General features: G+C 39.6%; 5 protein-coding genes across 7 annotated transcripts in view; 2 read left to right on the forward strand and 3 right to left on the reverse strand.

Moving 5' to 3' along the window:
- LOC147865416 (nicotinamide adenine dinucleotide transporter 1, chloroplastic-like) overlaps positions 1-4,626 on the forward strand; it is a 7,747-nt gene extending 3,121 nt beyond the window's left edge. For all 3 annotated transcript variants that reach the window (XM_087318217.1, XM_087318215.1, XM_087318216.1), the window contains exons 6-10: positions 511-635; positions 2,133-2,227; positions 2,301-2,389; positions 3,321-3,415; positions 3,684-4,626. In XM_087318217.1, the coding sequence (XP_087174343.1) occupies positions 511-635; positions 2,133-2,227; positions 2,301-2,389; positions 3,321-3,415; positions 3,684-4,022 (743 nt within the window). In that variant the 3' untranslated portion in view covers positions 4,023-4,626. The remainder of the gene's footprint in view (positions 1-510; positions 636-2,132; positions 2,228-2,300; positions 2,390-3,320; positions 3,416-3,683) is intronic.
- Positions 4,627-43,059: 38,433 nt separating this feature from the next.
- LOC147865417 (transcription factor MYC3-like) lies at positions 43,060-46,025 on the forward strand. The gene has a single exon (XM_087318218.1). The coding sequence runs from the start codon at positions 44,031-44,033 to the stop codon at positions 45,855-45,857; it is 1,827 nt and encodes a 608-aa protein (XP_087174344.1). The 5' UTR covers positions 43,060-44,030; the 3' UTR covers positions 45,858-46,025.
- Positions 46,026-49,162: 3,137 nt separating this feature from the next.
- LOC147865418 (DNA-directed RNA polymerase subunit beta (DUF616)) lies at positions 49,163-53,143 on the reverse strand. Its single transcript, XM_087318221.1, has 7 exons — positions 52,616-53,143; positions 51,774-51,878; positions 51,421-51,608; positions 51,084-51,260; positions 50,836-50,991; positions 50,077-50,353; positions 49,163-49,632 (listed from the first exon to the last, which is right to left on the reverse strand). The coding sequence occupies exons 1-7, from the start codon at positions 53,025-53,027 to the stop codon at positions 49,403-49,405; spliced, it is 1,545 nt and encodes a 514-aa protein (XP_087174347.1). The 5' UTR covers positions 53,028-53,143; the 3' UTR covers positions 49,163-49,402.
- A 5,794-nt stretch (positions 53,144-58,937) lies between these two features.
- On the reverse strand, positions 58,938-61,368 carry LOC147865419 (putative pentatricopeptide repeat-containing protein At1g69350, mitochondrial). Its single transcript, XM_087318223.1, has 2 exons — positions 59,392-61,368; positions 58,938-59,243 (listed from the first exon to the last, which is right to left on the reverse strand). The coding sequence occupies exons 1-2, from the start codon at positions 61,129-61,131 to the stop codon at positions 59,235-59,237; spliced, it is 1,749 nt and encodes a 582-aa protein (XP_087174349.1). The 5' UTR covers positions 61,132-61,368; the 3' UTR covers positions 58,938-59,234.
- Positions 61,369-63,422: 2,054 nt separating this feature from the next.
- LOC147865420 (dynamin-related protein 5A-like) lies at positions 63,423-68,602 on the reverse strand. The gene is made up of 16 exons (XM_087318224.1): positions 68,354-68,602; positions 68,090-68,153; positions 67,467-67,571; positions 67,276-67,377; positions 67,150-67,200; positions 67,009-67,070; positions 66,792-66,882; positions 66,454-66,518; positions 65,657-65,851; positions 65,451-65,570; positions 65,243-65,313; positions 64,947-65,172; positions 64,780-64,830; positions 64,476-64,704; positions 64,230-64,369; positions 63,423-63,958 (listed from the first exon to the last, which is right to left on the reverse strand). The coding sequence occupies exons 1-16, from the start codon at positions 68,480-68,482 to the stop codon at positions 63,830-63,832; spliced, it is 1,830 nt and encodes a 609-aa protein (XP_087174350.1). The 5' UTR covers positions 68,483-68,602; the 3' UTR covers positions 63,423-63,829.
- Between the last annotated feature and the right edge of the window lie 3,487 nt (positions 68,603-72,089).

Here is a 72,089-nt window from a genome sequence, read left to right on the forward strand (position 1 = left end):
TTGGGTATGAGAAATTAAAGTCTTAATGAGTCCAAAAGTGTAGGTCGGTGTTATTTGATTATATACAAGTTTTCTAACGCTGAAAATTGAAAAGGGGAGCCAATCTTTAGGGCCAGTGTGTCATCAAATTGTTTATTCAGTTGCAATCTATCTTGGTGGGCATGTGAAATTAAAGTCTTAATGAGTCCAAAATATGAAATATTTGTTTCTTTATTTATATACAAAGCCACCGACAATCTAGCTAAATTGGCAGTTCCATTGTTTTGCTACACTGTGGAAGTTCCACACCGATTTCAAGTTGCTTGCTAGTTAGTTTTGAGCTACATGCATACACTTCTATTGTTAAATCGATATATAAAGTACACTAAACTAATTAGCACCTAAAAGACTGACCAGATCAAGAGAATCCAAGTCAAGATTAGCAAAATGAACGCTGTTGGGACAATGTATTACAAAGTTACCAAAATTATTGCACTAGTCAGTGCATTAAGTTCTTTTCTCTTCCTGCAGCTCATGGTCATCAAATGACGGTAAATAAAATGTCTTTGGGTGAAAATATTTTGGCTGCTGCTGGAGCCGGAGGTGCTACAAACATTGCAACAAATTCTCTATGGGTTGTGAAGACAAGACTGCAGGTATACTGATAGTGGAGTGATATTTTTAAATTATAACCTAAAATCTATTATTCCTGTTGAGATTTATGATTCCATTCTTCCTGTGTTAACTGTAGAGGCTCTATTGCTTGATCAAAAAATGATCTGAAATAGAGCAGCCATTTTATCTGGAAAACTTGCTCATTAAATCTTTGGTCAAAATATAATTGAGTAAACAGCACATTATGCTTGAAAATGGATCTGTATATAGGATCACTGTTGATGCTTGATCTTAAACCCTTCTCCACACTTGCTGTGCATGACTTGCAAAAGCAGTGAGGGCCCCAGATCTATGTTTCTGTAGATGATTGCTGGAAATGATGGTGTCAATTTTATCTTGCGAAAATATGATATTACATTATTTTGAATCCTGGTGATCATACTTTTACTTGTTGCCCGAGTTCTTTTATCTCCCTCCAAACATGGGTTTTGATCGTGCAATCACAGCAGCCTCTATAGCAGTAATTCTGCAATGAGTACTTAATTTTGTTTTTATCAAATTCATTATAACTTAAACTGAACATGATTTTGCTTCTTTGCTAAAGAAAATTCCTCATTAAATTTTATGCATAGTTTATAATGCACTGTGTCAAAAAAGATTGCATCATAAAAGTGCCTTTACTTTCTTTGTGGGTTTCTACTTCCTTCCCTTACTTTGTATGGATGATGTATATATGTATGATGTACATCAATTTGACACTGTAAAACACTGTATTTGAAATACCAGTATATGGATCTCTGTCAGTCTAGAAAAATTGAATGGATTTCTGGGCATACAGATGGAATGATAGAACTAAACAATTTTAAAGTCACGATTTAGGGAGGCATATGTTTAATGCTTGAACCATACAAATTATCTCATGCAAACTGAATGAGCCCAGGGTTGTATATTCTGATCAATACATGAAAGAATTGTGCATTAACTATGCTGACTTCAGCGGCATGCTGTGCTAATCAATTCTTGGAACATTTTGTGTTGAAGTCTTGAAATAGCAGAGAGAATTTAATAACCGGTGTACCATTTTCAGTAATTAATCTTTATTGTTCATAACATTGAATAGATGGCTTGATAAAGTTGGTGCAGATCCCCAATCTTCAAGCATTGTTTTTAGTAATAGTCAACTCAATTATCGTTACAGATCATGACTTATGAAAGCAAATAAAAACACAGAATAATAGGAACAGTGGCACTTATGGCCAAAAATTCTATGACTCCAGCCCTGGCTTTCGTGCATGAACCATCTTTAAGATATGAAAAAAATGACACGTGAGTTTTGCCAGTGTTGCTGCAGACTTTGAATTAAAAGATGGAACATTTCCATGTTTGAGCTGAGACTAGTCTGGTGTACTATTTTGCCAACAGTTACCAGGGCATTGCAGTTTTTACATGTTCTTCCAAAGTTGTTTATTTTTTGTATATTACTTGTTAGCTGGCAATGCTTTAATTTTCAGCGCATTTGGATTTATTCCATATTGCAGACCCAGCACTTGAAGGCAGGTCATGAACCATATACAAGCACCGTTGGTGCCCTTCGTCGAATATATACCGAGGAGGGCATTCGTGGCCTCTACAGGTATGTCTCATCTCTGGGATGCCTGGATAGTGTACATTGTTCTTTAAGCTGATTGTTTATTTATATTGAACAGCGGCATTGTTCCAGCGTTAGCTGGAATAAGTCATGTAGCAGTTCAATTTCCTCTTTATGAATCACTGAAACAACATTTTGCTGAGAAGAGTAAGATATTTATTATTCTTTTAAAATTTAATAAAATAGATCATTTCTGTTTATGTCCTTTGGGGTATACTGTAGTTGATTCTATTGGTTACACTTAAGCCCTACAAAATCACTGTGGAAAACATTTGAGGTTTATAGTTTGCATGATTATCACCCGTGGATCCAAATCCAGGTTGTAATATAGGAACGGATGGTGTGAGCTGATAATGATAGTCTATTTTTTTCCGTTTAGTTATACGATGTTATTCATTTAAAAGTTCTAATGGTGGAAGACAAACTTTCAAGGTCCTACTTCATTTTTTTGCTTCTCACTCACTCACTCACTCAGTTACACACACACACACACACACTCTCTCTCTCTCTCTCTCTCTCTCTCTCTCTCTCTCTCTCTCTCTCTCTCTCTCTCTTTCTTGTGTTGCAAGTTGGAAGTACTCGCCCGTTCTTATGATGGGATAAATGTGTGGGTGATGGGTTGGACAGATCTAACTTGAAAATTTAGAATCTAGTATAGGAAGTTTTAGAAAATGGAAATAGACAATGTTATTAATGTAATAGACTCTAAAGTTCATACATATTTTTTGTTGTTTTTAACTCTCCTTCGTTTGTGCTTGCAAGTTGGAAGTACTTGCTTGTTCTTACAATGATATGTATGTGTAGGTGATGGCTGGGACAGATCTAGCCTGAACATTTAGAATCTAGTATAGGAAGTTTTAGAAAATGGAAATCCACGTTATGTTAGATCGCAGCTTTAATAATATGTACAGTATTTGTCTGCTTCGAATTTTAGAGTAGATCTTAATGCTGCTACTTATAAGACCATCCTCACGAATTGTATTATTATCATATTGGTAAATTTTTTAGCAAGTCTGTCGATGTTTTGGTCTGAAAGGTTTTGCTGAATTATTATTATTATTATTATTATCTAAATCAGAGGGTATCAGTCTGGAAAACCTAAGCAGCGGAGATGTCGCAGCTGCATCGTCAATATCAAAAGTTATGGCATCAACCCTAACATATCCTCACGAGGTAAGGTTAAAGGCCAGACATTATTCTCTGTTTTGATGAAATATGATATCAACCTATTACTGCTTTGATAAGACTAGTTGTAAGATCATGAAAGTAAAACGAAAATATGTTACCTGCCTGTTTACTGTTTTATAGTTCGGTTGTAAGGTTGTCAAAATGCAAAGAAAATATGTTAAAGAACCTGCTTACTTAACTGCTCTGAAGTCATAATGTACGGTTGTCAAAATGCAATGACATTATATTAACTGATTAACTGCTGTGAAGTCAGGTTGTAAGGTCAAGATTACAAGAGCAAAGCTGCTCCAAGAATGCGGTAATACGCTACAAAGGAGTGATTGACTGTATTCGGAAAGTATACTTAAAGGAAGGCATTGCAGGATTTTATAGTGGATGTGGAACCAACCTAATGAGGACAACTCCAGCTGCCGTGATCACATTTACAAGTTATGAATTCTTACTGAAAAAGCTGGAGAAAATGTTTCCGTCCAGTGGACCTGAGCTTTTGAAAGACAGAGAATCAAACAATAAGAACAGCTCCTCATCTACAAATGTGAAGCCTTCTTCACCTTTGCAACAAAAAGATCGATTGCATGCCCCAGGCCAATAAAAACTGTGATCTGTCAAAATTTGTTTTGGTTATTTATTGAATTAACACCCTCATCTGATCTGTTTACCAGGAGGGTTGAGAGTAAAATTCACTCTCCATTACAAGATGCACAAATTGTGAGAAAAAAATGGGCTCAATATTCTGCGGTGCGCGAGAACGGAGGAAATCCTCAATGAATCGTTGTAGTTTACTGCTAATTTTAGTAATCGATGCTCTTGGGCAGTGGGCGAAAGTTAGCAATCATCTCGATTCTCGGCTAATATTCGTTATACTAAGCCCTCCACATGGTTCTTTCATTGAGAGGTTATGGTTGAAGAGTAATTCAGAAGGCATGTGATATTGTTTGATTCTTTGCACCTACAAGGAAATAAATAGATGCAAATATATATGTATATATAATGCATAGCTATGTATATGCATGTGTAAGGTATATAATTGATGCCATTCATTGGGTGTGTTGAAATGGCAATTTTGCTATTCATATCCCTACCAAGGACCCAATTTATGGTTTTGCATTTTATTTCTGTTTAGACTGGAATTTTTTTCATCAACTTGTTCCCTGAATATTTGTAATACTAATATCAATAAAATTGTTTATGCTGCAGTCTCATTGTCCTATATAATGTACATTAGATTGTATTCTCCCAATGAAAATTAGCAATATTTATTGTGGTTTTGTAATGAAAAGCATTACAACTTGCTGTTTTTGATTAATGGTTTATCGAGCAAGTTTTAAACAATGTCATCAACAAAAGCAGATATGATTGTAAAACTTATTGTATTTTAAAGTTGATATTGATCATGTTTCATATGCTTTATCGGTATGTTATTTTTAACTTAACAATGTCTTTCAATGCAAGGCAGCTTGTTATGCACAACTTAAAAGCATGATGGAATTAATTATCTTGACTCTTACGTAACCTTGATGTTTTGCATGTAGTGACCTTTTGTGCGATAATGAGAATGTTTATAATATTTATTTTCTAATACTCGATGATTTTAATTTTATTTGTGAACAATGAAAATTTGGTCTCTCTACTCTTATTGATTATCATCTTCTTACCATCAGTATGTGTCTTACTTGTGTATGTTGATATGCATGGATGGTGACTATCATGCTCCTTATGACACATACAAAGATGCTTAAACTTATGTTATTGTATCCGAAGGTTACATTAGCTCAGACTACTTGAGTATGTTTTGGTCATCATCCTACTCTAGGTGCCTTTCTTAAAGGATGACAAGGCAACTTTGAGTAGACATGAATGCTTCTAATCCAAGTCCTTGCTTATGAGTCATGACATTGTGTGCATATCCTACATAGAGTAGAGAGGCGAGTAGGTATGGGAGATTATTCTCCCACTATCCAACATTTAATGATATTTCCTCATGGATCCTAAATTTTCTTATAATGTAATTAAGTATACCTAGGTTTTGGATCATTACACCAGGTGGATGGTCAACATTATAGTGTGGCCATGGGTTTACATATTATGCGAACACTAGAGGATCAAATTTGTGACATATGGAGGGTAGGATTGTCTAGGTTACCCATTATGGGTGATCAACATTATGGTGTGCCCATCCTACAACATATAATGTGGATGAATCCAAACGTAGAAGGCTCAAAATTGTGATGTATAAAAGGTGGGATAATTGAGGCTTGTATTTGCAACTTCATCTATTGTTTGTTGGGACTTAGAATCCTTAATGGTCAGATTAGGTTTTGACAATGTCTTTTGTTTGGGTGGGGCAGGGTAGTTGTCAAAGGAGGGGTTTTGTGAATTCCTTATGGCCATTTGGACACAAGTCGATGGACCTCATTGGTCACAACCAACTCTTAGGCTTGTTCAATGCCTCATCTCTTGTTTTTCGTGAGCTCCCCAAAAGATTCAAGGTGATGGACTTGGTCTCTAGATTATCAACAAACTTGGCATTTGTTGTATCACTTGTCTAGGCCTTGGCATTGCATGTCGACAAGACAATGACATTGACCACTGGATGAGGTCTTTGGTACAACATAACTTGGAGAATATCAATCTTATATTGTGGGGTTACTTGGGGATGGTTTACTAAGTAAGCTTGTATGTTCACATCCTCCATTTAGTCCAACTTGTTGACATCCTCACCAATACAACATGATGGTCATCAAGGTCTTGGCGGAGTGGATAACTTCACTTTCATTTCCTTCCGACTGAAAGGATACCAATTGCTAGTGGTGCAAATTGTGTTTGCTTGGTGATGTGTAGTGATGATTGCCCAGAAACATATGGTGGGCATCTGGGTTATTCAAGTGAAGGATCATGTTAGCGTGGATGGTTGACATCCTTAATTAGACTGAAAGGTTCCATTGATTGCTCATTCGACATTCATAGGTTGCAATTGACCCATTGTTGATTACGTCAAACCAATCGTTGACATGCGTGCTCTCCAACCATTGATCACCAACCAAAGGTACATCAAACCCATTTATTTGGAGAGTTTGGATGAATCACCATAGTGTTGGTAGCGAGTTAAGTTTAAGACGATGTAAGATATGCATGAATACATGGCATGAGATTTAATAGGCTATTAAGGGATAGGACCGGCTGACTTGGTTCCTGTTAAGAGTCTACACTAATCAATAGACCGAAATAGAGTAAAATAAAGTAAATAGATTAGATAGAAGGACCCGTTCCACATGACTACCCCCAAGCTATGATCAAGACATAGACAACCTACCACAAACGTACCATACCACTAGATATTAGTATGACTAATACCTTGGAATAGATAACATGATTGTCGTGATGAAAGCCTAGCCCGCACCACCAGTGTCTTAAGATGGCAACCTTCTGACGTAACGTGTTTTATGAGGGTAGCTAGGCCTCATATTTATACCTCTGCCTAGGCCCCTATTAATTAGAAATACTAAGGTCCAAACTTAGCATGTGGCACATGCTTGGTGCAAACCACGAGGGAAACCCTATATAAGAACACCTTATTATGAGGTGTAAACAAAACTTTCTACTAATGTATATACACATGTCTACAATCCCTCTCTAGCCTATGTTACATCACTCCTTACCTTAATCTTTTCTATCTCTTTCACTTACTCAAATTATTCTACTCAAGATTTCTCTCTCTCATGCATCTCTTGTTATAGGACCATCAAGGTTCCACCTTATTATGAGGTATAAACAAAACTTTCTACTAATGTATACACACATGGCTACAATCCCTCTCTAGCCTATGTTACATCACTCCTTACCATAACCTTCTCTATCTCTTTCATTTACTTAAATTATTCTACTCAAAATTTTTCTCTCTCATGCATCTCTTGTTATAGGACCATCAAGGTTCCACATGCACACATGCATGCAATGCACATCTTCAAGACAACAAGGGGTCACATTATAATTCAAGTAGCTCCATACGTCTAATGCTCCTACTCTTATAAGTCCTTCGTTATGACCTCGTCTGCATGATTCCCATAAATTGGAGAATACTAGAGAATAGTAAAGAGCATGAGATTATAACAACATAAACCACACTATAAACTTGCACAACAATTTGATAGAGAATAAATTTTTAATGGAAGCAATTCAGGCTTTTCTATATTATAACAATATACACACTTGTTTCTCTATTAAGCCTCCCTTACGATTGTTGAATTGTGCCACTTGGTGGCCTAAATACGTATGAATAATGATCATTATTCTATTGCATCGATTTTAATGATTTGCTTGTTGGGCCGCTTGAATAAGAGTCATTTTCATTCCTAAATAGTTTTAACAACCTAATTAATTATACCTCTATTTCTTACCAATACACGCCCTTTAGATAGCTTACAACTTTAATCAATGCAACAAAAAAGCTTTGCTTTCATCTAACCATAAATCATCCACTAGTATCATGTATTTAGAATTTGCATTGATGACTAATTGTTTGTATGGAAAACAAGCCAAAGTGAATTATACGATTTTGCGGTGTTACATGTGTGCATGTGAAATGAGAGTTGGGTCATTGAGGACTTGAACTAGAGAAGATGGTTTTGGTGGTTGACAACATGTGAAATGAGAGTTGGGTCACCAAGGACTTAAAACTAGGAATATGGGTTTGGTGGTTGAGTTGTTGACGAGAGAGAGAAAGATATCTATGGTGTAATAGAGAGGTGAGAAAATTGAATTACGAACCCAAGATGTAGTGCTAGTAGTGTAAAACCACTTACCTCTAGGGTAAGCTAATTACAATAAGAGAGAGAGAGAGAGAGAGAGAGAGAGAGAGAGAGAGAGAGAGAGAGAGAGAGAGAGAGAGAGCGACATCAAGCAAGAGTGGAGAGGGGAAGAAGAATAAGCGAATATGTTTTTGTTGTTGTGCTCTCTAGCATTGGAAAGCCCTCGGTTAGAACTTTGTAATGAGATATAGTAAGTTTAATTTGGTGGTTTGTACTAGAAGTAACGGTTGAAAGTAGGAATCGTGTGTTGTCGGCATACACATACTCAACATGCATTACAAACATCCTATTATCTTCTTCATCTTCGATCTCTTCAATTGGGTGAGTTTTGGTTTTCTCTCTTGTTCATGGAAAATTATTTTTATCCTGAGTCAATATCACATTAAGAATAATGGATATAAACATGAATTCCTCACAAATTGTGGGGGACATCAATATGGGAATCATTGATCCAATAAAGAATAATGTGATGATTGAATGTAATTGTGAAAGGGAAGAATTTGGAAGCTCTAAGAGGTTTAAGGGTATTGAGGAAGTTAATGAGAAGAAATTAACATATGCCGAGGCAATACATGTAGATGAAGTTGACAATAATCATCGTAATTGGGATAGTTTATGGGGAATTGCCAATACCTTGTTGTCTGATATTGTGAAAGGAAATGAAAATGCATCAAAAGAATGTATCGATGAGGATGTGCATGATGTGGAAGTTGATGTTAAGGCAAGGTTGCAATCTTTTGATGTATTCTATGATTGTGTAGTTATATTATTTTTTATCGGGAAACTCCCATATATAAATTGTATTAAATAATGGTTGAACACAATTGTGTCACCGAATTGTGTCGAGGATATATTTGCAGGACCATGAGGGTTTTATGATGTAGTATTTCGTTCCCCTGAACATCGAAGTGCATTGTTGGTTAAAGTTCTAGTGTTTTTTGATAAACGATTAATGCATGTAATGCAATGGTCCCCCATAGTGAACTATCATGCTTTGGTGAAACAAGAATTCCCCATTTGGGTAATAGTGGATTGTAAGCATGCATTTTTATGGTCACTTTTACCAGAGTTAATGAGTCAAATGGGTAAAGTGTTGGTATCTCCACATGGAAATGTTACAAATAAGTGTAGATTTTGTGTGTTATGGGATACAAGTCATTAGAGGCCAGGATGGGTGCGTATGAACACACCTGGGATGAAAAGACTTTGTTTTAAATTGACGTGAGAAACATTTGCAGGTCATTGTTTTGGATGTGGTGAATGGGGTGACTTTATGGTGGAATGCCAACATGATTGTCCTTCAACTTTAGAGGTTCCTAATGAAGGGAATGGTAAGGACGGAGTTGGGAGAGATGTTGGTGTGTCAGATATTGTGGTTGTTATGAATGAAGGAACATCATCTAGAGCAGGTTATACAGAGGTCTCACTTCAAGGTTGGAACTCAATCTATGGATATGGAAAAACAAAGTTTTAGTGGTTTTAGATAAGGGGAAAAAACTAATGGATAGAACTAATAGTGATGTTGTTGTTGATAAAGATTGACATAAGGTTAAGGGCAAGTCAAAGGGGAAATCAATGAATATGCAACGTAATAGTTTGCCCACTACTCGTGAGGCTACTTAGCAAGGTAATTGAGGAACTAGGGAGGGTCCTTGAAAAGTTCCTTGGCAACGACAATTTAGGGATAAAGGATTAGCCCTTCACCTTCAATTTGATTCATTGGGATGAGTTGTAAAGGATTACCCCTTCACCTACAAATTCTCGAGGTTTTCGTCAAGCGGGAAAATCCATATGCAGCATTGGAACATGCTTTGACTAGTTTCATGACATTGGTTGCTCTAAATGAGCAAGTACACCCATAACATTGTTGATTGAATGAAAGTCGTAACATGGAATGTGAGAGGGGCATGTTCTCCTCATAATAAGTATATATGAGCAAGTACACCCATAACATTGTTGATTGAATGAAAGTCGTAACATGGAATGTGAGAGGGGCATGTTCTCCTCATAATAAGTATATATTATGGGAAACTATGTCATGTAAAGAATGGGATGTATTATGTGCAGTTGAGCATTAGTGTCACATTGAGTTAACAGGATCCACAGTCCATCTGCGTGGATATTCACCATTCTATACAAGACATCGTAATAATCATTATTCAGGTGTGGTATTAATCGTGCAAGATAAATATTATTCTCAAGTGGTGCATACTGATCCTTATGGTTGGTTTTTGGTTCCATAAATCACTTTTTTTGCTAGGTTGTTTGGGTGGTTGGGATTTATACCCCTAACAAAGCCACTAAATGTATTGCATTATGTGGTTCACAACGTGTACTAGCACTGTAATTTCGGACTAGGTTAGACACTAAGTGTGGGCCGTCTAGGATTACTTATGGGTGATTTTTAACACATGTATTGATGCATCTCAATCTATGTCTGAACATTCAATTATGGATGATCTTGAGCAACTAGCTTGGGATTCATTGGCTATGGAGGTTCTGAAGTTGGATGTTTGGACATGGTTGCATGGGAATGATCCAAGTTATACCTTCCAATCCACTCAACATATTAGAGAGACATGGGGTCTGTTAGATAGAATGTATGTGATGCACGATGATTCTTTTTTATCGACATCACTTCGTATGACAGTTCTACGAGATGTAGGAACTTCAGGTCACTTTCTCATCTGTTTGGAGGTTTGTAGTCATGCAATTGACATGTATAAATCCTTACGCTTTAACTCTTCTCTTTTGTTTCAACCTCACCTTTGATTCTCTCATGGGGCAAAATTTGGAGGTTTGTAGCCTCCATTACGCTTTAACTCTTCTCTTTTGCTTCAACCTCACTTTGATTCTCTCATGGAGCAAATTTTGGTAAATGTTTCACAAGAAGTGAATCTTAAAGGAGTTAAAGCATGGGATATTACGTTACGAAACATTTAGATCATTCATCGTATGTATGGAGTAATTAATGCTCAATGAAGAAGAGGTCTTCTTCGAAAATTCTCACAAGTTCTCTCCAGGTGTAATACATCATTGATACTTGCACAATTAGATGAGGAACTTTTGGATATCTAGAGTCAATTGCATGTTATTATTTCTCAATTTCAAGGCCAAAGTTACCATTATGCTAAGATGCGACAACTCAGAGATGAGCTCATAGATAATCAATGTCAATCTCATTTTTTTCCCCAACTGTTACATCATACTTATGCTTGATCTAATGTGGTACATGTGAAGCAAGGGGATGAATTGCTAGTGGATCCTACTACAATATTGACATATGTGTTCATTACTTTAAGGAGTTAATTGGCCTGTGACAATTGTTAATGAAAAATGAGGTGAGTAGAGCACGTCATGAGTTTTATGATGTGGTTGGATGTATTGTGCATGACCTCATTAGTCATGACTTGGATGTGGATCTCATTGAGGATGAGGTGGACACGGTGTCGCGTTGTTACGCGCGTGCGTGTAGAAAGGCGGGACCACGGGGGTCCTGGACTAGGGAGTGACGGAGCGCAGGAAGTCGTGCTTCACCCTTTCCGGGGCACCCCAGGAGCACACCAGAAGCAACCGAACGAGAGAGAGAGAGAGAGAGAGGGAGACAGAGAGGGAGCGTGCGCTTGACACCGACTCACACACACACACACACACACGCCGACCCGACTCACGCCCTTATGTGTAGGAATGCAAGAAAGGGGAAGCACCCAACACCAACAGAGACACGAATATACATAGATAGACGCAAATGTATGTATTATAAGGGAAAGAATAAAACCCCGGCTTCGAGCCAGACCAAGCTAGGGTAGGTTACAACAGCAGTCTGCAGCCAAGCCGTCGTCCAGGGAGCTCTCGGGCTCGTCACGCAGAGCGGGGTCTTGCACAGGAGACCGAGCAGAAACAACCCTCTATAGTCCACCCACACCGCGAAGAAGAGGAAGAAGAAGTAGAAGAACTAACCCTAAATCTAACGGTATACCCTCTAACACAAAATGGGCAACCCTTCTATAAGGGACCATCCCTTCCTTTTATAGAACAAGGAGAGGGATGCATTACAATGTGGGATAAATCCCGATTTACATGGGATTCTTCGGCCGACTTAACTCCTATTATTCACACAATTACACGAGGGTGAGTGCACATGGTGCACCCCGCCGATGTAGCCAATATTTCTTGGTTTCCGCCTCTGGCCGAAATTCTTCATGACATCCGCCCCCACCTAACCGCACGTCCACCGGTACGTGCCAAATCCGGTGAAGGGTGAGAGATTTCGGCCGGTGAGAAACCGGTCTTCCGTAATCCGCATCCCGGCTCGCTGCCGGTTTGATCCGTCGGCTTTGGTTCTTCCTTCGCGCTTACCTCCCCGTTGGCTTGTTCGACCCGTCGATGGGTCCTTTGCCGCGATCTCCATAGTACGCATACTTCCGCTGGCCCTTGTTCGGCCGTATGCAGGCCCTGCTCCCCGCCGTATGCCCGATGTCCTCCGCTTGAGGAACGCCTGTAGTGGCCCGCTTGGCCTCCTTTGACCATTCATGTTGTCCTGATTGCCATCCCTTGTTGTTTCGCGTTGCCTTCGTCCTCTCGCCGCCACCTTCCTTCTTCATGGTCTTACGTCGCCACGTCGGCTCGAACCGCCATGGTCTCCGGAACGGTGTGGAGGATCCTTCTCTGGCCTTCTACGCGCTACCTCCGAACCACGCAACCCATCTTCGCGCTCGCCTTTCCGCTCCGGCACCTCCGTGTGCCGCATACACTTGTCCGTTGTTGGCATTGCCTGTGCCGTACTCTAGTTCATTACACACCTTGTCGGCCCCTTTCCTGGCCAGATCGTGCATCGCCGCTCACCCGCATATCGATGTTCTCCGCATCCGAGGAACACCCCGTAGTAGCCCGCTTGGCCCTTCCCGTTTTCGTGCTGCTGCAACAGGTCCTGAGTCTTCCGCTTGCCGTCGTCCCCTCGCCCCCACCAGCTTGTCACCCCGGGCTTGCCGTGTCAGTCTTCGCTACTTGGACGGAGCTACCGAGATCTACGAAGCGAGTGTGGAGGATCCTCCTCCGGCCTCTCTTGACATCCCCTGACTCCGACACTGTGCAGTCCACTAGGCACCCGTCACCTCGTTCCCGGCACCTCCCTTGTGCCGTCTTCTGCTTCCTTTGTTCGGCACCGCCCATGCCAAACACCGTCCCTTAGTCACGCTTCGATCAGGCCCATGATGGCCACTTGCGAGACTCATGTTCTGTCCTAGTTGTGCCTTTTCGGCCCGACACACCTCCCTGTGTTTGCCCTACTGGCTCCTTCCGCTATCGTAATCGGCTGGTAAGGGTTCCGCTCTTCGTCCGTCCCGTCTTACCGACCTTTGTCGATGCCGGGTCCCGTCCCTGGCCGCCACCTTCCTTCTCCCTCGGTCTTACGTTGCCACGTTGGACGAACAACCAAGGTCTCCAGAACCGGTGTGAAGATCCCATAGGACCGGTCTTCGTTTCGTTGCTTGCCGTAATTCAGGGTGTCTTTGTTTGAGTCCCTCCCGGATTCTCCTCACGTCTTCCTTCTTTCACAAGTCGAGAGGGTGGCTCGCTCCACACCCTCTCCTGTGGTACCGACGTACCGTGTTCCCGGCCTCTTCGTAGGCCTGCTCTCTTCCTCCCTCCCGGAATGGTTTTACTGAAGTTCGCTCCGCCCGGTTCTCGTCCGGGTCCGTCCGTCTTTCTCAGGATTGTTGGGTCCCATTCTCCTGTTGCCACCTTCCTCTCCTATAGGACTCACGCCGGCTATCGGGCCGACCGTCGGGTCAGTGTAAGGAACTCCATAGGACCGGCTTCCATTCTCCTGTACTTCTCCCGAACTCGTCGTCGCTCTCCTTGCTGCGATCCTGCCTCCATCTTCCATCTCTTTCGGTCTTACGTTGCCCCATCGGCCGAACAATCGTAGTCTCTAGATAGGATGTGGCGTAACCGATTTCACAACGTCTTTCGGCAACTCGTCCGGGCCACCGCCCCCTTTAGTGGTGTCGGTGGATAGCATCCGCTCTGTGATCAATCAAGCCTCGCCTGAGCTTGATTCTCCAATATCCAGAGTTTCGGCTCCGATGCCGACCTTGCCAGACTCGTTCCGAACCTCTGATCACCCTCCTTCCATTCCCGACCTTCGCCCGGTCGGTCTTTCTCCCCATGTAAAAGAGGGCGGCTCGTCCCGCACCCTCTCCCGTATCAGCACCTTTATGACGAATCCGGCCCCGATCGAACAATCCACGACTGGATTACGCTCCACCCGTATCGGAGCGTCGCGTGGTTCGGTCCCCGGTCGGGCCGTTCCTTGGTCTCTTCGTCGCCTTTTTGCTGGCCATCTCCCATCCATCTTCGATGGCATCGTGCCAGGACTCGGTACCGCCATCCATCTCCTCGGTCTTACATGGGCATACAGGCCTAAATGCCGAGTTCTCCGGAATCGGGTCCGGGGGCTTTTGTCCGCTCCTTCCCCGCATCGTCTCGCCGGTGATTCTTGGTCTCTCGCCGCCGCCTTCCTCCTCTTGGGACTCAAGTGGGCACTCGGGCCCGACTGTCATCGTCTCAGGAGCAAGTGTGGGGAGACACAAAGAATCGCCCGTCCGTTTTACGCCCTTGTCCGTAGCCACCGGCTCTTCGTGGTCGGCGGTCGTCTCCTTACCGATCGCGCAAGCCCCGTCTGGGCTTGCTTCTCCATTGACCGGGGTTTCGGGCTGACACGCCTGACACCGCTGGTTCCAATGTTCCGATCCCGCGATCGGTATCTCGGCCTCGTCCTTGGCCGTTCTATCTCCGCAAGTCGAGGGGGCGTTTTGTTCCGCACCCTTTCCCGTGGTACCGTGGTACCAATCTTCCGCCATCGCGCGGAGCAAGTCAGTCTCCTCAGTCTTGGCTTGCGGCCTCAATCTTTCCTCTTCCTCGAGCATCGCCTCGAGAGTTGCGTATGCCTCCACAATCCTGGCCCCAACGCCGACCCTTGCCGACTATCTTTGCCTTTCGGCCTCTTCCCGTTGTGATGGCACGCCGTCGCGCCCCTTCCTCTTATCCTTCTTGGCTCGCTCGTTATCTAGCCGTTGGCACACCCTTCCGACCTTCGACCAGTCCTCCGTAAGCCCATTCGCTCCGTCGTCGTCTTCGAGCTCAATCCCGATGGCCTCCCGTTCCGCTCGGTCGATTGACCTGACGAACAATAGGACTTTGTCCGCCCCCACCAAACCTTGTTCCCGCTCCGGAAGCCGAGCAAGCCATCACTCGAACTCTCGGAACGCCTTCGTTGCGCCCCGGTGGGTCTTTGCCGATGCTACCCACTGGTTGAAGTCATGCCGTCCCCGGCTCTTCCGCCGTCCTCCATATGCCTGCAGGAGCGCCTTTTCAAAGGCCTCCCACGAACTATGAGATTCTCGGAGCTCCTTCACTTCCACGTGCATATGGACGGCGACAACCCGACAGAAGAACCCCAGCCTCAACGCTTCGTCCACGTCTCGTTCCTCCATTTCCGCGTTGTAGGCTTCCAAGTAAGATGGGACTTTGTCCCCGTTGAAACGGCCGACTCTTTCGACCACTCGCTCAACCGCTTGTTGCGTTGCTTCTCGCCTCATCACCACTCGTGTCGACTCCAACACCACTTCGGCCACCATCTCCGCGAGGTCGTCGTCTTCCGATCCCATCCTCCATTGCCGCCCTTCACGTCAGGTTCACCAAATATATCGCGTTGTTACGCGCGTGCGTGTAGAAAGGCGGGACCACGGGGGTCCTGGACTAGGGAGTGACGGAGCGCAGGAAGTAGTGCTTCACCCTTTCCGGGGCACCCCAAGAGCACACCGGAAGCAACCGAACGAGAGAGAGAGAGAGAGAGAGAGGGAGTGCACGCTTGACACCGACTCACACACACACACACACGTCGTCCCGACTCACGCCCTTATGTGCAGGAACGCAAGAAAGGGGAAGCACCCGACACCAACAGAGACATGAATATACACAGACAGACGCAAATGTATGTATTATAAGGGAAAGAATACAACCCCGGCTTCGAGCCGGACCAAGCTAGGGTAGGTTACAACAGCAGTCTGCAGCCAACCCGCCGTCCGGGGAGCTCTTGGGCTCGTCACGCAGAGCGGGGTCTTGCACAGGAGACCGAGCAGAAACAACCCTCTATAGTCCACCCACACCGCGAAGAAGAGGAAGAAGAAGTAGAAGAACTAACCCTAAATCTAACGGTATACCCTCTAACACAAAATGGGCAACCCTTCTACAAGGGACCATCCCTTCCTTTTATAGAACAAGGAGAGGGATGCGTTACAATGTGGGATAAATCCCGATTTACATGGGATTCTTCGCCCGACTTAACTCCTATTATTCACACAATTACACGAGGGTGAGTGCACATGGTGCACCCCGCCGATGTAGCCAATATTTCCCGGTTTCCGCCTCTAGCCGAAATTCTTCACGACAACGGTGTCGTGGTAATCCGCGTGTACGTGTAGGATCCAAGGCGGGACCAGGGGGGTCTTGGACTAGGGAGGAGAGGAGAAGGAATAAGACACAAAATGGAAGCTTAGCTCAAGAGGAGAAGAGGAATAATAGCACATAAACATAGAATAGAATAAATGGAGGCAAGATACACCCACAAGACAAGAAAATCAACATGCTATATTAAGAGTTCACAAAAGTTTACAACCAAGGCCGCATAGGCCGCACCAAAAACGACTACAAGAAAACCCTCACCCAATGAGCAAGTAAAGAAGTATAGTAAAACCCTAAAGGAAACCCTAAAATCGAATAGAACCCCTCGACCTAAGTGGTATACCTCTCTCACTCAGAATAGGCAACCCCAAATGAGCCCCCCTCGACCTCCTTTTATAGGAAAAAAGGCATGGGGTCGCTAATTTTGTCTTTAATGCAAAAAAGGAATAAAATTCCTTAAATCACGTTGCACTATAAGACTAGATTTGAACCGTGATTCTATCTCTATAAATTCCTAGTCTGTCTTCCCTCTACTTTTTACCTCTCCTCTCTCTTACGTTTTACATGAGCTCATTACTCATTCTACTCTATAAAGTGCACATCACATTTATGCCTCTACGAACTTCGTGGTGCAGCTTTAGCACCTTAGATTATTACCCTTCCCAATACATTTTGTTTACTTATTCTTATTACACAAATTTACAAGTGCATATGCAATGTTGCACATCCCCATTTTATTTGTCCCTCTCGGTTTTCTCACCATAGCTAGAAATCTTCACGACAATGGTTTTAAGGCATCTTCCTACTGGTAAGAGCCCCGGTTGGGATGGCTTGACAAATGAAGTTTTTAAGCAATATTCGAACATTTTAAAGGGGTCCTTAACTTTAATGTTTCAACATTCTTGGGATTCTGGTTGTATGCCTCAAGCTTGGAAGGTTGGTCTAATTAAATTAGTTCTAATGGTGGCATCTCCCGAGTCATTTCATCAATGGAGACCTATTTCTTTGATGGGGGGTTGTATAAGATATTTATAAAGGTCTTGGCAAATAGATTACAAAAGTATTTGCCAAATTTGATACATCCAACCCAATATGGTTTTGTTGCAGGTAGGAATATATTGTATAATGTGTTGAATGTTCAAATGGCCATGGATTATGCCCGAAACACTCATCAAGAATTGATTATGGTGCGGTTAGATTTGGAGAAAGTTTATGACCATGTTAATTGGTCTTTTGTTTCTAGGCTTTGGACCTCGTATGTCTCGCCTCATATTTTTATTAGGACAAAATGCGATGTCTCGAGTAATGCTTGATGGGGGAGTTACATAAGATATTGCCCTCACAATATCCGTTCGTCAAGGATGCCCACTTAGGCCATTGTTGTTTGCTATTGCTACTCATCCCTTGTTAATGATGCTATCAAGGCTTGCAACCAATGGTGACATTGTGGGTCTACACCTTCTATGTTAGGGACATGACCATATCCTGTGGTAAGTTTTATTGTAGTATTCTATACACATGGATAAAGTGTGAGGGTTAAACGAGAGCGTAAGTAAGGAAAGGGATTAACCCTCACTATGATAAAACTTACCATGGGATATGGTCATGCCCGTAACATTATGTCTGGAGGGCAACTAGTGGCGCAAGCTTTGCCTGATGATCCTTTCATGTTTCTACAAGCCTCACAATAGAATCTTGAGGAGGGGATGCTTGTGTGGAACCAATTTGCATTGGCTTCCGGATTGCATATTAATTGGAGGATGTCTAGTCTCATATCATGTACTGAAAGGGATTTGGAATGTTTAGGATGGCAAGGATCCATGGTGAAGAAAGGCTCTATTTTTCGACACTTGGGCTATCCATTGAGAATGAATGTTACAAATGGTCAATTGATTGAATGTATGTCTAGTAAGTTGAGGGATAAGTTCATGTATTGGGGTCACAATCTTGGCCATTTCATGTACACTTGAAGGTTGTGAAAAGTATTATGGAACCCATGATATTATATTACTTAGCATTGTTGCCATGGACAAAGAACACTTTGCATTCTGTTTTGCAAACTCTTCGATATTTGTTGTGGAAGAAGAGGGATAAGATGGGAATTACATGGGTTGCATGGAATCATCTAGCAACCCCTAAGCACTTAGGGGGTGTGGGAATATTGTACTTATCTATGCATATGATGGCTCGTAGATTTTCATTATTACAAGACATGTGTTCAAACTCACAACCATGGATATCTATTGTTCAATATTTCATTGAGAACAAGGGTTTAACACATGGGAGGACAACGATTAATCTACATGGTGGCAATTACTGAATGGATGCATTTCACTTAGTATTCTGGGCTCTTCATGTGTTCAACACTTTGTTACCTCATGGCAAGAAGCACTCTTGTTATGTGTATGGAAACCATCATCTAGTAGAGAGCATTGTAATTCTTTGCAAAAAGAGTTACTTGTGTCTTCTCGATTATTATGTTGGCCAGGAACGGAGAAATTGCGCTCTCAATTTAATCGTTTGTTTCGTTTGGGGGTCAAAGAAGTGGGAGATATAGTTGAGGCTACATCTTAAAGAATTTTGGTGTTTATTGAAGTGCGACAATTATTACGCATCCAACCTAATTATGGGTTTATCTGGCAACAACTACAAAATATTGCATTGATACAAGGTCCTTTACCTCTACAAACAGGAGAACAACCATGGATTGATTGTTGTTTACGGGGTCAAACATTGTTATTACAAGTGACTACTAAATTTTCTATCATTGCTCCATTGAGTCTCTTGGATGACTATCATCTAAGGCTGAAGAAGGATGGAAAATACACAAATTTGATCATGGGTGGTGGCTGATCTTACAACGTAGTTGGCATTCTAAATTGCCACTTGTAACAAAGGTCTTCATTTGGTGAGTTTTGATTGGAGGATTGCCTTTGGGATTAGCTCTAAAGCGTTGTGGATTTCCGATTAACAATGGCTAATTGCTTCTTTTGCATTGTTCAGATGGAAGATAGTACTCATCGATTTATACAATATCTGATAGCTTGTCAGATTTCGAGCTATATTTCTCAAATTTGGCAAGTTTTATCACAGTGTTATTTGACACCTAGACAATGGGTGTTTGCACAATTTACACAGGTTGACCCAAAATCAAAGATGGATCGTTTTCCTATTTTTGAGATATTGGGGATTTCGTCGTAATTGGGACATGCACAATGCTTTTGTATTCGATGGTAGACATGGAGTGAAAGCATATCTATGAAAGTTGGAGTACTAATGTGACAATTTTCTTTATTGGAGCAAGTGGAATCTCTTTCCTCAGTGGAGTGTTAGTCTTGTCTGTTGGCAATTCAGCATGTTCCACTACCCATGTAGTGTAGTTAGTGGGTGATCATACTCCCTTGTCACACCCATTGTGAGTAGTGTTTTTCACACACATTTATTAATATAATTTTGTGTTTTCACCAAGAGAGAGAGAGAGAGAGAGAGAGATGTGTAAGGTTGCCCAATGGAGACCAGGTTGTCATGGGTTCAACCCTTACATTCCATACTAGTGGCATCTAGTGAAATTAGAGATATATATGATGTAATAGAGAGGTGAGAAAATTAGGTTTCGAACCCAAGATGTAATGTTAGTAATGTAAATGACTTACCACTAGGGTAAGCTAATTACAAAAGTGAGTGAGTGAGTGAGTGTGTAATAATGTGACAATTTTCTTTATTGGAGCAAGTGGAAATTCTTTCCTTAGTGGAGTGTTCGACTTGCATATTCTCAATTCAACATGTTCCACTACCCATGTAGTATAGTTAGTGGGTGACCATACTCCATTGTGACACCCATTGTAAGTAGTGTTTTTCACACACTTTTATTAATATGATTGTGTGTTTTCGAGAGAGAGAGAGAGTATGTGTGTTTTCAAGAGAGAGAGAGAGTACATGTGTGCCCAAATGGATGTAGCTCAGTTGGTAAGGTTGCCCAATGGAGACTAGGTGGTCATGGGTTCAACCCCTACATTCCACAGTGGCATCTAGTGAAATAGAGATATATATGAAGTATATAATAGAGAGGTGAGGAAATTGGGTTTCGAACCCAAGACACAGTGCTTGTAGTGTTATCGACTTACCACTAAGGTAAGGTAATTATGATAAAAAAAGAGAGTATGTGTGTGTGAGTAATTTGTCCTTCGAATATTCAACGCTTTACATGATGTTATGGAATTTATCAAGCATCAATCCGTAAACAAAAGATAAGTCTAATCCAACAATTTCTAGACAAATGTAATGCATTGTTGGTAAAAATTTCATTTGATGATGTGTTGTTGGATATTCAAGTGACATTGTCACAAGCTTTACAAGGGTGAGGTTTGTAGTTATCAACAATTACATGTGATGGCTATGAAAAATGAAGTACATGATCATAATTGTCATTCACATAAATTTTACCATGGGTTGCATGCATCTCATGCTAGAAGGAATGTGTATGCGTAGAGATTGATGGAACGTTGACTACAAACCCACAAGTGATTATTGATAATAGTGTTAAACATTTCACGAATCTTTTTGGGCACAAATATACTCTAAATTATGACATAACACAAGTGCAATCAATGTTATTTAAATCATTCAAGGGGATTGGTGGGCAACATGTCACGGTTGCCTTGGAGGATGATATAAAGGAGGAGGAGGTGGAATGTGTATTGTCACATCTTTTAGCTGATAAAAGTCCAGGTTGGGTTGGCATTATCAATGTGTTTTTTAAAGCCTTTGTACAACAACTCAAAGGCCCTGTAACAATAGTATTCCAAGAAGTGTGGAGTTCTGGCAAAATGTTTGATTCATGGAAAATTGGTCTTGTTAACCTATACCCAAAGTTGCATCTCCTATGTCTTTTGCTCAGTGGAGATAGATATCATTAATGGGTAGGTTGTATAAGATTTTTGCCAAAGTAATTGCAAATAGACCTCAAAAGGTATTGTCGTATGTGGTCCATCCATTGCAATATGGGTTTATTGAGGGAAGGGATATCCTGCATAATATTTTGAACGTGCAAATGGAAGTGGATTAGGCAAAGGAATCCAAACAACAAATTGTAATGATAGAACTAGATATCGAGAAGGCATATGATCATGTAAGTTGGTCTTTGATTACTCAACTTATGTTTGATATGGGTTTTGGGAAAAGGATGTTTCAAATCTCTTTGTTGGTGGGATTAAGTGTAGTGTCACACATTATGTAAATGGTGGAGTTACTAAGACAATATCATGAACAAGATCACTTGGACAAGGTTGCCTATTGAGTTGATAATTATTTGCGATTGCTACACACCCAATTTTGGTGAAGATGCATGAGTTGGCAACATGTGGGTAAATAGTTGACTAACTCTACCATTAGGGAAACAATTGGTAACTCAAGCATTGACAGATGATTAGTTTTTATTTCTCAAAGCAATACTTGATAATATAACTAAAGCCATGGAGGTGTGGAATATGTTCGCATTGACATTAGGATTACATATAAATATGCGAAAGTCGATGCTCATTAGATGCACTAAGAGTGATCTGGTTGATCTTGGATGGTGTGGTCAAATATTTGGAACAAGGGAACGTGTGTCAGCACTTAGGCTACCCAATGAATGTTGATATCTCATCGTCTTAAAGTTTGAATTGGATATCGGGGACCATTTTAGACAAATTTATGTATTGGAAGTCTCAAGCATGGTTGTTTGGTACTCGTCTCAAAATGGTACAAGCTACAATGATTCCAATGATTTCTTATTGTTTGCCATTATTACCTTGGACAAAGAAATCATTTGATCAATTAACTCGTTCACTTAAATATACATTGTGGAAGAAAGAATAAAAAATTGGTATGAGTTGGGTATCATGGAACAATATATATACCTCAAAATGGTTAGGGAGAGCTGCATTACTAAATTTAAAAGATCAAAATTCAACCTTTTAAGGGTATGTGCATAGGTACCCAACCTTGGGTAGAAATAATTAGTTATTTTGCGGAAAATGTTGGTATATACCATAGGAAAACGAGAATTATAGCCTCGTGGTGGCATCTTGTTAATAGTACCCGGGCATTTAAATGTTCAAAATCTATTATGGTTCAACAATTACTGCTTCCTTGGTAGCGACGTTTGAAATTGTTTAATTGGCAGCCCCTTAAGTGCAAAAAAGATACTAATTCCTTGGCAACATAGGTGTTGGCAGCTTCTAAGATATTGCATTGGGATGGAAAAGGAAGTCCAGATTCACAATTCAATCGAATGGCAAGGTTGGGCTTTATAACTGTGGAAGATGGCATCTTAGAGTCACATAGGAAAATGATGGTCTTTTGGACAATCAGAAATAAGTTTCATATACCACGTAGATATGGGTATATGTGGCCATCAATATTGGCATTGCTTAGTTTAGTTTTCTCGATTCCACAGTTGGTGTTAGAGGAATCATGGAAAGATTGGTCATTGGGTATGTGGTGCACGCTAATGATGTATACCATAAGTTGGTTGAAGATAGAGCTTGGTTAGCAAATAAGGTTTTGGATACATGGCATATTACTCAACAAAGTGGTAGTGTACAGTTTTAGATGTGACATGGTACTCTCATCTTCCATTTCGTGCAAAGGTATTTCTTTGGCGTTGTCGTGAAGATTTTCGGCAATAGTGTGAAAATCCCATAAAACGTACGAAATCGAGTATGAATCACGTAGTACAATAATTGTGAAGATAACATTTTAAATAGATTTAATATCTAAGTACAAAATGATGGAGGTTTCGAATGCACTTTATTACACGAGAAACAGACAACTAAATGTCAAGATATGAGGGTATAAAGTTTGTGAAAAGAAAAGAGAAAATTGTGAGATATCCCACATAGGCACGACAAATACGGCTCTCATAATATATAAGATGGAGCAAAAGATATCATCTTTGTGTCTATGTGTGGAGCATAGAGAGTTCAAGGTAACTTGAACTAAGAGTGGAGGTGGCTAGCTACTCGTAAAGGGTTTTGGCCAACCAAAACCGGACTGGCGATCCGACCGCATCCGGCGGCGGCGACATCCGACGGCAATCCGGCACCGGTAACCGACGGTATCCAGTGACGGCATCTGGCGGTGGCAACCGGACCGGCGATGGAGCCGGTGATCCGATCGCAATCCGGCGGCGGCGGCATCAGACGACAATCCGGTGACGGTATCCGATGACGGCATCCGGCGGCGGCACCGGTATCCGGCAAACCGGTGTCCAGCGACTAGATAAATAAATATATAAATATATATACATATTTACATATACAAGGAGGGCAAGTAAGGATTCGAACCTTGCACCTCCAAGTTAGGAGTCAATTGGCTTACCATTAAGCCATGCTATTTAGTTAAAATTATATTTCTATCATTGTACTTTTACATGTAAATTCTCATACATGAGAGCTAAAATGAGTGACATGGTTATCATGCACCACATGTAATACTTAAGTGCCAAATGGCAAACATGCAATTTATGCATGTCTTGTACCCTCACATGCATCATATGCATGAGAGCATCTATAAAAGAGGAAAGGGGGAGGAGAAAAAGGACGGTTTTTTTTATGAAAATTAAGAGGAAGAAATTCGTTATCAAATTGATTGTGTAACTTGTTTCTTAAATCTAAAGTTAAAACTTCAATCAATCTCTCTCAATCGTGTGATCTCAACTTCTCTCTTTCCCAATCTATCTTAAGTACTTTCTCGCTAAAGCTTACGCCAAAGCTTGTACCGACTTTGAATCCTTCCAGTCCAGAACCCCGGCGGTTCCGCCTCACGATCCGCGCGTAGTGACGGATCTTCACGACATAATTAAGTGGTGAACCCGACGTGAAAGAGGCGGTAGGAAGGATCAAGTCGAGATTAATACTTGGAGATGGCGTCCTCAAGCAACCAAGCAGGAGAGCTCGAAAGGATGATGCTAATCGTCGAGCAAATGATGAAATCTCGGGACAACGATGCGAGCGTGGAGAAGGCTGTCGATCGTGTCGTAGAGCTCGAGGGCCAATTCGATGGAAGGAACGTTACGAAGTTCCTTGATGCATATAGAAGGGAGATGAATCAAAGGGACGTGTCCGAGGCACGTCAAATCGCAAGCTTCAAGAGAGTTGTCGCCAACAACATCCAAAGACGCGTCATCGAGCTTCAAGAAGGTAAGACAACATGGTCCGAGTTCGAGAAAACGATACTAGCGGAGTTCGTGACTGAAGACTCAACAAGGATGACTCGACATGCCCTGATGAAGTGGATAGAGAAGAAGAACAAGAAGATGAGCGTCTCGAGGGTGTACGACGAATTCGACTAGATGTTTAGTTGTCTCCCCAATACAGACCAAGTGTTGCTTGAAGAGGACAGGACTTTGTACTTCTTGAAGGCCGTGGACATAAAGGATAGACGGGAATTGGGGACTCTTCTCGAAGATGATACCCAAGCAAATGGGCTCGTAGCGGACTGGATCGCGGTGAAGCGGGCATGCAATAGGCTCGACAAGCATCGCCAATGGGTTGATGACACCGACTTGACGGGACCGACTACCACAGAGAAAGCAAGACCGCCGAAAGTAGCTGAGCCGCTGAGACAAAGTAACGTGGAAGAAAAGAAGATTGATGACGACATCATTGAAGAGCTAGCGAAGAAGTTCGAGAAGGTCACGCTAGCCAACATGAATCGTCGGGGCCCTAAAGGAAAAGAACCCTTTAGATGCGTGTGGTGCGATAGCATGGACCACATGAGAAGGGATTGTGCGAGCCTTTGAGAGGCGATTCGACAAAATATCGTATACATAGAGGACAACATGATCTGCTCAAGCGAGACTAGAAGACCCCTACATGTCAATTTCGGAAGAGGAGGAATGAAGAAATCTATGGAGGATGCCGATGCGACTCATGTGGATGCGATGCACTATGCTGCGTCGGCCGGAATAAGAGTCGGGAAAGACAAGACTGAAGCTGCTAGAGCGGGAGCAAAGTTTTGGACTTCCGTTCTCGAATATGAGAAGAAGGGAAAAGTCACATCGAACGAGGTAGAGCTTGCGGACCGAAACGTGCAACACATAACCGGGTGGTCGGATCCGGTGGACGACAACACCATACTCGCAGAAGTGATGTGCGACAACCATGAGGTGTTCGTCGAAGAAAAGAGAAAGAGAATAGAAGAGCAAGGCCCATCAAAAAGACATGAAACAAGGAACGCGAAAAAGAAGGACGATACGGAGACGAGTCGACCTTTACAAACGGAGGAACGAGAATCAAGCCGAAAAGGGGAGCTAAGCATACGAGTTGAAGAAACGGTTCGGCCCGTGAAGGTTGGTGTCGAAGACCCCACTCGGAGGACAAGGACTATACCTACCTATAAGCTAAGGTCGGACATAGAGCAGACGACGGACCTAAAGAAGATTCTCGAAGAACGAGTTCTTGATAGCCACGTAACTTTGTCCTTGAGGGAATTGCTTGGCATTACGAAGAAGGAGTTCCATGACACGATCGTGGACCTTGTAAAGAGAAAGAGACAACAATCGGACGAGGAAGAAGAGAAGCCACGAAAAGCAAAAACGAATGCCATAACGATGGCAAGAGACGAAATCGATGAAGATATGGTGGACAGCCACTACACTCGACCTCATTGGGCACAAGCGACAACAGAGACGCCGGTGAAGATCGGGGAGAAGAAAGAGACCGTCGTAGCCTTGATCGACCACGGCTCGGAGATCAACCTCATGTCAACCGACTTCTACAAAAAGGGAAGATGGCCAATCAATACAAACCACGGATGGAAGATTCGCGCGGAAACAAAGTCTACGGAGGATTTGTACGGAGCTTGTCCCAATGTCAAAGTCACGATCGGGGATGTGGAGATGGATCAACACTTCTTTGTACAAGAATCAACGTCGCATCCTGTCATCCTAGGGCAACCTTATATCACATCATCTCGGATGGAGACCAAAGTGTTCGATAATGGAGCAGCCTTCGCACGAATAAAGAGTCTTGACAACCAAAGATCGGTCCAATTCCTAACGGTGCGAGCCAATCATGAAAGGAATCGAGATAGTCTCGGAGGCGAATCCTCGGATTTTTAGAGCGGACTATTGAAGCATGGGGCACAAATAGTCCGAGCAATCACAAGACCCCACAAGAAAGAAGAGTGCGTGGATTGCAAGGAGAAGCAACATGTGTCACACCTAGTGGCGCATGTAAACTAGTACTACCCGACAAGAAGCACAAGCGCTGGATACAAGAATTCGAGAAGATGCTGAAAGAAGAGAACATAATAGAAGAAGGAGAGTTCGTGACTCATATTATGGAAGAAGCCTCATTTACCGACACCATCAGCGAAATCGAGGACGTCGTGGACTTGAGCTATCTTCACAATCAACGCGTGATTTCGGTTAACTCCGTCAACATGTACGCTATCATCGATGAATACCGTCGTGGCATCTCGATGAAGGAAGCTGACATCAACACCAAATATAAAACGGTGGATAAGAAGATCAAGCCAGTTGCGGTTCCACTACCGGAAGATAGCTGGCAAAAGATGAAGGAAGTCGCTAACGATCCAAGCTTAAGAGATCCGAAGAAGATAGGTCATGTCTTCACCAAAGAGACGAAGGGGAAGCTACGAGTTGGAAAGGAGGATTTCCTTCTCCCTGAAGAGGACCGAATGTTTCGCGATATGCTTGAGAGACATGGGAAAGCTTTCGCATTCTTCCCACGAGAAATCGGATGCGCCGACCCAAAGGTTATAGAGCCGATGGTGATCTTCATGGTGCCTCATGTGCCTTGGAACTTGAAACCGATACCGGTTCCGAGAGCACACCTTCCGAAGTTGATCGAGCTCTTAAAGGAGAAGGTGAGTATGAGAATTCTAGAACCGTCGAATGCTCCTTATTCCAATAGGTGGTTCACGGTGCCGAAGAAGAATGGATCATTGCGATTCATCCAAGATCTTCAACCCGTCAACAAGGTGACAATTCGAAATGCCGGAATCGGTCCGAGCGTGGACGAATTTGCCGAAGCGTTTGCGGGCCGGTCCATCTACTCCATTGGCGATCTCTACTCCGGATATGACCAATTCCAATTGTCGATCGACAGTCGGGACATTACAACCATGAGGACTCTGATCGGGCTTGTGCGGATGTGTACCTTACCCCAAGGCGCAACGAACTCGGTGGCTCATATGGTGAATGCCATGAATAAAGTCTTGAAGGATTGCATTCCGGACATCACGATGCCATTCTTGGATGATATTCCGATAAAAGGATGTTCAGATGAGGAGAAAGATGAATCGAAAGATAAGGAAGGTTGTAGAAAGTTCGTTGCGGATCATATGAAAGATTGCGAGAAGGTGCTTCAAAGGCTCGAAGATGCGAATTTGACATTTTCGGGAGAAAAATCTGCATTCGGGCAACCGGAGATCTTGGTGGTAGGTCACTTGTGTGGAGCATACGGCCGGAAGCCCTCGCCATCCAAAGTGAACGCAATCCAAGACATGAAAGAAGAATGCGAAAACCAAACGGAGGTTCGAAGGTTCCTTGGAGCGTGCGCGTTTTATCATATATGGATTCCTCACTATGCTCATGTCGTCGAACCGTTATATGGACTACTAAAGAAAAGATTAAAGTTCGAATGGCGAGAGGAGCACACAGAGGCGATGCAAAGATTAAAGAAATTGCTTCTTGAAGCTCCGGCACTAAGGAAGGCCGACTATGCCGAAGGGAAACCAATTTACGTGACCGTAGATACGAGCCCAACCGGAATCGGGTGGGTCATCAATCAAGAAGGTGAAGATAATGCGCGATATGCCGTCCGGTTCGGAGCAAAGGTTCTCAGCGAACGGCAACAAAGATATGCCCAAGTCAAGCGGGAACTTTGGGGTATTGTGTCGGCAGTGAAGACGGATAAAGATTACCTGATCGGGTCAGAAGTGATAATAGAGACAGATTGTCTCCCAATTCTCGGAATGGTCTCAGGATGTGCGACCCCAGATCTTGCTATGCTAAGGTGGATCGCCTACATCAAGTCTTTAAACCCAGTGATCCGTCACATCGCAGGGAAGAAGAACGCCATGGCTGACATGCTATCGAGGGCAAGATTTTCAAATGGAAGTAATATGGTTTCGGAAGATGAAGATGTCGCCCTCGACTTCTTCAAGATGGCTCGATTGTTGGCGGAAGACCAGGACACGCAAACCCTCCACGCCTTCAACGAGAACGAGTACGAAGGAGAATGGTTACTCATCGGTAGATTCCTAAGAACATTGACGATAGATGCTTCGTTGACAAAGGAGAAGGCCCTACGAATCCGAAAGAAAGCTTACCGATACTTCTTGAAGGGAGGATTCCTTTGGCGACATCCAAAAAGAAGGACAGGAATACCACGTCGAGTGGTGGTAAAGAGAGAAGAGCAAGAGACGTTGATGACCGAATTCCACGAGAGTGCTTGGGCAGGTCATAGAGGAACATGGGCGACGTTCGAAAAATTGAAGGAGAAGTACTGGTGGCCAAGCATGTACAAAGATGTACTCCATTTCGTGTCCACATGTGAAACTTGCCAAATATATTCAAATATACGTCATCGTGATGAGTTAAAGCCGACATACCCACTCACCATTCACTTCAAATGGATGGTGGATCTGGTCTCGATGCCAATGGGAGTGGGACAAATGAAGTACTTAGCGCTGGCAAGGGAAGACTTGACAAATCAAGTGGAAGGACGAGCCTTGACAAATAAGACGACTTCAACCGTTTGTAAAATGTTTACTTGAAGATGTTGTTTGTCGATATGGATGTGTAGGGAAGATAGTGGCCGACCGAGGGGAGTTGGATGCGCACGAAGCGACGGAGCTCTTCGAAAGACTAGGCGTGAAGCTCTCCCTCACGACTGCCTACAATCCGGAAGCAAATGGGAAGATCGAGCGAGGGCATGGACCTATCGTTAAAGCCATCGTACGGGCATGCAACAGTCGAGTCGGGAATTGGCCACGACTATTACCCTATGCCTTGTGGGTCGATAGAATGACACATAGCTCAGTGACAGGGTATATGCCGACGGAGCTTATGTATGGACAAAAGTCGATTATGCCCATCGAAAGGACGATCGCCTCATGGGTAGCGATACCGTGGGAGAACGAGATGAGCCGAGAAGAGTTATTAGCGGCGTGGATAAGGCAACTTGAAAGAAGACCTGAAGATTTAGAAAAAGCGCGAAAGATGATGAAGGTAGCCCGAGTAAAGAACAAAGTTCGGTTCAACAACACGCATCGACTTCGTCCCAAGAAGATTGAAGAAGGGGATTGGGTTTTGGTTTACGACAGCACCCTTGACAATCAACACAGTACAACAAGGAAGTTCGCAAGAAGATGGTTCGGGTCGTAAGTGGTGACAAGTGCCAACGATAATGCCACATACCACCTTGCGGAACTAGACGGATCAAGGTTGGTTGTACCCATTGCGGGAAAAAGAGTAAAGATTTTCAAGAAAAGACAAGACAAGAATCCTGACCTCGATTACCTCGACGATGAACATAATAGGCCGGATGAAAATGAAGACATGGAGGAATCTAATTGATCATCGTAGCCGAAATCTCACTTATTCTCTTCTTGGCACGTACCGGAGGACGTGCGGTTTGGTGGGGGTGGATGTCGTGAAGATTTTCGGCAATAGTGTGAAAATCCCATAAAACGTACGAAATCGAGTATGAATCACGTAGTACAATAATTGTGAAGATAACATTTTAAATAGATTTAATATCTAAGTACAAAATGATGGAGGTTTCGAATGCACTTTATTACACGAGAAACAGACAACTAAATGTCAAGATATGAGGGTATAAAGTTTGTGAAAAGAAAAGAGAAAATTGTGAGATATCCCACATAGGCACGACAAATACGGCTCTCATCATATATAAGGTGGAGCAAAAGATATTATCTTTGTGTCTATGTGTGGAGCATAGAGAGTTCAAGGTAACTTGAACTAAGAGTGGAGGTGGCTAGCTACTCGTAAAGGGTTTTGGCCAACCAAAACCGGATCGACGATGGAGCCGGTGATCCGACCGCAATCCGGCAAACCGGTGTCCGGCGACTAGATAAATAAATATATAAATATATATACATATTTACATATACAAGGAGGGCAAGTAAGGATTCGAACCTTGCACCTCCAAGTTAGGAGTCAATTGGCTTACCATTAAGCCATGCTATTTAGTTAAAATTATATTTCTATCATTGTACTTTTACATGTAAATTCTCATACATGAGAGCTAAAATGAGTGACATGGTTATCATGCACCACATGTAATACTTAAGCGCCAAATGGCAAACATGCAATTTATGCATGTCTTGTACCCTCACATGCATCATATGCATGAGAGCATCTATAAAAGAGGGAAGGGGGAGGAGAAAAAGGACGGTTTTTTTTATGAAAATTAAGAGGAAGAAATTCGTTATCAAATTGATTGTGTAACTTGTTTCTTAAATCTAAAGTTAAAATTTCAATCAATCTCTCTCAATCGTGTGATCTCAACTTCTCTCTTTCCCAATCTATCTTAAGTACTTTCTCGCTAAAGCTTACGCCAAAGCTTGTACTGACTTTGAATCCTTCCGGTCCAGAACCCCGGCGGGTCCGCCTCACGATCCGCGCGTAGTGACGGATCTTCACGACAGCGTGCGATAGTTGGTGGGTTGCCTTTGGCAATGGTTTTAAAACGAAGACATATTTTGAATGGGACATGTTTTTTTTGTGCAGTGGTTGACAAAGATGCCAGACATACGTTCATTACATGTTCGGTTGCTAAAGCCATTTGGGTGGTTATATCACAAATTTGGCCATCGATAATAGAAAATATTTTGTCACTTTTAAGTAGGTTTTTATTGATGAGGATAAACCTAGTATGCCCACATCATCATATAAGGTCGTGTTTGACTACCTTAGGTATTGGGGGATGTGGTTTAATTAGACCATGAGAAATGGGTTCTTGTTTGATGGACTTCATGGGGTAACACAACAACTCCATAAGATGAAAGGGAAATTGATTTGGCAATTTTCAGAATTGTGTTGTATGGGGACGTTGTCTCAAGAAGAGTTTGAGTTATGTCATCTAGTATTACAAGACTTGAGAGGGTTTCCCTTGTAGGATCACTACTAATGAAGTAGTGAAGATAACTAGGGTCTTATTATCATCTTGTTTTAATAACAAACATCGATTTAAGAGAGAGAGAGAGAGAGAGAGAGAGAGAGTTCATGTCTTGTTACAAAGATGGTTTGGAGATTTATTAATGCAATATGGATGTCCTTGATAGGAGTGATAAAATCTCCTTTCAAATGGGTTTTTGCACAAGTGGATTTAGGAGGTATTTCACCTTTTTTTCAGATTATATTTTGGATTATTTGAGGTATTATTTGGATTATTTTTTGGTTTATTTGGCATATGCGAAATGCTTTTATATTTGATGAACAAAGGGGAGTACATCGTTATGTGTTGAGATTGAAAGGGTTCCTTTTATGCCAATTTTCATTGTTGGGGATGTCAAGTATTTCAATCATGAAGAGAGACAAGTATGTAAGTTAGTTGGGCATCACATTCGTCATTTGGTCTGATAAGAAAGGTTATGAGATGTTGAGAGGCATTCATGGTTTGTAATGATATGAATATGTATCTCTCTATGTAGATATGTAAAGATGACTTACAAGTTGTAATAGTGGGTTTTTTTACTTGCAATTAATATAATTGTGTGATTTTATTGTGTGTGTGTGTGTGTGAGAGAGAGAGAGAGAGAGAATACGTGTATGTGCTCACATGGGTGTAGCTCAGTTGGCAAGGTTGTTCAATGAACAATAGGTCATGGGTTCAACCCCGACATTCCATAATGGCATCTAGTTAATGAAGAGATGTATGGAGTATAGAAACGCGAGAATTTTGGGTTTATGTATGGAGTAATAGAGAGGTGAGAAATTTAGGTTCTAAACACAAGAGATAGCATTAGTAGTGTAACAACTTAGCACTAGGGTAAGGTAATTAGGAGAGATTTGGCTTATTGTTGATTATAGTAACTCATTATTTAAAAATAAAGAAAGAATGTGTGTATGTGTGAGAGTTCAAGTTTCAGAGTGTAAACGAGTACTCATGTAATTGTGTTGCGTATGTGTGTATCTATACATAATGTGAAAGCATTTGTTGGCCATGAAGGTTTCTTCATCATGAGTGTTGTTTGACTCCCAAAGCTCATAAATCCCCTGCTTTGATGAAGAAAGTGCTCGGGTGCTTGGATTTCCAATGCAAAATGTTTGTCATGAAACTCATGTAGACCTTAGGATACTAACATATAAAACACTTTGATGTGTAGATCCAGAATCTGTCTTTTGCCAAAATTAATGTAATTTATCATGCAGATTCTCACTCCATGCACATATTTTTGAGCCAAAAACTTTATTGTGATCTTTGGTTGATGGTGAATTGGATGAACTTAATTCCAGACGCTTTCCTCCATAATTTGTATGTGCCACGTCACGACAACGATAGGTTTGATTCAAAACCGTTGAGTTTATGGTATAATTATACATGTAAAGTTCTCACAATTACCAAGATGAGGATTGTGGTCGACATATTTATTGTAAAGGATCATTTGTTAGATGTAGCACAAATCAATAATGCAAGGTCAAATATATAATGGTTGGGAGATTTAATGCCAAGGACGTGGGCCTTAGATTGCATAACCATTAATATATTAAATTGATGAACTTTGGTTGGATTCCTCCAGATATTTGTGTCTTACTTATAATGGTAACTAAAGAAACTCGTTTCCACCATGTTTTATTTATTTCAATACAACCTAACTTGAAAAATTAAAGACGGGGATTTAGAAACTAATGCACGCCGTATGGTTTTAGGTGTATATTATAATGAATAGAATTCCAATGATTCATGTGTGATAGAGAGAGTAAACGATTCCCATGACCATTTGCACAAATCTAAATAAACAATTATTCTTCATATCTTAAACCATCCACGAGTTTTTACACATCATTATATATTCAACTTGGATACTAGATGTCAAACTCCCTTGCAATCAACCATGTGTGACAACCTTTTTTACAACCGAAATACTTAGCACAAAGGTTTTGTGTTTTTCCTTTTCCATCGACAGCTTTTTGAGATCGTAGAATTATAAAAGTTTTGTGAATCCTACAAATATCTCACAGGAAATTGTGATTACCATTACTTTTCCATTCAGCCTTAGAGGGCTGTTTGTGAGATAGATGCTATCCTCTTTTTTCTGTGACTTGTTTGTCTTCCTTTTATCAAACTTCACGACTCGTAATAAAACTAGGCGTGCCAAACATAAAGATAGTGACAAGGCTCAAGTTTCGTCATTAATATGAATTCCACACTAGACTACAAATGACAACAATTCATTGAGCTTCTTGAATAACGAAAAGCCCCCTACCATAAAAAGGAGCCCTCCCTTTACTTTCGGCCTACAAATCAAATTAATAAGAACGTGCAATGCGAATGTGCCTTTATTGTGATGACCAACAATAAATGGAGTGCATAGATTATTGGAAGTCCGGGCTCAGAAATGAGATGCACCTATTGCTTGTGGGATGTGGCCAAAAATACATTCTAGGTAGGATGACTAAACACAACTCGATTAATTATTTCTGTAGAGAACCCAAAGTTTAGGGCTTTGTGGAAAACGTGTGGGTCGGTTTCGATGATGGATGACAGAAAAACAATTGTTTACATAAAAGTGAAAGGTGTACAAGAAGACAAAGAAATGTCACATGGGTATTAAATAACCACGAGCTGAAACCCTTTTTGAGTTTTTGAAAACGACAAATTTTTTATGTTGTGACCCAAAGGCACGATTCTCAGATCTATAGACATCGGAAAAAAATAATCACATAAACGCCTCTCCTTTGCCACGTGATGCTAAGTTTTGAATTATCTCGTTACTTTGTTATGCAATGAGAATAAAATATTGTCACGCCATATACAACATTACTGTAATAATGACAAATAGACATGTGCTACTTAGGGACACTATAAATCTCTCAAACACAATAATGAAAAAATGAGCAACTCTTTGTGAGGTTGCTTAATGAAATCAAACATATAGACATAGAGAATTTGCTATGAAATAGAGTCAAGACATGAATGTTGATTAGACTGTGCAATACATATGCTTATTCCACACTTTTCAAGAGTCACACAATTACTCCTTCAAAAGGAGTACAAAACTGTTATGCAAATTCGTGAGTAGCTATTGGTCTCAAACTGTAAAGGCTTTCTAGCTTCCCAATGAGTAGTTGCCCTATTAATAGTAATTTATACCTATAAAAGTGTTTTGAGGTCGATCAAACCCTCAAACAATTGACTAAACACAATCGCATTAGGTGGTTTCTTGAGTAATGGATTGATCAAGACCCACGACCCTTTTATGCATGAGGTTGTTCAAAGGATGAAAAACATGTGGGGTTCACATATCACTAGGCCACCAAAAGTGGACCCACCATTTGATGGGACAAAATGAATGTCATCAACCCTCTTTATGAAATAAAAAGCTATCATGTTTTCATAACTAGAACAAATAGTCTCTTCACGAAATAAAGGATCATATTGTTCACCTTCTTGGGCATCAACACCTCATTTACCGAGGCATCATTCTCATCCACGTGATTGTAGCCATAGATTGACATATTCGCATTCGTCGGGTTTCCCATTCGAATGCAAACGAATACGAATACGAATGGGCAGTCAAGTATTCGTTTAAACCCCCCTCCCCAAAAAAAAAAATTTTAAAAATTAAAAAAATTCCTAGGATAAAAAGAAAGGAACTTAACAATAAATAGGGATAATAAAAGAGGGACTTTGGGGACTTGACAATTCTAAATTTTTATAATAAATGTATAACTTATAAGTATTCGTTTTATTTTTAATAAATAAATAAAATAAAATAAAGGCTCATTAATTTCTCACTTTTTATTTCCTCAAAATTTATGGATATTTTTATCTTAAAATTAAAAATAGTACTTCAAACTAATCATATCTTCAAAGTTCATATTAATTAGTAATCATATTTGTATAATAAATTTTAAAATATTCGTTTTTAAACAATTAATTAATTAATTAAAATAAGTTTCATAAACTCTCTTGACACTATAATCTATTAATAAATAATTGTTTTTTTTGGTGAAATACATTTATTTAAATAAATATATAATTTTTTTATATTTATTTTACAAAACGAATGGTTTTTTAATATTCTTGGGGCCATTTTATATTCTCGAATATGGAGAATATTGCGCATGGAGAATATGACGAATATCACGCATGTGTCAATCTATGATTGTAGCATAAGAAACCTGCCAAGAAAATAATATTGGAGTTTGAAGTTGTTGTCTATTCTTTATAAAATAATTTTGTGACTTGTCTAAATCCTCCTTAACAAACTTAGTAAAATTAGGATTCATCCTATAACTCAATTTTAAGTCAATGTCTCATAACTCAATTTTAAGTCAATGTTTCATAAGCCCATCATCGACTTTCAATTTGGTTCTATGAGTAAATGATGTCAAAACCACACCTCACAAATCATACTAGCCCTATGCAAATTCAAATACACCTTTGAATTCTCTTAAAAGTTTATTCAAGGCTTGTTTGAATACATTATTCTGATGAGTAGCGTCTTTTACACATTGGGATCATCTTTTATTCACAAACTCATGTTTTTTTTTGTTCATAAACTAAAACTCTAGCAACTTTGCATAGAGTACATCCATGCCTAACTCAACTTTTGACAATTTATTTTGTTATCTTTTCACATTGGATGGAATTTTGAAAATCAATTAATTTCTAAGTGTGGTATTAACAAAACTTTTCCAAATTTCATCCTAGACACCACTTTGTTGTCTAGGCATGCCTTCATAAGCTTATATTCAGCTATGGATTAGTTGATTACAAGAGTGAGGACCAGAAAACCAATTATTGGTCCACATTACCACTATTTTTTATTCAAATATTGAGCTCCTTGTTCATTTAATAAAAAAACCTTAAAAAATATTGAGCTCCTTAAAAAAAACCTTCTATGTTTGGCATTGAATGGTATTCATTTACGTTATAGTACTCATTTTACTTTGATTTGCCTTTTCCTTTCATCAAAATAACTTCGTCATTTTCCATTGAGGTGTATGTTTTGTTAGTCATAACTAGACTTGAATGAGTAATTGGATATACTTCATTTTTGTCATGAACTTTGTACAAGAATCACATGAGGTGCATGAGGTGGTTGATTTGCTTCTTGATCCTAATGTTGTCCTTGAGTTGTAGAAGCAATTTATACATACGAAAATGCCGTAAAACTATTCATTCCTAACACCAACACACGCACACATAGAGGGAGAGTTCCATTACATTTATTGTAAGGTTTATTGGCATGACAATGTTTAAAAAAAGGATAGAAATGCCACCCCATGTGTATGTTTTAACAATACAAGCATAGAGCTCTCTCACATATATGTGAACGGCTTTCAAGTTTGGCCACAGTGTTCACTATTTGTTTCACTATTGATTAGGGTTTGTATGCTAGCAACTAGAATAATAATCCATATATCATATCCTAGAACATTGTTATGCAAGCAAATTCACAACTCTCAACTCTCAACTCTCTTACTAATGAAAAGAATGTAAATAAAAGGAAAGAGCAACATGCATATGTGTGTGGGTGTGTGTATGTGTGGAATAAAATTATTCTCGAGGGTATTTGATGAATCAAATGACAAATAGGATTATCATGTCCATTATGCACATTGTGAATGGATTAATCGCAGAGTCCCACATTTTGAAATGCAAATATGCTTATTTAGATGCGATGCCCATCTCCATTTATTTTTGGCACAATATTCACATGTTGGTTACCATGTCGTTTCCATATCCATCAAAATCTTTATTTTGTGTTAGAACAACCTTGTTGATACAACAAACCGTTTTCATATATTTTGCAGTTATCACCGCCAAGACACAAAATTATTTTCATGGACGTTTGGTTTTGATAGATGTTTTTTGCTCCTTTCGTATGTTGAGCTCACAATAATTCATAAAGAATCGTCAATATTCAACCCTTTTAGGTGGAAAGTTGTCCTTCACCATTATATGTGATTTTCGGGACATTGTTTCTCATCTCTCGTCACGTTCTAACATTGCTTCTTGCTTCTTGCTTCTTGCTTCTTGTCTATTGCCTCTTGAAAATAAAGTGTAGTACTAAGAGGGCCTTTTTTCTTCTCTTTTAATAATTCCTTCGTGTTTCTTTCAATTATATTGCTCTTTTGTACAAGATGGCGGGGTCAATTGATTCAAACAAATATGACAACCTTATTTTTTCCTCCACATAAATGAACGAGTCTTGTAAGTGTGAGGCGTGATCAAGCCATGCTTTCTGGTGAGAAGTCTAACCAAATCCAATAAGTAATTATATAGCATTACAAATGGGATTTAATAGGAGAAAAATTGTCAACGTATTGGCTCACATGAGAGAAGAACATGTCCTAGCCAATTAACCCATTTGTTCCCCCTACCCTTCCTCAACTTATTCCATGTCAACTTCAATATTGATCGTTGAACGATAATTAAAAGAAATGCATTGTGGATTTGAGACTTGTTGGTGAGGCCAAGAACTTTGGTGTCCTTTTTGACCTATTGTGCATCCGTATGCTTGGCTAACATGTCTGCACATATCTATCGTGTTATTGTTATAATATATGCCATATACTTTACTACAACATTCTCGAGTCACAAAATGATTGATGGACGATATGTTGTGTGCCAAGATATGATTGAAATTTCATTTTGTGGTGAAATGACTTGGAGTTTTGTAGTAATGCAACATGCCCAAAGATGTCTGATCATGTCCACTTTATATGCCATATACTTTACTACAACATTCTCAAGTCACAAAATGATTGATAGATGATATGTTGTGTGCCAAGATATGATTGAAATTTCATTTTGTGGTGAAATGGCTTGGAGTTTTGTAGTAATGCAACATGCCCAAAGATGTCTGATCATGTCCACTTTATAAACCCTAAATGCTTACAATTGTTGTACTTACATACACAAATTATTCATGGAATCCAATGTGTGTTGCTCACATATATTAGCATCATATATTTTGGGCATTTGCTATGCACACCCGATCTCTTTGTCGTTGCCATTCGAATCATTTTCTTTCCTCTTTATGTCATCACAATTATTAATTTATTGCCTCGATTAAATAACTGATTTCATGTCCCCAATCATTTCCTTGTACACAGTACATCTATGAGACGTGATTTAATGTTCACAGTGAGGATAGTTGTTGTGGCCCATGACCACTTTGCAAATAATTGACACGCTCCTCTATTGTTGAACCTAATACTATGATCCTATAATATGACCATAGAAAAGAAAGATAGTCAATGGCAATATCATGATTGTCAAAGAAAGAGATAAATGACAAAAAGTCAATCCAAATGTTGGGTATCATAGCTTCATAATTAACAAACAGATACAACCCACAATATGGTCTACAATTTATCCATCACAAGCAACAAGTATTCTTGCCAAGACATGGGCAATAGATACAACTTTGACTTGTGCCCCTTGAAACTACAAGATTCCACTTCATAATATTGAACATTTCTTCATCGAATACCACTTGATATTTGATCTCATGCTATCAACCGATCATGCTCATTCTTAGGAATCTCAACCAATCAATGCTCATTCTTAGGAATCTTCCAATCAAACAATTTTGAGTGAACGAGCCCCATAAGTAGCTAACTGCCTTTGTGTTGTCATGTGAAATGGCATACCCAAGTCCAACAACCATGTGTGCAATACCTCATCTATTAGGAGATTATCTCTTGTCATCATACAAAGAAATATGATTCGTCTATTGTGTTGTCATTCCCATTTCGCCAAAGCCTTGACTTCCTCGAGGATGAGGCCAACAACTATCTTACCAAGCACACTACCTCTACTCTTGGGTAGGAGCACAATACTACCTCAATGTGACCTCCATGGTCACAAATATAGCACCCCATCTCCTTCATTTGGGATTTTCTTGTGCCTCTTTCGCCAATTCCTTTATCAATACATCCCTTGGGTATCCTTCACATCGTACACTTTACCGCCTTACACCCCCCTCCATAGACTTTTGATTGATATCCTCATAAAGACATCGAACTATTCAAAAGGTGTCCCATGAACTAGCCAATGAGCATGAGCATCTTGAGTTGCATCTCCACATCTATACTTATATTCAAGCTCCTTCAAAATTCTGCATGATAACATCAAAATCTTGAAGTGTCTACTGACCAAAGATTTAGATTCCTTCATCCAAATCTCAAATTGTTGCCTCATCAAGAAGACTTTGTTCAACGCAGTGTTCTTATCATGTGTTGTTGAAACTCTCCCCCAACTACCTCAACTCTGTCGAAGACTTTGTTGAAGGAGGATTGTTGGGATTATTAGTTGGTTTACAACCATTGTCTTCCATGTTGGGAGGTCTTTCTCATCAATGGTTTCCATAGCTACTTTTGAGTCAAAACATCTCCTCACTAAGTCATATGGAAGCAATGTTGAGGATGGCAAAAATTGATGAGTCGAGCATGTATCCATAGGTTGCATGTTAGGTGCCGATGTAGCCTCTTGGGAAACACACTTGAATGAAATCAACACAGGTGATTCACATGTATCAGAGCTGCTGCTTATGTTGTTCCAAGATTTGTTGAATCGTCAACCAGTAGTTGAAACATCATAGCTTTGGCATGGGTGAATGTTGGCATCTCAATCTCTTTCTTCTCTTGGTTTTCAAAATTATCTAAATATGAACATGGTGGTCAATCTTTTGTCATGAATGCTCTCCTCACCTTTTGTCCATGTCATTCTAGATGAAAATTCTTAGTCTTGTCCAATGTGGATGTCATATGATTGTTTTGCCCTATATAGAGTGACACTACTTGAACATGATGTGTGATGTTGGGGAAATCAATGGTTGTCCACGATTCATGAGTGCGAGTCAAATAGTGTATCAACATGAAGAGAGGTGAAGGAGCATAGAGGATCATGTTCCTTCACCACTACATGACAAGTAGCTAGTAGTAGCAATTGGCAACGATTTGGTTTGAACCAAACCAAATCGCGAAACTATGCTTAATTGCTTAACGGTTTAAATAATTCGGTTCGGTTCGGTTCGAGCCTGTATTGACTTAACCACGGTTTGAATGGTTTAAATAGTTTAATTTTTAAATTAAAATATGAAAATTTGAATTTTGACTTAACTTGAAAACCAAAACCAAACTGTGAAACCATGGTTTAACAGTTTAAAGGTTTGAAAGTCTTTAAAACCATTTGGTTTGAGCTTGATTTTTTGTAAAAGTTTGGTTTAAGTTTCAATTTTTGTAAACAGTTTGCGTTTGACACTCTCGAACCGAACCTAACCATTGCCGATTGTTAGCTAGTAGTAAAGGCAGTCATGTTATGTAATATATGTAGTGCATCACAACCCGAATGAAGATGTATTGCATATGCATAAGTATGTCCACTTCCCACTTGTAGTTGTGATCGATCCATGAGGGCTCGAGTTATCACTAGATATACTTAAGAGGGTGGAATTAACACACACTCACTCACTCACACACACACACACACACACACACACACTCTCTCTCTCTCTCTCTCTCTCTCTCTCTCTCTCTCTCTCTCTCTCTCTCTCTCATTATGGTTAACGAAGTTTTTCAAATTAACCAATAGGTGATGATATTTGTCACCACCACCAAACCATGCAATTAGTATTAGTGTATTAGTATTAAAACAACATGACAATACAAGCAAAAAAGTCATTGTTGTCTCAACTACACTAATGAGGATCTTATGCTAATGTGAGTTGTGTAAGGTGTTGTAAGACTACGTGACATAACGTCAAACTCTTGGAAGTACAAGTCCCCCCATATAGCTTAGTTGCGAAATCGTATTGATCAACTCTCCATGAAGCCTACACGTTTAATGTGGTAGTCTACGGAGATAATCAAACAAGAACCCATTTCTCATACTCTGGTTGTACCATGAACCCTAAGACCAACCAAACACATTTTTAAACACGACCTGACGCGACGGGGAGGGTAAAAAAGTTTAGGCTCCCATTGGGAAGGGGGGGGGGAAGACCCAACGGGAGGAGGAGTGAATGGATTTAGCAAATGGACGGGTAAATGAGTCTGTGATTGGGAGGCGTTGGGAGGCATCCCAGCTGCTGCTGAAGCATGCCTGACAAAAGACGGCAAATGTGGTCAGTAGTTATAAAACCCCAATATCTATCTAATCGAATCGAATCTAATCCACTTAGTATCTATGTAATCTAATCTAATCAATCCACTTAATCTAATCTAATATAATCGATCTAATCTAATCTAATCAATCTACTTAATCTAATCTAATGTAACCGATCTACTTAATGTAATCATATATAATTGATATGATCTAATATAATCGATTCACTTAATCTAATCTAATCTAATTGGTCTACTTAATCTAATCTAATCTAATTGGTCTACTTAATCTAATCTAATATAATGGATCTAATCTAATCTAATCTAATCCATGTAGTATCTATCAATCTTTGTTTTCTCCTTCTCCTCCTTCTCCTCCTTCTCCTCCTCCTCCTCTTTCTTCTTCTCTCTGTTTTTTGGCTGCTGCTGAATCAAACAAAACCCACCCACCCACCCCCAATCTTTCTATTCCCTTCGCCTTCTGCTTCTGCTTCTGCTTCTGCTGCTTCCATGGCAATAGGGAAAACTCAGGAAAATGGTCAGTGATTCTTAGCGATGAAGAAGAAAGAAAGCAAGAAAGAGAGAAACAGAGGAACAAGGGAGGCCGTATAGCCTGCCTGCCATCATCTCTCTCTGGGCTTTAACCTTATTTTCCTTCTTTCTTCGACGAAATCTTCACTAACACAGACGCACAGGTACCCACACCGATTACCTTCTTCTTCCTCTGCTTTTTAATCTCTGTTTCCTGTTCCTGTTTCTTTTGTTTAGAGTTTTCCTGTTTGTTTTTTTTTTTTTGGGGGGGGGGGGGGGTGCGGTTGTGGGGTTCTCTTCACCTGTGTGAAAGAAAAGTAGTCGTGGAACCTCTGTGTGTGATATGTATTACCCTTGTGGGGGAGGGAAGGAAGGCTTCATGGAAATTTGTGTGGGAACTGAAAGCCTTCACGCTTCTTGCTCTCGTATTATGCCTCTGTGGAGAAAGATTAAAAGAATTGAATGGAAACCGTGTAAATCTTTGTGGCCTAAAGCCTGCTGAAATGGAACTTTCTCTGTGTGTAGATATGGAAAGCATCATGGATCTGCGGAGATGAGCAACCGTTCGTAGAACTTCAAATACTGAAAGGAAAACGAAAGATATTGATATCGTTATCAGATATTCCTCCCTTTCGGCAGGAAACAAACACGTTTTGCTCGTACAGTTGTGTTAAGGATCCATAGAATCTCTGTAAACTTCTCTAATCGAGCAGTCAATGACACAAGATATGGAGAATAGCGTGGATCTGTTGCTATGATCTCATAAGGAGAACGAACAAGAGCAAGAACTGACTTTGTTTTTGTTTTTGTTTAGAGCTGAATTTGATCAAGGACGAAAAGTACGTTTGGTATTTAAAGTTTGAACAGATTTCCTTCTTGCTAGAACCCATGGTAACTGCGTGGCCACTCTGGGTAATGTGAATCGTTCTGCAATGAAACATATGATTGCAATGGATATGGAAATAGACATGGATCTGTGCCTGAGAAAGGGTTAAAGGAAAGGAAAAGGAAAAGGTTTTGTTTAACAATGCACTTCAGCAGGAAAGCCGTATCATTAGAGCTTAAACCTATGTGCGTATCAATGATCCATGCAATGCCATAGCTACAGAAATCATCATGTATTTGTGGCTATGATCGTATAGTGTGCAGCATATCTTGCTTTCATTTGTTGATTCAGAGCTATTGAACACTAAATTCCTACCATAGCTGTGGAAATCATCAGGGATCTGTGCCTTTGATCCCATAGTGTGCAACATTTCTTGCTTTCTCTCGTTGATTCGGGTTTATTGAACACCATTTCACTATCATAGGTGTGGACAGCTCAATGTACATTTGGCTATGATTGGCATCATTTCTTGCTTTCGCTTGTTGGGTTGGAGAGAGATTGAAATTGGTCACTATTGTATGCATGGGAAGTACCAAGGATCCGTGACATAAATATTTCTTGATTTCTCTCTCGTGTTGATTCAGAGCTATGAATTCTCACGAGCCTTCCAATGGCGAGATCACAGAATGGGATCCACAGGATGTGTCCGTGATCAAACAACTGTTAGGACCCTCGGCTATCTCCCATCTCTCGTGGAATTTGCAAGATCTCATTCCCAAAGGGGGTCAGAGACTAAATGAAGCTGCTCTTCAGCAGAGATTGCAAAGCCTTGTGGAAGGTTCTTCAGTAAACTGGACTTACGGTATATTCTGGCAGCTGTCTTGCACCGCCGGTGGTGAAGAAGAAGTATTGGGATGGGGAGATGGTTACTTCAAAGGCCCTCCCGAAAACATTATAGAACCTTCTTCCCTAGCAGTGGACAAGGAAGATGATGCTCATCAACAGCTCAAGCGAAGAGTTCTAAGGATATTGCAAGATCAGTTCTGTGCCAAAGGTGATGAACTCATAGATCCATCCAATGAAGAGTTTGTTTCCGACACTGAATTATTCTATCTCATCTCCATGTTCTATTCCTTCCAACGAGGAGTAGGTATCCCGGGGACAGCATTCGAAAGGCAAAGCCATCTGTGGGTCACGGGAACTAATAGAGAGAATTCTTGCCCAAGGGGGAGATTAGCGAGAATGGCTGATATTCAAACTATAGTCTGTGTGCCAGTGCTTCATGGTGTTGCAGAGCTTGGATCAACAGAACTCATTCATGAGAATAGAAAGCTTATCCATGAGATCAAAGTCTCCTTTACAAGTGATGTGCGGGAGCAAGAAAACACAAATCATTCTTCACCTTTTGGTCGGAGTCTTCCTCCGAAATCTACCCATATTTCTAGTAGTGAAATGCCATCACCGGTGATGAATGTGTTGAATAGTAGAGGTCAAGAGGCAAATTTGCTAAGAGGGGCAGAGACTATGCATGCTAGTTCACCTCAAGATTTCCACAATCAACGATTACTATCCTCAGGGTTCATTCCTGGGCCTCATTCATTGCTTTCATCACCCCCTTTCCAACTCAATCCTTTCATTGCACAAGGAGCATCATCTGCAATGAAACTTCCTCAGCCTCACAACACACAACCCTGCAAGGATAGTATGGAGACCTCAAAGAGCCTGAATATTGGAATTCAAGAGACAACACGTCATAGAAAGCCAAACATAAAAGGATCTAGTCTCAATGTCTCAATTGGTGCCCAAACTCCAAATCTTTTTGTAGGGGATGGGAAGTTGAAGCAAACCACTGTTGGCCATTCTTTCACTGCGATGATGCAATCATGTGTGGAATCAGAGCAATCAGATGTGGAAGCATCTTGCAAGGAAATAGAATTGAAGCCTGCATTCGAAGAGAGAAAGCCGAGGAAGAGAGGTAGGAAGCCAGCTAATGGGAGGGAAGAGCCTCTAAATCATGTTGAAGCGGAGAGACAACGTCGAGAGAAACTGAATCAACGGTTCTATGCATTACGCTCTCTGGTTCCACAAATTTCCAAGATGGACAAAGCATCGTTACTGGCCGATGCGATAACTTACATCCAAGAGCTGCAACAAAAGCTTAAAGAGTTGCAAGACGAAAAGGATGGACTATTGGCAGGAAATGGTGTGGTGGATGGGATCCATTCAGCATCAGTCATGAAGGATATAGAGTTACAAATGCTCAATGGGGAAGCTATAGTGAAGATGACCTCTCATAAAGATGAGTACCCACTAACAAAAGTCATGGAAGCACTGAGAGAATTGAAGCTTGAAACCCCTTCAGCAACTGTTACTTTACATGGTGAATCTATAGTTCATACCATCAGACTGGATCTAAGAGGCTCTGAGATGCTCACTGAAGATGAATTACATGCAGCGATTACTAAATTGTCCTGATATATTTCCTCTTTCTTTTTGGGTTACTTTATTAGAGAAAAATATTTCAGTGATAGATTTGCCTTGTAAACCTACCTATCAATACAGATTGTGGAATCTGGAAAGGAATGGATCATTTTCCCCATTTGTATTGGAAGAAATGCTAAGCAATGTATTATAATTTGGTGAGTCATTTTTCTGGTGTTGTCAGCAGCCTAATTCTTTTGTTGATTCAATCTTTGAAAGACTAATTTAAGACTGAATTAAATCCAGGCTATATGTAGATAGATGGATAGATGATAGAACATTAACCCTGCGTTATAGAGCGTCTTAACTGAGATTAGAGTAACGATACAACTATATATATATATATATATATTATCAGAAATCGCTCATTTATTAATCTTGCAGGGGAAAGGATATTTACTCATGTTATTGTTTTACTTTTTCACGCTCTCAATTCTTTTAGACAAGGAGATTTTATCATTGGTTGGCAAGATGGTTAGCTGACAGACAGTGCTCTTAGTTACCAATGCTTCTATCATAACCATATCATGCCCCATTTCCAATGTAAGATGGGGATGGAATTGCTGAACTGGGTTTATGGGCAAAAAAATCTGGTGATCTTGTCTCATTTGCATGTATTGCTGAAGCATTACAACAAATACTCAAAACCCCGGATTGATCTTTAGATTCATTGCCAATTGTAAAGTCACACCGCTTGCATTAAGATTGTTATCATGGATCCTTGGAAACTTAGTGGTTTTATATTTTCAAGATCCTGAAGCTACCTATATTGGTAATCATCATTTGTCTAACAGGCAGATTTCGGCTTCTAATAGACATTAATCCATATTTCTTTCTTTCATTCTTTGTTTTCATTCTACTTCCATTCATCATCCAAGTGTGATTCTTGCGTGATCGCATCTAGGAATGAGTATTTTAACTGAGATTAGAGCATTCAAATTAGAGCTAACAAGAGGCTTGTAAGGGCCAAAGTTCCTTCCCAGGAGTCAGCAAACAGCTTGGCTCAAGCCTGAAATGAGCCGCTAAACCGTTTTAAATGATTTGGCAGGTTGGAGGTTTGGTTTGGTTTGGTTCAGGCCGGAGCTTCCTTAACCGGTTTGAGCTCAGTTTGAGATGGCTCAAGTCAAACTGAACCATTCAGGGCTAAACCGGTTTAGGAGCTAGTTGAATTATAAGTTTGAAAATTTCCCAAACTAGTTAAGGCTTAAGTTGTTTGGTTTGGACAATGCGAAACCAGTTAAGCCAAAACTGAACCGTTGTCAATTCCTATGCAAAAGGACAAAAGCTTGAGTATGGGGCTATTCCTTCATCACATTATCAGCATTGTAGCTTGCCATAGTCTCCAATGGTCATAAGAAAAATAGGTTAGGTCACAAACCATAACCCAGTGGCCATATCTGGGAAGCTCCTGGCTCTCAATATTTCCAATCAAGCAAAGCATGAAGGAGGCAAAGGAAAAAGAAACATACATAAGTAGAAACTCACTTAATCCACTTAATGTTCGGAGATGAAAAGTGTGAAGTTTCGCTTTTTTAGACATGACACCTTGCCTTAAATGTGGAAAAGGAAGCTAATAAGGATCTCTTTCTCACAAAAAAATCCGAACCGAAAGAGAGGGAGAGAGAGGGACAAGATTTAAAAGGAACATGTGTATTGGACCTTTCATTGGGGTCCAAATATCAGCGACACAACACAGTCTTGGCCCACTGGGGGGGGGGGGGGGGGGGGGGGGGGGGTTTGCACTTTTGTGGTTAAATATATGTAGGCTTAGTGATATGGCAATCTTGGAACCAATATGTACCGTTCATTTCCTAATCTAATCTTCTTGCTCATGTTCAAATAATTAAAAAGGAAAACATATCGCACATTAAAAAGACGGAGACAAAAAATATTTACGAAAATGATGGGATGAACGCAATAATGGCAACGTTGGGAAATTCCTACCACCAAATCATACGCAAGCTTTTGTTGATAGGAAAAATCCACGTTTCACACCAACGTGAGAACACTTGAAACTCAACAATGCAAAACATGAAATCACATTGTACTACACTCATTAAGCATTGAGACAAAGGGGTTGTAACTTGTAACGAGCTTTAATATTCTCTTTTCAATTTGATTTGTTGATATCATCAATTCATCATTTGCACATGAATTGAGCAAGTGCAAGTCCTAGAAGTGATATATGTCATATGATCGATTGATTCCTCTCAGTATTCTAACTATTTAAATCCATGCTTAAACCCATTTTAACTCTAACTTTATAATATAAATAAATGAAAATAAAAAACATCTTTGTTTCTTTAGTCACCCAAATATCCCAAACTTTTAGATATTTCCCAAATAGTCTAAAGTCAACTCTTAGAAGTGCAATTTTGTTGTTTAATAAAATATTTACTTAACTCCCAAAAGAGCAATCATCATATGTTATTTGAAGAATGATTAGGTCAACTCTCTCTCTTTTTTTTATTCACTATGCTATTTGAGCAATTCTATGGTCACCTAATTCTACTGTCTAGATTGTGAACGAAAACTTACGAGCATTTGACAAAGCAATGTAAACCTTAAGGGTCTTTCTAAGTATGGAAGACTTGAGGGCCTTTCCAAGGTTTTCTCTACCTTAAATCAAGGGCTAAGTCAGTTTGGGACTCAAATTGTACCTCTTGCCAAATCAATCCGCAGCTTGCCATGATATATGTTTGATCAATTACGCTCAAGAAAAGATTGGCACCATAAACAAAGAAATGAACCTAAATTCCAAGAATGGAAACACCAAAATATTATCCCTGACCTTTGGAACATTCACTAGAATACCCCCAAACTTTTCAGATTTTATGTGAATAGCCCTCAATAATAGTCAAGTTTTGGAAATGTTTGACAGCTTAGGGGCATCCTAACAAAACTCCGAACAAGTTAGGGGGCATCTTTTGTGGTTTTTTTTTCCTTTCCCACTTAGATAATGATGATTGAACTTTAGAAAAGCTAAAAGTTTTAGTTTTATTTTAGTATGGATACTCGAATTCGACCATATTTGTAAGCATGATTCACCACATAGGGCCAATTTTGGCCTCTTAATAGACATTGACACATTGTTCTTTAGTTGGTTCTTTTTCACATTCAAAAGAAGAGAGACAAGTCAATTGTATGAAGAATAGACCCTGCATAAATCATATTGGACCACTGTATTTTTATTCTAATCAATTCCTCATAAAGGTCTATATAAAATGAAACATTGAAATCAAGTGTAAAAACAGCATATTAGGAAGAAAAAAAAAGGGTCAAATTAAAAAGAGCAGAAGTATCAATAAAGAATCTTTAAAATTGTTGGATGGATCAGTAAAGAATCTTTCAACATGTTGCAGGGATTTTCTTTTTGTACATTTACATGGTAGTGCCTCAACCTCAGCACCATGGCTGATATCATAAATAAAGAATGAAGTAACTCAAGTCTACAATTGGAAAGAGAATTGATACTTATCTCTCTGAGGTAATAGTAAAGGTGTTAATTTGATTTATGCTTCTTTTCGTGATCAAGCAAACTATAGACCTAATGGCTTGGCTTTCCTTACATGGCCAAGACTATTTACAAGGGCTTTCCGAGTACATACAGGAAACATGTGTATATGAAGCAAACCCAATCGCCTCAGCACATAGGGAAAACTCAATTGATCTCTTGCAGTGAACCTGGTGACTTCATTAAACCATAGACACATAAACAGATTGGTGAGAGGTGTATGCTCTCTGATGATGATAGACGCCTCTGCCAGAGCTGCGAAAAACATTAACAAATAAACATGCATATAAATGGACCCCAAACTGTATATCAACGATGACTCCATATGCAATGTTTGTTTATTTCACAACATTATAATACACCAAAAACACATCAGAATCCCCTAAGTTTCCGAAGTTTACCAGAATACCCATCTGTAATTCAAATTTTGATTCCCCACACGAATATTATGATCATTTACGAAAGCTTCAGGGTGTCTGTAAATGTCCAAAACTTTAGGGGTATTCTGGTGTTTTGCTCCACAATATACCCCTTTCTTCAGCAAAGCTGAACTACATGAGAGGAGAATTCTCGTAATCTTTTAAAACTTTATGTAGATTGGCAAATATGCAAAAATATTTGGTGTATTGTTTTCCTTTATAATGCACACTCCTGTAAGCAAGATAAATACTGAAGCATCATATAAGCTGTTCATTTTACCTTTGTGACCATCAATCCTGGCTTTCTCAGGGAATCCTTCGTCACGATATTGCTCTACTTGCACAGCAACTTCCTCAGGTGAAGCTTTATGCTTCCTCACAATAGCGTCACCTTCTTTGTAAAGACAGTCTCGAGCTCCATGTTCAGAAATAGCGAAGGTTGAGTTATATCGCCACAGAAGAGATTCCAAAACACCAATTGGATCTCTCCTGAATTGAGATTTTGAATCCACCCAAATGGAGTATCTTGCATTTACCAAGAGCCTATGACCTAACATCTAGTTTCCACAATTAGCAAATCAGGATTATCCACATCAGAACACTTCAAATCAAAGCTATCTAAGTTGCATGATTTCATTGATGTGCATTCCGTAACTGTGGTAGCATACATATTACATGTAATGGACGACCTCTCCAGTGCTCATGATGTTTTGTGTTGCTTATCTTTTTACTAGGAAAAAACCCAGGCACTAAAGGAGAATCGAGGTATTTCAGCCTCTCAAATTGAAGTCTATACTAATGTGCACTTCTTCAGTATCATATCTCTACTTTCATAATAGCATCCCGCCCAGTTTACCCTGTTCAATTTTGCATTTCACCCGAGAACACTCTAACAGAAAGAGAATCAAACTGTTTTAGACTTCTTAAGTTTTATCTGTTTTGCCTGGATTTTACTCTTTCAAAATGTTCATTTAAGTTCAGAATTTGCTTTCTTTCATTTTCTTTTCTGATGATATAATATTTTGACGTTCTGCATTACCTTCGGTATTTTCCCGTTCAAACGTTGATCAGTGAAAGGTAGATTTCCAACAACCACAATGCGCCAATGCCCGATCTTCTTGTCCCAACCTATTTGCCTCCCTTGATCAGCTTGTGCTTCCAGAGTAATTCTATCCCAAAATGCTACATAACAAACCTGAATAGCCAAGCCAGTATAGAGATATTTAAAAAGGAAAACATTATAATCACAGAGGAACAACAGAAAATGTGCTATAAAATATGATGCACCTTAGACAGTGACAAGTGAGTCATATTAATAGGTTGATAAATATCATCACCACCACCAAAATTACACGTTAGGACAGCTATTTCACAACTTTGAAGAAAAAGCTTGTCCTCCTCGTCCATATTAAAGATGTCGCCATCACTACAGAAACCACAATGTACGTCCATAATGTCACTCACCTGCATGGCATGGGATTATAGCTTCTATATCAAGTCTGACAAGGGGGGCATTCATTTCATTCACAAGGACTTGAATAAAAAGAAAATCTTTACTCAAAAAGAAAGATTTATACTGCATACCACTGCTAAGAAATGTTCCTACAGCATATACTCTACATACCTTATAGCTCTCCTCTCTCTCCTCCATTGTCTGGTTTCCAGTGAACAACTCATGTCTAGACATTGAAGCACGCAAATTGCCAATGCCTAGGTTAAGCTTCTTGTAATAGAGTAATCTTATAGGGCTGTTGCTTGGAGGAGGAAATTTCAGGTTCACAATCTGTTCTGCAGGGAGAATCTTCAGACATGCTGACATTGACATGACGGATTAATGTACACATGCCAAAGCAAATAAAAACAAATGATCAGTTGATTTTTTATGGCATATTAACATCAGCAAACATTTCTAACTCTAATAATAATAATAATAACTTTTTTTAACCAACAAATAGAAGAAACTGAAAGGCTGCTTACGTTCTCGCATTCCACCAATCATCCTCATAGGCATATCTAAGTTATCAAGGTTGCTTTCCTTCTTAACATTCTGATCTCCAACAGATGGGAATGCTCCAATCTTTCCTGTTCCATGGTTGAGCAAAAACTAATGGTAAAGACCAAAAGCATCTAAACAGTCAATTAGACACAATTGAAGAGTCAATGAGATACAAATGCATAGAATGTCAGGGATTAGATTCTCTCCCACAAAACCCAAGAACAACATATTTATACTCCTTTTAATTTGTGTCAATATCGATCTATATGTATGTTTTTCTATATATACACATATTAACCCTAGGTGTATGTTCTGATGATAGCTATAAGCAACCACAACAGGGATGCATCCATAGCAAAAACCAGAAACACATCGAAATGTAGGACTAGAGTTTTAACAGCATATATTCAAGAAGAAACAAAACAAGATCTACACAATCAAGAAACGAAAAAAGCATAAACTTGTTTTCGGCAAATTAATCAAAGCATATAAAGACATGATAATGTTGCATGAAATTGAAGCATAGAAACACAAAATCCTGATCTGAAATTCAGATGAAAGTGAATATATAAACAACCACGAAAATGCACAAAGCAATTTCCACGATAAAAACATAACTTATAAATGCAAAAAAAAGAGGAATTCGCAGGAAAAAATTAATATGTATGGAAGAAGACAAGAATAACATATACTCACAAGAGATGGAAACACGTATCTGATCAGCTACGAGCAGAAATTAATACTAGAGAATGCATATCTATCCGACAGCAGAAGAAAGGAATGCAAAAGAACAGTAATGAGGGGGGGGGGTGGGGGGAAGTACTTGGAAGGATGGGATGATCCCGAGAGAAATGGCAGACCTCCAAGACGAGCCAAGCCATGGCGAGGAGCAAGAGGAGCAAGGGCAAGCATCCATGGATCCTCCCAAACAGCCTCCGAGCAGCAGCAGAGACGGAAGCGGAAGAGTCGTCGCGTCGACGAAGAAGATGATGGGGCTTACTCTTCTTCCTGGATTTCCTGTGTGCTCGGGTAGACTTGAAGAAGGCAGTGTCTTCCATGTCCTCTTGGTGCGCGGAGGAGGAGTTGTGGTTGTAGAGATGAGGAGGAAAGAGGGAGGAGGAGGCGGTGCTCTCGGATCTCTGCAGGGAGAGGGAGGAGGAAGAAGAGGATGGAGATGGAGATGGAGATGGGGATAGTGATGGAGAAGAAGGCCAGGGGGGCTTGCGAGGATCCATGGCTTTTGAGAGACAGAGGGACAGGCCTTGAACAGAGTAGTGAGATCTATTGCAATTTGCTGCTGCTACTGCTACTGCTACTGCTACTGCTACTGCTACTGCCCGAAGAAGAAGAAGGAGAAAGAAGAAGAAGAAGAGTAGAGGAATTGAAATCTACATACAAATTGCCCACTACTCTGTTTCTCATTCTTCCATTCTTCCATTCTTCCATTCGTCCATTCGTCCATTCGTCCATTCTTCTTGTAAGCTTGACATGAATGATTCATGAATAATGAAACCTTCACTATACATATGTGAATAATGTGTGTATGTACATTGTTTTGTACAGAAACGGGGGGAATTTATGGGAAATGTGGGTTATATATGTATGCTCTTCGAGACTAGAATCTCTAGAACACTTCGCTTATGGGCATGCTCTCATGCCCACGAAGTTTGGTCGAAAGTGATGAGAATACTAATGACGAGCTGCCCCTGGAAGGCTCCCCCCCTATCTTTGGGATTTGCATTATGGACCATGGTGCAAATTGGAGAAGAAAGCTTGGATATCATGGAACCTAGGTAGACTCAAGGCTTTTTGTGTGTAGAGAAATCAATACATTGTACAACTAGCAATGGAAATGCAGATTTGGTGTTCGAATAGACTGCATGACATCTAGCCCACTCTAGCCTCTATCACGCTATGGAACATCTGGAAATCCAGATGCAAAATATGTCTCTTGGGAGAAGAAAGTTGACCAATGGAGACAATCACTGTAATATGGTATGATCTCTAGTAATGAATATACAAGCTCGATATAAAGAGTTGCAAGGATCTTCAGACAATATGGAAGTTGCAAGACTTTCCTTTCAACAATCATGGTCAAATTCTCCATTGGTGGACTACATAGATAGCATGCCAAAGTGGTGTTACACCACGCCAAAATGGTTATTTCTGCTTGGCAACCCAACCAAGAAGATACATGGTATTTTTCTGAAATTTTGCAAGTAATTGGAAGTCTAGATAATACACACATACTACAAGATGATAAACACAGACCGGGATAATGTGGTAGATAGAATTATTGATTGTCTATGATTAAATTTTTGTTGTACATATTGGAGTGTAACGACAATCTACCTAACTAATGGGAAGTATCATTTTCTTACAAAACAAAAATGGATGTATGTATGTATGAATGAATGTGTTTCTGTGTGGGTATGTGTTTGTGTCTCTCTTTCTGTTTGTTCATACCACCGCTTCTTCGATCCCCCATGAGGTCTCCGTTCATCCATCACTCCGACCCCTTGTGATCGTCGAACCCACCTCATACCCGACCAACTGTCCACCAGGTGTTAAAGATCCATCAGGGGAGGAGCCTAAATCGTGACATGTGGGAGCGAGTGTCCCGACATAATCGAACTCAAATTCTCTTCATTTTTTTTATGACTTCGATGCTATGGTGGAAATGAAGCCAATTGACGAAGAAAGAGAGAAAGGGATGGTGATATATATTGATGTCTCCCATGAGGGACCAAATGTAATAAAGGAAACCAACGTTTGTTACATATCATTCTCCTTGGACAAGTGGGCCAGAAATCATTAAAATGGTATGTGCAAACAAGAAGAGTGAAAGCTAAATGAAAAGTGAACTTGTTTCCTAATTTTCGCTTGCCCATCCTAGAGAAAGGAGGGGGGATTTCAATGCTCTACCAATCCTAATGGAATTTGTCATCCATCAATACACAACACAAAAGAGGAGACTCAACCAACAATTATTAAACTACTATAACATATTGTGTGTGTCCTTGTTTCCTTCTTCTATTTCATAATTCAGAATTAAAAATCTGGTCATTTGGCGTACAATTACGTCATTGGCTCTTTGGATAATATGGAAAGCGAGATGTGATTCTGTTTTTAACAATGCCCATATACAACTCAACACTATGCTTATTGAATTCTGGATGTTGTTTGTTCACACACTTCATGGGCAATATGATGATCTACAGGGTTCGGATGATGTTTTGTGGCAACGGCAAGTGGCCTTTAAGAACCGATGGCAAGGACTCCAATTATTTTCAAAGAAAACTGTTGGTCCAAAGTGGAATTATGCCATACCTTTGTTTATGTTGGATAGTGGATAGTAAGTATTGTTCTACTTGTTCATATATGACATCATCTGTATCATCAGATGTACTAGCTTTTGTATCTTACAAAAGAAGTGAGATGAAATGTCTCCTTCTGTTTTTCCTATGTAGACTTTTCAAGTAATATACTAAGGTATATCTTCCTTTAAATAAAAAAGACATATTATGTGTGTCCCTCATGGGTTCTCGCATATGATGTGTTGTTGGATATGCAATTACTTGCTTAAGATCTTCAAGACTTTTAAGTGTACAATTTTTACCAAACTCATTCAAATACATGAAGCATGAACTAGGTAATCATAATTGTGAGACCAATAAGTTCTTCAAAGGGTTACATTCCTCCCACACTTGATTGAGTGTAGTGCATTTGGAAATGGCTAGTAATTTGAGTAATGATTCCCAAGTCATTATTGATCAATTTAGTTAATATTTACTTTTTTTAGGCCAAGAATGCATCCTTAATGATGAGATATGATATAAGCAAGCTCAATGTTGTTTGTATCAATCAATGAGAAGGTTGTCCTAAGGACATCATGATATTTTCAGTGTACATAGCTATTGACTAGCTAAGGAATGGTAATAATAATTCTTAATGATACATCTAGATATGCATAAGTTTGTGCTTATGATGTGCATTTGAAGAGATTCAGTTGATCTTGCATGGCATGGTCAAATACTAGGAGATGCTAACCTTCGTTGCCATTTAGGTTACCCCATTGACGTTGATATATCACCCTCTCAAAGTTTGAATTGGATATCAAGTACAATCTTGGATAAATTGGTACATCAAAGGTCTCAATTCAAAGTGGTATTGGCAAAAATTATTCATATCATTTCTAACTTTTTTGTAATTGCTACAACGGACAAAGAAATCACTTGATCCATTGGCGCATTCATTAAAGTACACATTTCATGACATTATATGTGTGTGTGTGTGTGTGTGTGTGTGTGTGTGTGTGTGTGTGTGTGTGTGTGTGTGTGAGGAGAATTGACACCAAATTTGGAAGATTATATGGCTACTCAAATATTCAACATCTTAATATATCATCATAGTTTTCACAAATCACACTATACGCTAAGCATATAACAAACATGTGATATTCATCCTCTACAAGCCCTTGCTCGCATACCTTACATGCCTTTATATTTGACACATGTTGATGGCATAACACAACTTCGATACCTAGCGTGTGTTCAGGGTCTACAAGAGTTAGTACTCACGTTAGTAACGATATAAAGTTAAATATGGTCAATATTCATTCTTTCTTTTTCCAAAATATTTCCTTCATTAGTATTAAGAAAAACGTTGAAAGGCTACAAAATGTATAAGCAGAGAGTGTTTTATACAAAGGGGTGATGATATTTCTAGGTCGGTCCTTGAGAGGAATCCGTGAATAAAGGCAGCTTCCTCTATAACTACAATAATTTTTTCCTTTTCTTAAGAACAACCTCTGAAGAGCCCGACATATTGTCATATTGCCCATGCACTACTGCCAATTACCTCTCCCATAATTCCGGCAATATATCTAAGAGAAGAGGAATTATGGAATCATATCGTCTTTTACAACGATACTTCCATAAGATCCATAATGTAACCATAGATATTGTTTTCCATACATGGGCTACACGCATTTGCTTGCGAGGTTGCTGAAAAGGGGAGACAGGAATTAGATGCATGTTGATGACTATCATAGCCTTTGAAGCATCATCTGCCTCATACAACAAGAGACTAGAATGGAGAACCCCCCATACCGCTAATCCCCAGGAGAAGAGACAACTTGAATTAATTGTCAGGAATAAAGAAAGAACTTAACTCTATAACTGCTATGCTAGTGAGCAAGACCAGAGAGCATGCTTGGTAGTTTCCTGCATGTCACTGCAATAACTGGATTGTCTAAGAACGGTTGCCACAATCTCCTTTCAATGACTGACGTATTGTTAGTGTTGCATGTAGTAAAAGCCATCTGAAGATAATATATTTGGTTGGTCCCGGAAAGACCAAATCCATTTCCAATCAGTCTTCAAATGAATGCTTGAAACACCCCACTTATTCTGGTGCTTTTGAGCTCTAGGAGCTAGAATATTCTTAGACATGAGTAAGGTTCTGCCAAATTTCAGTGTACTGAAAGAATGGAACTTTCTGCAATGGATCCATCACGGGACTAGTCTAGAACCATCCCCTTGGGTTCCACATCAACCTACTAACTGGCTATCGTGCATATAACGAGAGCATATCCCACAAATGAGCTACTAATGATTGTGGATCCAGTAGTCATTTCTTACCAAATTTGGCAATCACCCTAACTGGAACAACGAGCAAGTTCTGTAGTAAATTATCTGGAGCAGGTCAATATGCATTCTTGCCTTAAATTGAAACCCAACATTCAAGGTTGATGTTTGCAATGTAATATCCTAAGTTTTTCTTTTTAGCATCTGCCCACTTCTTCATAGTGGTTCCATTAACCTTTCCTCAATAACTACATATTGCGGTGCTTCAATTGAAATCTTTAAGAGATCCTCCACACCCCATTTTTTAACTATTTTTTTATGTCAACTACCCAACTAGATGAGAGAATTTTCTTCTTGTGATTCATTTTAGTTTACATCCAACAATCCAAGCAAGATTTGGGAAGTTCATATGTTATTATAGGGGTGGATATAAATGTGCAACCTCATCTTATAGAATGGATAGTTTTTTATTAGCAAACCTTTCTCGACTAATATCCAAAATCTTCAAGGCCTATTATATTTATGGTCATAGTTGAACTTAATTGTTTCCATATCTTAGTAAATTGTGCTTTTATATTTCACATTGACGTTACTCAAGATGACTTTTTCCATTCAATAGCAAAAAGGTATAAATAGGTATGTACTAAAAAATATCATTAAAGCACACTTGAATTGCCTACAAAAAAGATATAATAGGTGAATCTTCTAAGTACGAATGTTTCTTGCTAGCTGATTTTCTATTCAATTGTTACAGTTTTAACTACCACAAGATAAGCTATGGTTATGTTACAGACACCCTTCTTCTCTCTCTCTCTTTATTATCTTATCTATTTCCTTATTTATATGCTTACATTAGAATAAATCTCTGAAAACAACATGGTTTGTAATAGCAATTGATGGTTTTTTGTTTTCAAAGGTCAAAGGTTGCAAAAGTTTTTGTGAAAGTTGTATATAATGATACATGATGGAGTTTAGCTTTCTATTTTGTTCCAATCAAGTTGTATATAATGATACATTACATGATGGAGTTTAGCTTTCTATTTTGTTCCAATCAAGTTGTATATAATGATACATTACATGATGGAGTTTAGCTTTCTATTTTGTTCCAATCAAGTTGTATATAATGATACATTACATGATGGAGTTTAGCTTTCTATTTTGTTCCAATCAAGTTGTATATAATGATACATTACATGATGGAGTTTAGCTTTCTATTTTGTTCCAATCAAGTTGTATATAATGATACATTACATGATGGAGTTTAGCTTTCTATTTTGTTCCAATCAAGTTGCATATTGTCTCAGTGAGCACCTAATGTCCTTACCTTCTCATTTGACTCCATTTGGTTGATCACCACCGAGTTTAATCTCCCCTTACTCCCTTCTTAGATATCTTTGGTTAACATAGGCAACACTTAGAAATAAACTAAAGCCATAGGATCAAATTCTTTCTTTTTTGCATAGCAAAATTGTTGGCAACAAAAGACACCACGAAATGTATTCTTTAGATGGTATTTATCTCAAAGGCTTAACAAGTGTGTTCTAGACATGGATCCAACATGTGCCTGTATTCACAAAGCATTGATGCATTGGAGATGGATGAGACACCCCCTTCATAAAGCATTTCTTTTTGTGCACTTAATTTAACCCTCCTGAACTATATTGAATTTCAGTGTCAAAGAAAAAGCTTTTTGAATGAAAAAATCCATTAAGAAGCCAGTTTGATATCAGCCATGATCAATGCATGCTTTTAAAAGCTCAAGATTACCATACAAGTTTGCGTGCTCACACAAAGATGTCCATCCAATAATATTGCATCTGTAAGGCATAGTTATGAGCACGTCTTTAGCTTCATCTAAATTACCTGCCCGTGCAAAAAGATCAACCAAACAATTATAATGCTCTATGCTTGGTGTGACACCATAATTTTCTTGCATCATTTTAAAAAGTTCTTGACCTTTAGCTCCGAAACCTAAATGGGAGCAAGCTGAAAGAAGAGATGAAAAGATTACCTCATTGGGCCTCAATCCGTCTTCAGCTTGCATCTTATGAAAATATCGTAAGGCCAATGTGAAACCACCACATTGGGCATGTCCAGTGATCATTGCACCCCATGCAATGATATCTCGTTCTGATAGACTACTGAATGTTATCGAAGCATCCTCGAGTCTATTGCATTTCACATACATATCAACAAGAGAGCTCCCCATGGATATGTTTGCTTCCAGCGCAATCTCGATAACAACATTATGGAGTAACTTCCCAATTTCTAACGCTCCTATGCTAGAGCATGCTTTTACAACGCCAAGATAGAATACCTTATCCATATCCATAACTTCATATGGCATTTGTTGAAAAAGTCTCAAAGCCTCTTCTCCTTGATCATGCTGAGCATATGCCCCTATCAATGTGTTCCATGTCACTTGGTCTCTCTGAGGCAACAAGTCAAATATGACATGGGCTAATGACAAGTATCCTTCCTTTGCATACATATCAATAAGTGTGTTCCCTTGGGCAACATCCAATTTCAATCCATTTCTCCACAATTCATCATGATTAGGTTTGCTTCGGTCAGAGACCTTCATCCTCGAACATGCCATGAGAAGGCTATTATGTGTGATATTGTTTGGTTTTATGCCTTCTTGTTGCATTTTACTATAAAGAAGAAGAGCTTCTTCATTGAGCCCGTGATGGACATATCCTGATATCATGGCACCCCATGTGATTACATTCCTTGCTATGGACCCATCAAACACTCTTTGTGCATCTTTTACACTCCCGCATTTCATGTACATGTCAACGAGGGCACTATTGACAAACACATCACCTCTACAACAACAACACATGGTGATATACACATGGATTCTCTTTCCTTGAGGGAGTATACCTATGCAAGAACAAGCTTGCAATGTAGATACAAAAGTGATGTTATTCGAGCATATACCCTCCTCTTGCATTCTATAGAAAAGGTTAATTGCCTCATCGCCAAATCCATCTTGCGCATATCCTCCGATCAATGCACTCCATGTCACAACATCTGGAGTTTTTGCACTATTTTGTATCATATTTGCATCCAAAAGACTGCCACATTTGCAATACATATCAACAAGTATATTGATGACATAAAGCCTTGTTTCATAGCCATATTCTACGATTTTGATATGAATGCTCCTACCATGATCTAAGGATTTCATGTCACAGCAAGCCTTGAGGACTGCTACAAATGTGTTTGCACCCGGCCAGACATTTCTTTCTTGCATATGACAGTATAGATCCATCGCATGGTTAGAATCTCCTAGCTTTGCATTTGCAAAGATGATTGTGTTCCAAGCCAACTCGCTAGGTTCTTGAATCTTCTCGAATATGCTGTTCGCTTCCAATAATCTTCCATTTATAGCGAAAAGCCGAATGAGAAGGCTTCCTAAGAAGGGATCGGAAGCGAGATTGCTCCTCCGAATTCGGTTATGGATCTCCTCGCAAATGAATATGCTCCTTCTAGTTTTGAGGCATTCTTTCAGAAGGTCATAAAATATGCCCTTTGGGATAGATACTCCATTCTGATACATGGAATCCACTACTCGAAGAGATGCATGGAGACCCTGAATTTGATTCTGGATAGCATTGACGGTATACACTCTTTTCACAAGACAAAACGCGGAGGGATATGAAGAAATGGTCGTCAATGTATGTAGAGAAATGGATACGTGAGCTCCTCTTGTGAAGAAACGAAGGAAGAAGAGTATGACCAGCATCCTTCCTCCTCTTCCTTACACTTCTTCTTCTTCTTCTTCTTCTTCTTCTTCTTCTTTCCATCACTCTGATTTCTTCTGATAGTGTTGCAGTTCTTCTTCTTCCTGCTCTGAGGTTTTTTATGAGCAGGGGAATCTACCCAAATACCCATTTAAATCTACCCAAATACTTATTACTTGATTAGGAGGGTAAATCTACCCAAATACCCATTTAAATCTACCCAAATACACATTGCTTGATTAGCAAGGGTAAATCTATCCAAATACCCATTTAAATCCACCCAAATACAGATTGCTTGATTAGCAGGGTAAAGCTATCCAATTACCCATTACTTTTCCTCTGGACCTTACCTTCTGAAATTGCGCCCCATTTTCCGGCATCATCGAACATACTATCAACATGCCGACAACAAGTGTTCGGAGTTGTCGCAGTCGATCTATCGCTACACGAGAGAGCACATACCCAGTTGAGAGCTTAACACTACATCTTGTATATATATGGTGCGTATACATACACGTTATGTATGCCCATTGCCTGTAATTTCAAGTGGGATTCCGAACTAATGGCTACGACATTGTCGAGTCCATGCATGCCGTGATGAAATGTCCTCTCTGAACATATAAGAGCCATCATCATTGGGAAGCATCCGAGGGGCTCTAGTCGAGACTCCTTAAGAACGGTAGTTGCAATCGAGATGAGGCATCTCGATGGGGCTCTACGATAGGTCAACCTTATCAATCCTATTGTCTCGATTTTGTCTCGGTGTAGTGTTTGTGCATTCTCATTTTCTTGAACAAGTGAGCAAGTTGTAAGATATATCTTGTTTGGTCCTATAAGCTCACATTTTCCCCTTCAAAGAGGTTAATACATTGTGTCTCCTTCTCTCTCGGAACATGCAATTATACTAATTGTATGTGAAAACTACTACATTGTTTCCACAACTAATCTAATGTCACCGTTAAGTGGGTTGTGGAACATGATGAAGTGTCAATATATAAGAACAACATGGCTTGCTTCATGTAAAGAGAATTGTCAAGTTGTTAATCCCTTTAACTACCATAGGTTTGCATTAACTCTTTATATCTACCATCAAAATGAAAAGCATTTCACATTTCCCAATTATCATGCAATTCCCAATACATCAAAAAGAGAAGAATGACCTTCTACACTCATTTGAATAACCTTATATTGGCTTATGTCCCTTACCTCTATTAGAAAATGGTTGGTTCTTTTTCTGCCTTTGGCTCCACCATAGTTTACTTTAAAATAACATTTTGGTCTTCTTCCATTCAATGTGCTCAAAAAGTGTCGCCTTGGAGTACTATGGAAAGGATCTTAATTTACTTAAGCAATGCAGATCTTACTTATCAAACTTATTTTGTACATTGGTTCTTGAGTGACAACATCGGGGTACACTATTTTAAATCCTCAAGTCTTCATTCATTTTAGTGACGTTGCGAAGTTGACAATGCAATTCAAATTTCAAAAACTTATTTAAGCTCAATCATTATCACCTACATCTCGTTGCCCCTTTTTTCTTGTCATGCATATTACAGCTATAGCTCAAGCATGTGACAAATTCAAGCTATAATTTGTTCCTTTGCCATGAAATTCAAGCATTATCCCAAATCATCAATTTGTTTTGTGGTGAATTTTTAAATTTATACATGGTCTGCAAATTTAGCTTGTGTTGTCTCAATCTTGACATTTAATGCAATGACATGGATTCCCTGGTGAAATTTTAAATTTATACAGTCTGCAAATTTAATTTCTGTTGTCTCAATCTTGACATTTAATGCAATGGCATAGATTCGCCAATTAATGCTTTAAGTTTCCCTTTTGAGTTTTATCAATTTCATCCTATAGCAACAGACACAATATAGATTCTAATTCCAAGTTGAACAGATGCACGCTCAACAAGTCAAACTATACACATTCATAAATTCGTGAAGATAAATATCGCTTCTTGCATGACAATTCAAATGTCATACTCAAAACTCCACCCAGAAGAGCGAGTATATACGTGCCGTGCATACATTATTTATATACAGTTTTTGCTACGAGGTAATAACCACCCTATCTCTATCATAAAAACAAATCTCTATCATAAAAGCAAGTTGGAACTAAATGGAGGGTGGCCATTGAAGAAAAACCAATGGTCCTTGAATCCATTCACATGCACTACCCATAAATAAAACTGTAAATTTGAACCTCGAAATAGTGGGCATATGTAGACAAACAAACACACACAAATGCATATAACAGGTATACATGCATACGAACTCCAAATTTGAAAACAATGTTACATTTTAGTCTGTTAAAATATCTGAACCTCCAAATGTTAGAAACTTTTACATTTTGGTCATGGTAGTCCAAAACCAAAACAAATCAGAGGTGAAATTTATGAAATATTTCACTTTTCAGTATGTACCACAAAGTTACATATTGTGTGATTTACTCACCAGAGCACCAAAAAAACGATGCCACACATTAATGAATGGAAATAATTTGTACGAAGAATTTAGTAAAGCTGCTCTCTATAAGAAATACCATAGCTCCTCTTGTATTTGTGTGATTCAAACCCCTCGATGAGGCAGTTTTTTGAGCAGCAATGAGACTACAAAAAGGAGGTTAACAGCCATCCTATATCCCCTTGTCAAAAAGGATAAACAATCGAAAATTATCTGTTATGAATAATCCTCATTTCGACCACGCAACAGAATCTATCTCATTCCTTGCACTCCTATACAACTCCAGCCTCTTTGCACATGCTGAACGTCTCTCCATCACAGCTGGATCTTCATCTAACAACCGTGAAAGTTGCTTTCCCTGTACAAATTTTCAATAAAAAATTTAAGCAATAAAATCATATATGACATGTTCAGTATTGATTAGATAGATCATAGAGCATTTTGACAAAATGAAGTGGACGCCAATGATGACGCTTAAATATAAGTTTAAGATAAAATCATTTATCCTCTTCAATTCCAATGATAAAGGTTTTAACAGAAGAACATGAAATGTTTCAAAATATATGAGGTTCAAATACAAAATCATGAAACGATTTAGTAAGGTTGCATATTCAAATATCCTCTCCTACCTCTTTCTTTCCCATTTCAGCAAAGAAATTGTCCAAGAGTGTTCTCTTAGCTTCCCGAACTTGGCAATGCACAACAGCCTTTGGAATCGAATTCCGCAGTGTCTCACACACCATATGTGTATATGACGACACATTGGAGCCTAAAAAAGTTGAAGTAAAAAAACTTATTATCCATCTGACATATGAAAGCCTAATGAGCCAGTCCCAGAAACACATATTAAGAATCTAAAAAAACAAACTTTTCACCTATACGTCGGAGGTGCCCATCACCATAGCGGTCAATCGACGATGCTGCTGGATTACCACCTTTTTCTATTTCTTGAGGGAGCTTTCTGAAAAACTCAACAGTCAGATAGCTGTTCTCCATATCAACCAATCTAAGCGCTGTCTTTTTGCTTTCATCTCGGAATCTTTCTAGAGCAGCTATTGCCGCCGCCCCTACTTCTGCTTGGAGTGTCGGAAACTGTCTGAGTTCCTGCATCATTTATACTAGATGATGCATTGCGATGCTATTAAAAACATATCATCCACCTCATAAGCACACACTTACCTGGGTCTCTCCCACAGACTTTCTCACAAGTTCCTTCAGAATAAAATGCACCTGGATATAAAGAACACAAAGAAATGTCATACAGCAAAAATACCTGAGCCTTGTTTCAATGTGAATATCCAATTCTGCACCAGACCAGATAAATAAAATACTACTGGAAGACTTACAGCATCGACAACAGCCTCAGCAGGACCTCTGATAAGAGTTAGGGAACCCTCAATAAGGCGCCGGTATCCTTGCTCCGGAGCAATTAAATGTGGTTGATAGCCATCTGCCTCATTGATGAGTTTCCGAACATTCTGCATGGAAAGATGCCTGTCGAACGGTAGCTTCTTCAGTGCCGCAGGAAACTGGTTGTCAAACACACCATATATTTTCTCTCCCCCTGGTCGTCTGAAAAGATTATTGTTATTGTTTAGAGCTACACAACGATACTTTCATGAAAACTGTTTGATGTACTTACATCCCATCTAAATGCTCCTTAAAAACTTGATCAAATGCTCTACACAGTTCCATGATAGAGTAAAGCTGGGCCTACATTAACAAGGGCACTGCTAAATATCAAACATAAAACTCCAAAATTAAAAGAGAATGGTTTATACAATCCTAAAGAATCATGATTAGATCTTGGATACATTCTTTCTAGATGGGATTTTCCAAGAGTTTCTTACCCCAGGATCAGTTGCAACTGGACGCCCTAGGCTAGTCAGTTCTGATTCCAGCTCATCAATAGCCTTATTGATCATCATTTGAATGCTTGGAATACGTGATTTGATGACAGACTCTAGATGCTAGACAAGTTAAACATATGCAGTTCAGAACTTGCTAAATTGTCATGAAAACCTCTCAATAGTCTCTTAAGCTGACAAATTACAACCTTCGAAAGCATCTGACCCAAATATTCTGATCCCATACGAGCTGCCAAATGCTTATAATCAGGGCTGGTTGCAAAGTACTCCCGCTCCCTTCTCCTTGCAGCGATCATGTCAACACTCTTGTTGATATCCGCTTGAGATCGATTTACAACTCCAACCCATGGATGTTGCAGCCTGTATGCTCGACCTTCTAAAGTCTGGCAAGAGACAGGAAAAAACAAAACCTCACTCCCTTATACTCTGACATATGCATGCACACTCTCAACAAAAGGTAAAACATATTCTAGAACACTCTTCCTTGCTCGAATGCATTTCAAGAACAATGTGGCTGAACTGTATTAGACTAATCCTTTACCCCTATCAAAATAGCATCAAACATTACCTACCACCAGCTAATCCTAAGATATGATACAGACCCTGACATCACATAATTAATAGCACCCTTGAACAATAGCACAATGGTATAGATTTCTTGATAAAGAGGGACTTTTCCATTTATTTGGTTTTGAATGTAACTTGCACTAGAAAAGTATGATAAACAACCCAAGATAGGAGGCCACTTTCATAATATATTTCAAGACACTGATCAGAAAAATAAAAATCGACCTGATTATAAAATACTTCACTGCAATCTGCAAACATAAAAATATACGATTTTGCACTTTACAGCAGGCAGGCAGGCAGGCAGGCAGCAATAACAACCCCTTACAAGAAAACCATTTACATTCATATATTTAGAGTTAAATTGCTATCTTTCCCCTGCCTCTCTTCTTTACTGAGGTAAGTTGAAATATATTACATCTATAGCATTGGTGCCCTTGTCCATGAGATCTAACTTTGTCAATACACCAAAAGTTCTTTCACCTGAATCAGAAACCAAATATCAATTCAATGGAAATCATGAATGATTATGACACTATTTCATAGCATTTGTGTCTCAATTAGCTTTTAAACTATACATAAACCCAATGCATTGGATATTTTATTTCAAATATCATAATGATGGGAATATCCAACTTGAAATACGGAACTACATTTCTCTAAGATCAGATTAATCTTCAGCATTGGGTTGGTCAATGACTTTGGATTAGCTCTATTCAATTAGAAAATAAAAAATGTCGGTATGGAGCTACTAACCTGTAGGATCAACTTCACGGGCCAGCTTTATTGCATCAGAGGTTGCAATATCTTGATTTGCAGGAGAAATAGCTAATATAATAGAATTTGGCTGCAAAGATAGAAAACAACTTAAATGGTAATTCACTGAAAGAAAAGACCAATGTGTCACTAACAGAACAGCCTTGGCACTGAAACTATCATGTCATTAAGAGAATCCATATGAATAACCACGAACCTTCTCAACATATGACCGCACCATGTTTTCAATATCTGCAACAATGCTTTCAGGTTGTCCCTCTGCCATACAGTATATTTTTAGTTGATGCAGTCTCGTCTTAGGTTTAAGTAAACTGCAATGTTTATAAAGTTACATTACCTACTGCGACCTTCGTCAACCCCGGAAGATCAATGAGTGTTAAGTTGACAACTACAAACAGAGAAACCCAAATCAGTAAAATGGTTTTCCCAATTAACCACATTCCCTATTGCATGTGATAATCACCATTTGGAGAATATATGCTAAGATGTATTGGAACGGGAGAAATCTGTTTGCTACGTCCAGTTACTCTATCAGTTTCATCCGAAATCTCTTTCCTCACAGCAGCTGCATGGCAAATGTATTTTTCGGATTCAAACCAACAAGAAATAATTCATTGTTCATCACTCATAAAGCCTAAGTCATCCAAAACCTACCAAAGTCTGTGAATCTTTTCTTGGGAAGATGAAGAAATTCTGCATATTCAGAGCCTTTTTCGGTTCGGTAGAGCTGTAGAACAAGTGGTCTCCGTGTGACGATACCTTCAGAAAGAGAAATTAAATTCAGATCATCAGAAGGCAAATTTCCTTTTCTTTCCAGGAATGAAAACCACCAAAAGGTTGACAGAGAAGGAACATACATGAATCCAGGTTGTTAAAAGGGAAAACTCAGCAAGATAATTACAAACAATGAAAACAATACTTGAGTGTTTACTCTCCTGTTGCATCCATGTATCCAGAACCATGAAGGGAAAAACGATAAAGAGAAACCAAGAGAACTAGGCTTTTCAAATTCCAATCAATAGATACAGATAATCAAATAATGTGAACCAATAATGGAAATTTCAAAAATGGCACTTCATATTGAGCTTTTCATTCCTCATACATGAGTTGAGATCATCCATAAATCTTAACTAAGATAGGCCGTTCCAAAACTGAATATAATAATCTAAGCTTCTATTTTATCCATGAATACAGATAAACCAGGGCAAACGCAAGTCATATAAGATACAGACATATATCAAAGGAAGATAAATACATTTGGGCTTAAATAAGTTTACCTGCACCACGGGGCAAGAAATCTCTTCCAACGATGCTCTCCAGAACAGACGACTTTCCAGAACTCTAGAAAACAGGCACAGATGGAGAAAATGGACTATACATTAAGATCGAAGAGAATTAATAAAATACTTATTGAGAACGACAGAGATGAGTTTAAGGAGATCTGCAGAAAATGACAGGGATGAACCTATGGGAATCTAAAGAAAATGAGAGAGATCTGATATGAGGAGGCACGTAGAGGAAGAAAAAGAATAACCTTTTACCTGGCCTCCCACAACGGCAACAGAAGGAAGCGCTTCCCAGAGAGTGGGAAGAGCGTTGTCTCCCCCATAATCTCCTAGAGCAGTGCAAGCTCGCTGGATCCGATTAACCAACGAGATTAACCCGTCCATGGAAGAAGAAGAAGAAGAAGAAGAAGAAGAAGAAGAAGAAGAAGAAGAATGAGAATGCCTGAACTGATCGGATCGGATCTGAGACTAGATGAAGAAGACACGAGCAGAACGAAAGAAGAAGAAGAAGAAGAAGAAGAAAAGTAGCTGCAGAGAATGGAGAGGGGGGAGAAAACTCGATCTGCAGCGATGGAGTAGCTTTTTGAAGCTCTGTATATTCTCTCTGTTTAACTATGTCTCTATCTCTACCTATCTCTCTCTCTCTCTCTCTCTCTCTCTCTCTCTCTCTCTCTCTCTGCAGGAATCTAAGGAACAAGAAGAAGAAGACGAAGAAGAAGAAGAAAGAGAAGAAAGAGAAGACCGGAGCGATGGCGTACTTTTCAAGTTCTGCGTATTCTCCTCCTAATCACTCCGGTCCATATATAAAAACAAAAAAGGGGGTTCTTAATTACCCCACTAATTACGTCTCTGTCTCTGGAGCGGTTCTTAATTACTCCACTAATTAACCCTCGCCCTACTTAATCAGCCGAAACGTTTGTGTCGAAAACCCTAGCGACGACCGGACCCGCTCAATCCCATCGAGACTTCTCTTCTTCCATCGGATCCTCCTCCTCCTCCTCCTCCTGACTCTTCTTCTTTCTTTCGTTCTTTTCTTTCTCCTGGTTCTTGTGGACCCTGCCCCAGCGTTCAGAGACTGACCTGACCCGCTGGCCATCCCATCCCACGGCAAGTGTGTTCCACATGCTTTTTGCGCATTGCGTGTTCGCTTGGTACAGTCTTGATATTGACACCCACCCATGTGTCCGAAAAACGAATGCGCTGCCAACAATCGCTCTTTTTGTAATTGATTTGCCCAAAACACGTGCATATACATACCCTTGCGTAAAGTAGTCGCTTCTCTGCAATGTCAGGCGAGGCTACTTTTGGGCAACGATGAAAAGCATGAGCTTGTTAATGATATGGCGACGTCTCTTCATTGCTCCTACAAAAAGAAGGGTTTCCGGTGTCCACACCTTGACCTTCTGAGTGTACATTGCTCGATCGAAAAGAAGGATGTCATACATATCTACGATGTGATGTTATGTGCGAGTCCAAGTTTGGCTGCAGGCAATCAATGGTGCATCTTTTTCGACAACCCATTTTGGCTCCCACACTATGTATCAAGTAAACGTGGCAATGATTTCATATTGGGGAGTGATATTCGAGAAAATTGTCTTCCCAAATCCATAGAGTTGTGTATTTGAACGAATATGAATGCGTCCAGGAAAGGTCAATGTGATTTGCAAAGTATGAGATGGGTAGTTGTCAACATTGAGTTGGCAATGAGGTGTAGCCCATCATGGTCCATTTTGTCGGAGTTTAATCTTATGTTAATCCTTTCATTTTTTTACGCAAAACAACAAAGGAGTTTATTGAGGATTTAGTAGAGTACTCCCAAGAATTTACTCCCTTTTAAAATATTTATGGCCCACAAACTCGAAAATGTGATTGGCATTTAATTTGTCTTTTTTTACCATTCTTTTGGAGGATATTAAAAGCCATAAGTTGCCCTACCTCTCCGTCTACCCCACCCATAAGTTTTGTCCACATGATGCTCATTGCATGATTGTTGCTTGTGGTATGAACCACACCAATATGAGTCATTGTCCAACCTCGCTCGATGAATTGGTTCTTAGGCTCCTCATGTACCACAAAGAAGGTTGCACGAGTGTTTGCCAAACACATTATTCATGATGCTCACGAGAGAGTCTAATTCTTGACTTGATAACTTGTTAACAATGAGTTATTCTTGCTAAGGGAACTTTTGTCATAGGGAGTCTTGTTGTTGACAAGACAACCAACAAGCAAGGATTATTATTATTATTAAAGTTTATGTTGTTATCGGAAATAAGATTGGGGAAGCTTGTTTTCTAGTGAGAGTTGGACAATTTGCCCAATAACATCATAATTGTTTGACAATAGATATACATATTTTGTCACATGCCAACACAATGGTCCATGCATGAATTCCTTCTAAGCTCCTAGTTCAAACACCTTAGAGGGAGGATTGGTTAGAAGTTCTTATTCCTATTGTTGGGCGGGATGGGGGGGGGGGGGGGGGTCAAGGGGAAGACAATGACATAGCCTTGATTATGAGTTTACTAAAATAATGCAACATCGAGGACAAATTGTGTTCGTTCGTTTTCAAAAGAGTAAGGGTTGGTTTATGTCAATTGTAAATAAGCTAATTGGCCTTGAAATTTGATTCTCAAAAGCTCAATGTTATTAGGTTTTTCTTTCCAAAGTAATGTTATTTTAGTGTTCATAATGATATCAATAAGCCACTGATTTTTAGGGATGTTGATTTCGTGAAGACTAATGGTTCGTGAAAGGAGGGATCACATGCATTCATCCACATCTTAAACATGTATGTATTTCATATCCTTGTAATTTGAAAGGGGGGAGTGTTATCTCTTCCAATAATCATGAACATAAATGTTGTTGCAAAGCACACCTTAACAAGTAAGTTTTTTGGCATGTAGTTTCAAGGCAACCCCATTTTATGCAATACATGGTGAAAATGTTCACTACGCAACCCCACGATATGCATCCCAATAGACCTTGATGTCAAATTTCGACTATGATTCTTAGAAACTTTAACACTGACTACATGGGAACTACATTGTCAAGCATATTTATTGCCTAAATGAAATTGCTACAGAGGAACCAATACACATGCAGTCTAGTATCTTTGATGTGCATTGTTCAACCATGATGGACAATGGATTCCACTCATACACATTTTATAAGGATGTTTTTCATGGTTTGAACGTCATCTTCATAGCGACCTACAAATGGCAATGTCTATGATGGCTTAAATCAAATATTTATAATAGTTAGAAGGTCTCAATCGCTCGATGAGCTTCATGAAAGAAGCAAAGTAAAGGCAAATGTCGGTGGTGCCAAAAAGCAACAACCTAACATTGACAAGCATTCCCTAGCAACCAAAGTATTCCCTAGCAAGAGAAAATAACATGATTGGGCCACACTAACATGCTTTAAATTTAACTCATTAAAATGTATGAGATATGTCATATTATCACCAAAGGAAAGAATTTACGGAAATATCTTGAAAAGTAGTTTGATTTCATGCTCAATATTTTCTAGTCAAGTTGCACCTTTTGAGTTCGTGGGAATTTGGAAAATGCAAAGCATTTGTAACGTGCTACAATTAGAATTGAGCATCTTTATTGACTCTCGTCGTACTCATAATTCTTGTCTTACTTTTTGCATTATCTCCCAAATGGCTCTTGTTCTATTGTTGCATAGAAGAATCCCATATTTCTTTCCTAATTTTGTGTACATTGTGCACTTTGAGAAATGTTCATTGAAGACCTACTACTACATAGAAGACTCTTGTTTTTTTTCTAGTTTAAGTTATGCCCGCCCAATCATGTGTTTTAGTGTCTTCCGTGTGGACACACATAAATTGTTCATTATTGATACATCACCCTACATTGTCATTGCATTGAAAATGCCCTCTTTTCTTATTTCCATACATGCATACATGTTCCAAGCATGCATTGTTTCTTTAGTAACTCTTGTCGTATATGGTTGTCATGTGCTTGCC

The sequence above is a fragment of the Azolla caroliniana genome, unplaced genomic scaffold (assembly GCF_043228905.1).
Source record: "Azolla caroliniana isolate FFs.n. ecotype wild unplaced genomic scaffold, voAzoCaro1.0.p SCAF_4, whole genome shotgun sequence".
In the NCBI taxonomy this organism is placed as follows: domain Eukaryota; kingdom Viridiplantae; phylum Streptophyta; class Polypodiopsida; order Salviniales; family Salviniaceae; genus Azolla; species Azolla caroliniana.

Coding starts and splice junctions, on each gene's coding strand:
- LOC147865420 (XM_087318224.1), bottom strand. CDS start 68,482: ATGGACGGGTTAATCTCGTTGGTTAATCGGATCCAGCGAGCTTGCACT. Junction 67,378..67,466: donor GAAAAGATTCACAGACTTTG/GTAGGTTTTGGA, acceptor TTTGCCATGCAG/CTGCTGTGAGGAAAGAGATT. Junction 65,314..65,450: donor CAGTTGCAACTGATCCTGGG/GTAAGAAACTCT, acceptor TTGTTAATGTAG/GCCCAGCTTTACTCTATCAT.
- LOC147865418 (XM_087318221.1), bottom strand. CDS start 53,027: ATGGATCCTCGCAAGCCCCCCTGGCCTTCTTCTCCATCACTATCCCCA. Junction 50,354..50,835: donor TGAACGGGAAAATACCGAAG/GTAATGCAGAAC, acceptor TGTGGAAACTAG/ATGTTAGGTCATAGGCTCTT. Junction 49,633..50,076: donor CAGGATTGATGGTCACAAAG/GTAAAATGAACA, acceptor TGTTTTTCGCAG/CTCTGGCAGAGGCGTCTATC.
- LOC147865417 (XM_087318218.1), top strand. CDS start 44,031: ATGAATTCTCACGAGCCTTCCAATGGCGAGATCACAGAATGGGATCCA.
- LOC147865419 (XM_087318223.1), bottom strand. CDS start 61,131: ATGCTGGTCATACTCTTCTTCCTTCGTTTCTTCACAAGAGGAGCTCAC.